Genomic DNA, 72,089 nt, shown 5'->3' on the forward strand with positions numbered 1-72,089 from the left:
AGCAGTTTGAAGACCCTGGTGCAGAAAGAGCAGGTATGTGTGCAGAAAATCATTTTGTCAATAATTTGCCTGTCTCACGCTGCCCAGGAAACACCTCGCCAGATGGTGGTGAGCGCTGCCACCACACAATCTCTGGGACTTGGGTTTGAGTAGTGCAGTGTGTGTAGTTTGCTTGTTCTTGTCATTTCATTGTGGCTTGTTCTTTTAGGCAGTTCAGAGTCAATATATTCTCCCCGACAGCGAATGGTTGCAAAGCTTCTGATGATGACGATATCAGATGACACCATAATGATTTGATGCCAATAGGGAGAGACCAGGAAGAAATGCATGATGAATTTTTTGTGACTTTAGCATTGTATGAACTTGAAAATAAGGAGTGTAGCAGCTATTCTCCCAAATCACCAAAGTTCTGCAGCTTTTAGATTGCTTCATAGATCAGTTCTGGCATCAGTGGGACACATTTTCAAATAATTCTACAGACCAAATATCTTTGTTTCAAAAGTTTTAATATAATTTCAAAGTGAAGCAATTCACACAAAAATAAACAAAACAATTGATATTAAAGAAAAGTTCTTGTTTAAAGAAAGTTCTGTTTGAGGATTACTTATCTTGTTTCGTGTTACTCTGAGTTTGGTCATACTTTCAAATGTTCATATCGAAAGAATTAGAAAACTGTATGCCAATCTTTTACTTGAAAACTTATCTACCAGTCCATGCTAGCAATAAGACTATTTCCTAACTGGCATAATTAACACTCCGTTTTACAGATAAAGCTAAGAAAGTTCTATTTCATGTTAACTTACAGGGCGTAAAAGACTACCATATTGTACGTAACTGTAAGAAACTGATATTCTGTTATTGAAATTAAGCAATTCTGACATTAAGATTGGCTCTTACAAGGACTGTATTATCAAAAGAGAAACATATTATTAATAGGGAAACTAATGTTGATCTATACGGTAAGTTTTAAGGCTTTTATTTCACATTTGTTTTGAAGCCCTATTGGCTGCAATTGTAAACCAGTGGGGAGACATGTTTTTTTGTAAAATGATAACTACAAGTTCACTTAACAAGGCAAGTTTCCAGGGCAAAAAAAAAAGTATGCCACGACTGCAAAAAATAACTTTAACTAAAAAAAATGAAGTTTTTCTTTTAACTGCAATATGAAACAGGCTTTGTAAAATTCAAGAAATGTGTTTTGAACCTGAACTCTTAAGAGGAAAAAACTGTCAACAAGGTCTGAAGGAGCTACCCATTTGAAGGCTCATCTGGTGAAAGGTGATGGCCAATTATCTCTTCAAAGACTGTACAGAAACAACTGGGATTCAGTATTCTCACTGATATCAGAGAGCACTTATTTAAATATGACACAAGTTGTGAACATGATGGGCCAAAGAAATGGCTGAACCTGAGTATTCAAATGCAATTCATTTACATTATTCACTAGACGCAACCTCCTCAGGGAGTGAGAAATGTTTGGTTAAAAACTTTTTACAGCTACAAGGTCCTCGGATCTATGGAAAGTGTTATGATTTCTTTAAAACTATAACTGTTGGAGTTACAGTTACGGTGTATGAAGATGCACCTGATGAATGGTCCCACTGCTAACAGAAGAACCAGAGAATACAATTTGCCTTGAAAAGGATGTAACAAGACACTTAAGAAATATGCTTAATTCCATCTATCTGTCTGTCTATCTTACATTTATTTATTTGGCTGACGTCTTTATCCAAAGCGGCTTACAACATCCAAGATATCATTGGTTACCTTTCTCTTTCCAATTGGAGCACCGGTGGGTGGAGTGACTTGCTCAGAGTCACACAGCGTCAGTGGCAGGATTTGAACCCACAGCCTCATGGTTTGAAGCCCAAAGGCATAACCACACTATCTATCTATCTATCTATCTATCTATCTATCTATCTATCTATCTATCTATCTATCTATCTGTCTGTCTGTCTGTCTGTCTGTCTGTCTGTCTGTCTGTCTGTCTGTCTGTCTATCTACCAACCATATAGTGAACTTCACATATCTATCTATCTATCTATCTATCTATCTATCTATCTATCTATCTATCTATCTATCTATCTATCTATCTATCTATCTGTCTGTCTGTCTGTCTGTCTGTCTGTCTGTCTGTCTGTCTGTCTATCTACCAACCATATAGTGAACTTCACATATCTATCTATCTATCTATCTATCTATCTATCTATCTATCTATCTATCTATCTATCTATCTATCTATCTATCTATCTATCTATCTACCATATAGTGAATTTCACATATCTATCTATCTATCTATCTATCTATCTATCTATCTATCTATCTATCTATCTATCTATCTATCTATCTATCTATCTATCTATCTATAGTGCCGTTCACATCTGTCTGTTTGTCTGTCTGTCTGTCTAACTAATCATCTTGCCCATTTCCGGGTCAAGGGAGCCACTGCCTTTCCTTAGAGCCTTGGGTGCTGGGTGAAGACCACCTTGGCTGAGAATGCTTGTCCTTCACTTGTCACCCTCCAGCACTCACAAACACCACGCTGAGCCAATTTGATGTTGCTGTTTAACCTAACAGACATGGATGTAAGAGAACTGCATGCAAATAGGAGAGAGATTGTGCAGAATGTTCATTTTGTACTGGCTTTGTCCCAGGATTTGAACCCAGGACTTGGGAGCTGGTATATCAAACACCAACAACTACTTAGTAATTTTTGCAATGCACTTTTTTTTAGTTAAAGTACAAATTGCACAAATGTTATTTTGGTTATTGCAGTGAGTAAACTCCTCTTCAGGAATCAATCACATTCTTTAACTGATTATAGAAGATACTTGTTTTATTTTCTGTCTACTTTAACTTCTTTGGTTATAAACAAAGCCACTTCCTACAAAAAGCAGATGCAATCTTTACTGATTAATAAAGAATGTTACTGTAATAAATGTGACTTACGTTTTGTGATCCACCTTGCTTGATTCACTTTTTAATGTGAAAGCTGTTTTCTGTTTTCTACTGAGCATGCACAGGAACTTAAAGTGCTGCCCTTAGACCGGTTTTCATTTCAGCAAGTTTCTTAATTAGTAGCCCATTGCTGACTGCTTTTTTATGCCAAAAGTAGAAGGGATTTGCTTTCCCAGCTTTCCCAAAACCTACATTTCTAATTAATTTTTTTCCTTAATGAGGCATCAGTTAGCAATAGGGGCCGTGCTTCTCCAAGTCAAACACATTTGAGTAATGTTCTCAAGAAAGGAAAATAAACGAGAAGTGCTGATGTTCAGAGTAATTGTGGCTGCCAAGCTCAAATCAGCTCAGTTGAATTTTTCCTTTAATTTAGTCCAACGGTTCTCATTAAAAAACAATTAAACTGGTTTTGCTGCAACCAAATGTATAATTAGAACCCATTCTTATTTGCGGATTAATTCTAGTTAATTATTCCTGTTTCTTTATTTTTTAGGGCTTGGTGTGGTGCAATGCATGTTTCCATTAGCAGCAGTAAGTGGCTTCCCGTCAAGCAGCCATAGCAGATGTACATCCACCTGAAGCTAAGCAAGTTCAGGCCCTGACAGGACACCATCTAGGAAAAACTTGGATTACTGTTGGAAGAGGAGTTGGTGGGACCAGCAGGGGATATTTAGCCTGTGGTGCCCCAGTGCAGTTAATGGAATACCGTGCTGTAAAAATGGTGCCGTCCTTTGGATGAGAGGTAAAACAGGTCCTGAATCTCTGTGGTCATAAATGATCCCTGAGAATCCTTTATAAAGAACAGGGTATCCTGATGTCCAGGCTAAATTTCCCTCCATGGCCTAGTCGTTCTGGTCCCCCAAATGATCCCCCGTTTTTAGTGAGATATCTCGCCTCTTACCACTTCACTACCTAATAGCTAATGTGTGGTTGGGTGTAGTGACGCAAAAATGGACGCCGTTGCATCATCCAGGTGGAGGCTGCACATTAGTGCTTGGTGAAGTGGCTCCCCACTCACTGAAAAGTGCTTTCAGCAGTGAGAAAAGCACTATATAAATGTAAAGAATTATTATTACTGAAGTTGTTGGAATGGTTCTTTTACTAAAAACCATTGGGTTCAATTAAATTAAGACCATGGATCTTCAAAATCAAAAGTAAATCTAATGCTTCATCGCACATCTTATGATTGACTAAAATAAAAACACTGACATGTTTCCCCATGGAACAAGTACATCTGATTAAAAAAAAAAGTAAATTTAAATATGCAGAAACCTTAGTATAAGCAGCAATAACCCAGTATAGAAGCATTAATATTTTTAAACAACATAAGTAGAAAAAAATACAATGTATTGTACAGTAATGATGACTGCAGCCTTTCTGCATGTGTGAATTGAAAATGTGCTCGTTGAAAGAATTGGCATCTTTTGACTGAACTGACTGCATTACAGTTTATTGTGGTGGTTTGCCGCCCCCTTTGGGTGAGCTCTCACCGTGAGGACGTTCTTGTCTGAAGACCAGCAAATCTGATTAATAAAAGGGATGGATGGATGGTTGTACAGAAGCGTATTAGGGCCATGGTGACGAAACAAAAATACGGACACTGAAGGAAAAAAAACGATACGTCAAGAATAAACTCGACATGTTGACTTTATTCTCGTTGTTTATTTTGTCAGTAGAATGTCGTAAACTAAACTTCATCTTAAAATGAATGTTTAATTTACTAGATTTTCTCCAACCCCGTCATAAGTTAATGCAGAGCCGTATTTCCCATAAGACCAACCTAGGCCATCGTCTAGGGCACAGCAATCAGGGGTGTATATACAGAAGAAATAACAACCAAATATTTACAAATTTTTCAGTATTATTTTGAAAAGGCCATATACAGTGGTGTGAAAAACTATTTGCCCCCTTCCTGATTTCTTATTCTTTTGCATGTTTGTCACACAAAATGTTTCTGATCATCAAACACATTTAACCATTAGTCAAATATAACACAAGTAAACACAAAATGCAGTTTGTAAATGGTGGTTTTTATTATTTAGGGAGAAAAAAAAATCCAAACCTACATGGCCCTGTGTGAAAAAGTAATTGCCCCCTGAACCTAATAACTGGTTGGGCCACCCTTAGCAGCAATAACTGCAATCAAGCGTTTGCGATAACTTGCAATGAGTCTTTTACAGCGCTCTGGAGGAATTTTGGCCCACTCATCTTTGCAAAATTGTTGTAATTCAGCTTTATTTGAGGGTTTTCTAGCATGAACCGCCTTTTTAAGGTCATGCCATAGCATCTCAATTGGATTCAGGTCAGGACTTTGACTAGGCCACTCCAAAGTCTTCATTTTGTTTTTCTTCAGCCATTCAGAGGTGGATTTGCTGGTGTGTTTTGGGTCATTGTCCTGTTGCAGCACCCAAGATCGCTTCAGCTTGAGTTGACGAACAGATGGCCGGACATTCTCCTTCAGGATTTTTTGGTAGACAGTAGAATTCATGGTTCCATCTATCACAGCAAGCCTTCCAGGTCCTGAAGCAGCAAAACAACCCCAGACCATCACACTACCACCACATTTTACTGTTGGTATGATGTTCTTTTTCTGAAATGCTGTGTTCCTTTTACGCCAGATGTAACGGGACATTTGCCTTCCAAAAAGTTCAACTTTTGACTCATCAGTCCACAAGGTATTTTCCCAAAAGTCTTGGCAATCATTGAGATGTTTCTTAGCAAAATTGAGACGAGCCCTAATGTTCTTTTTGCTTAACAGTGGTTTGCGTCTTGGAAATCTGCCATGCAGGCCATTTTTGCCCAGTCTCTTTCTTATGGTGGAGTCGTGAACACTGACCTTAATTGAGGCAAGTGAGGCCTGCAGTTCTTTAGACGTTGTCCTGGGGTCTTTTGTGACCTCTCGGATGAGTCGTCTCTGCGCTCTTGGGGTAATTTTGGTCGGCCGGCCACTCCTGGGAAGGTTCACCACTGTTCCATGTTTTTGCCATTTGTGGATAATGGCTCTCACTGTGGTTCGCTGGAGTCCCAAAGCTTTAGAAATGGCTTTATAACCTTTACCAGACTGATAGATCTCAATTACTTCTGTTCTCATTTGTTCCTGAATTTCTTTGGATCTTGGCATGATGTCTAGCTTTTGAGGTGCTTTTGGTCTACTTCTCTGTGTCAGGCAGCTCCTATTTAAGTGATTTCTTGATTGAAACAGGTGTGGCAGTAATCAGGCCTGGGGGTGGCTACGGAAATTGAACTCGGGTGTGATACACCACAGTTAGGTTATTTTTTAACAAGGGGGCAATTACTTTTTCACACAGGGCCATGTAGGTTTGGATTTTTTTTCTCCCTAAATAATAAAAACCATCATTTAAAAACTGCATTTTGTGTTTACTTGTGTTATATTTGACTAATGGTTAAATGTGTTTGATGATCAGAAACATTTTGTGTGACAAACATGCAAAAGAGTAAGAAATCAGGAAGGGGGCAAATAGTTTTTCACACCACTGTAAAATGCTATTTTTTTTTTAATTTACATCCATATACATTAAATAAATTGAGCGGTACAATTGTGTTGCCCATCTCTACAGCTTGTGCTGTCTGGCTCAGTCACAGGCAAAAAGCATTTGCTATTTCTCTCTCACACACTGTGTAAACCACGTGTTAAAAGAAAATTCCAGATTTGGCGTTACAATAGTGATTCCAAGTGATCCAATACGCTCATATTGCTTGACTTCTACATATTTACTGATAGTAGGTACGTAAAATACAGTATATCGTTACTGCTTTTATATACTGTTTAGTTTACTCAGGGCCGTAAGCCTGAAAGCCATAATCAGAAAAAGTTGACAGGGGTGTTCGCCAAATTGTAAGGGGGCTGAGATTTTTATTACAAAACATGAAACATACACTGCGGTGGGTTGGCACCCTGCCCAGGATTGCTTCCTTGCCTTGTGCCCTGTGTTGGCTGGGATTGGCTCCAGCAGACCCCCATGACCCTGTGTTTGGATTCAGCGGGTTGGAAAATGGATGGATGGATGGATGAAACATACACAACTTATGGCTTGTTTATGCAGCATCATTTAATGTGGTGTAATGTAGGTTTGACACAAAATGCAAAGTTTTCAGGTCTCAGAATTATGTGCTTTGGCCTAGGGCGTAGAAATGTGTAAATCCGGTCCTGAGTTAATGTAGCACATTAAATGCTTTGTGTTAAGTGTTCCCCGACTCCAGAATCAGAATATCTTTATTGTCATTGTAACAAATACAACAAAATTAGGTGCAGTCCCTGTGATGTCAAAATATAAATAAAAATATAATTACAAAAGGATAAGAAGAAATAAGGTAGAACACAAACATTCAACATAAGACCTTAATTGCACATGAACATTATTGCACAAGATGTCATCTATTGCACTGGTGCACTGGAGGTGATTAGGTGGCATTCATTGCCTTAATAGCAACAGGGTAGAAACTGTTATTCAGTCTATTTGTCTTTGTTTTGATGCTCCTTTATCTTTTGTCTGATGGCAACAGTTGGAACATGTCCTGAGCGGGGTGTGAGGAGTCTTTTAAGATGTTTTCCGCTTTCCTGAGGCAGCGAGAGCTGTGCGGTTCATCCAGAGAGGGTAAAGTGCAGTCGATGATCTGCTGGGCAGTCTTTACAATCTGCTGAAGTGTTTTCTTCTGTGCTGTTGTGCAACTGGAAAACCCCACGCAGAGGTAGAAGCACAGGATACTCTCAATAGAGCAGCGATAGAAGGACACCAGCAGTTTTGGGGGGATGTTATTTTTCCTGAGGACTCTCAGGAAATAAAGTCTCTGCTGACCCTTCTTCGCCAGCTCAGCTGTGTTCACACCCCAGGACAGGTCTTCCATGGTGTGGACTCCCAGGAAATGGAAGTCTGAACACCCTCTCCACACGGTCCCCTCTGATGTAAAGTGGTTTGATGTCCGTTTTCTTTTTCCTGAAGTTCACAACGAGCTCCTTCGTCTTACTTGTGTTCAGGTGTAGGTTGTTGTCAGTGCACCATGCTGTCAGCCGCTCCACTTCATCCCCGTAGGCGAACTCATCCTCCCCAGAGATGAGCCCCACCACAGTGGTGTCATCTGCAAATTTGACGATGGTGTTGCTGTGGTAGGTGGGTGCGCAGTCATGTGTGTACAGAGTGAAGAGCAGGGGGCTCAGCACACAGCCCTGAGGAGAGCTGGTACTGATGCTGATGGCCGAGGAGATTTGAGGGTCCACCCTAACCCTTTGTGTATGGTCTGTCAGGAAGTCTTTAATCCATATACAGGTGGAATACGGGAGTCCCAGGGCTAGCAGCTTGCCCACAAATCTGTGAGGGAGGATGGTGTTAAAAGTAGAGCTAAAATCAATAAAGAGGAGACGTGCGTAGCTGCCCTACATTCCGTTTTTACAATAATCTGTGTAATCACATTGTTAAAACAGAAACTTTTTCATATTTTAGTAATAAATGACAAAATGCAGGCAAAAGTCAGGTAAAATTTAAATTAGAATTAATTTGTTGTAATTTGTATATTTCTAGAAGCGTTTTGCCAAGGCCTGTTCCATACAGTGCAGGATTTACGTATAAGCTACACAAGCTATAGCTTAGGGCCCCCGCCTCCTTGGGGGCCCCCAAAACAAATTGTCCGAGTGAGCAATTGTCATATATACTGAAATATACTACAGCATTATTTGTCCCAATCAGGCCCGGCCTTAGGCATAGGTGAAGTAGGCGACCGCCTAGGGCCCTGGATCGACTCCTTGGTCTAATTTTCACGCATTTCACAGAGCTTCCAGGGGGGCTCCGCCCCCTTCAGGGGGCCCCTGGACCCCCCTTTCGCCTAGGGCCCCATAATACCTAAGACCAGGCCTGGTTCCATAAGCGTAGTAATTCTAATAGAATAACAGCCAAAATTTAAAGAGACTTGTTTACAACATGTTTAACAGAAATACCTTCTTAATTAAGGCATAATTAAATACCCTAGAGGGCGGCACGGTGGCGCAGTGGGTAGCGCTGCTGCCTCGCAGTTGGGAGATCTGGGGACCTGGGTTCGCTTCCCGGGTCCACCCTGCGTGGAGTTTGCATGTTCTCCCCGTGTCTGCGTGGGTTTCCTCCCACAGTCCAAAGACATGCAGGTTAGGTGGATTGGCGATTCTAAATTGGCCCTAGTGTGTGCTTGGTGTGTGGGTGTGTTTGTGTGTGTCCTGCGGTGGGTTGGCACCCTGCCCGGGATTGGTTCCTGCCTTGTGCCCTGTGTTGGCTGGGATTGGCTCCAGCAGACCCCCGTGACCCTGTGTTTGGATTCAGCGGGTTGGAAAATGGATGGATGGATAAATACCCTAGAATGCACCCTAAAATTCCATATCGCCACATTTCACGGTATTTGTACTCGTATATTTTTAAGCACGTAGATTTCACATCACCGTGTGCGACTACGCTTTTGCTATTTTTAAGACATAAACCCATCCATCCATTTTCCAACCCACTGAATCCGAACACAGTGTCACGGGGTCTGCTGGAGCCAATCCCAGCCAACACAGGGCAAGACATAAACCTATAAATCAAAAACAAAATTTACTTATTTAAGGAAATTTCGGCAAAATGTTTAATATAACCAACAGAAAATCTGTATAAAAAGATGAAAAAATACAGTATATAGTGTACTTTCGTTCAGAAGTTCGGCTCTGCCTCTTTATTTGCCGACTTGTTAACTAGCAGAGGCCACCTTTGCACTGATCTGTTATGACGAGCATTATAGTGATACTATGTTTTATATGCATTTATATAGTGATAATTTGTGTGTATTAAAAAAAAGAAAAGCTTGAATGAACCTTTTGTGAAAGGGACACGCGAACAGTGGACAGAGTTACACCTCACGTTTATACAATCGGCTCCTTCCACAAGCAAGTCCTGATCTCCGTGAAGTGCAAACACAAACCTCGATGAAGATGTCAGAATATTATAGATGGCTGCCCCCAGTTCTTCACCGTTTTGTGGAACAGGACTGGTCACGTTTATTGTGCGTTCTTAATTGCCATTTTTATACGTGGGATGACCTGCCTTTTTATGTATTTTTTAAAGTTGCAAGTTACAGGTACCTGTAGACCAGGAACTTTTACGCAGAGCGTGGTTGTGTTCACCTCCTACACTGGGGTTGGTTTTGGTTTGCCGACGAGCACTTGTTCCGTTTCATTAAAAAAAAAAGTTATAATTTTAAGAATGGGTAAATAATTATACTGAATATTAAATTCAGGTTGGCCTAAATTGAACTTATTCTGTCAAATCCAGGTAGCAATACAGCCTTGGATTGGACCGGTGTTTCAATTCTTGGTAGCGGATTATGGTCTGACTGGATTTTGCTAAGAATAATCACCTCTCAAGGGCACTAACTAGGTGTTTGATTCACAGTTTTAAATCGATTTTATAATAATAGGCCTACCCATCAGCCTTCATGTAGTTGTAAGTAAACCTAACACTGTAATATCTATATGTAAAAGTGCTGCACTAACTTCAAATAATTTGTTGTCGTGCAGTTCTTTAATTATAATTATCAACAGGGTTCTATAACCTCTTTTTATATATGTAATCCTAGTAGAAAGTGTCAGCCCGGTCTTGAACAATCAGTCGACACCTTAACTTAAAGTACCATAGTGCCATGTTTCTCGTTATTTCACGCATGTGCCTTTAAGGGCGCCGAGGTGACGTCACGGCGTGAATCGGGAACAGTGGCAGCAGTAAGCGACATAGCAGGGGGTAGCTTCGCGGAAACATGCCGTCTGACAGACCCTTTAAACAAAGGAGGAGTTTTGGTAAGCCTCTAACCACTTTGCTTCTTTATTTTGCCTTTTCTCGCCTTACGTGTTATCGCAGCACCGTGAAATTATAGAATTGTGGCGAGGATGCGGCCTCCCGGCTTGGAAGATAATGACGATCGTTAAGAAGCAAGACAAGCCTGACCCCATGTTTTGTCCATTTGCGGTAATGGGATGAGGAATAAGATCTGCACTACACTGCGGGGCGATGCTTATGAGTGAACTTGATGTTCTTGTATATTCGAAACATCGTAAAAAAAAGTCGATCAGCGCGTCGTGGACAGTGGTGTATTGAACCTTTGTGTGACAGTTCTCGAAATTGTGCTTTGTTAGTGTTAAAAACATGGATCGAAGAAGTCGTTTAGACGAAAATGAGTGGCTGATCCTTGCTTTAAATTACCTGATGGGCACCCCGTGTTCACTTTATACTGACACATGTTCTCTTCTATTCGGTACCTTTTTTAAGAGGAGGGATGGTTGTGTGCTGTTGTCATTTTGCCTTTTCCTATCGTGATGTCATCGCGCTTTACCAGATCTGTATTTGAAGCATCACTGTTTTTTCGGCCCTTGTACACGGAGGGCAAGACTGGCGCGAGCATGCGTGCTGCATATCACGAAAACAAAGCCGCGTGCGTCACGATCGATCGGAGCAGACACCTCGGGGATCCAATAGGAAAGGCCGCGGCATGGCAGGTCCTGTTTACTGCACATACCTTTTGAATGACCGTTTATAGGGTAAAGAAATGAGTCAGCCAATGCTAAAAACAATCCATGTACTGTGACGTGTGCCTTTCTTTTAAAATCCAACACCCCTAAGAATAGTTTAAGATCATTATTGGATTTTATATCCTTGACATGCAGGAACTGCATACTGTACATTTTACCTCTCCCTTTGTATTGGACTGTAGCTACAGTTACCAGATCATAACAAGCACTGTATTGTGTCCCTTCACCTTTTTACCTGTATCCAGATAATATTTGTACACCTTTGGTGACAAGACGTCTGCACTCTGGCAGTCTAGAGGCACCAAGTGCAAGGCAGGACCCAACTCTGGACAGCATGTCAGTGTAGTTACAGTGTCAACTCATGCTTGTGCATTTTTGGCCTGTACAAGGGAAACAGCGTGTCCAATGAAAAAATAAAAACACACACACTGACATGGAGAAAATGCGGAGACTGCTGACCGTTAATTATTGAAACTGGATTATATCTAATGTATAACAATTGTGAGAATATCTAAAAGCTGGCTCAAAAAAAAATCTTTTTGGATCTGTAAATATACGTAATGCTTGGTATAAATCCTAAAGGTGGTCATTGTTTGTGACAGGCGTGCAAGTTCTCCCCATTTGTCTGTGGGTTTTGTGTTGCTGATTTTAACTGGGAATACCAAACTGACCTCAGTATACAAATAAGTAAAGAAGTGTAGAATGTCCAGATGTGTAGTGTGAGCAGTGATGATTGTTGAAAGTATACACGATTACCCACAAGTGTTAAAAGTGTTGGTGTCCATGCCCACTAGGAGATGTGGTGATTGTTTGACTTCATAGCCTCTAACTTACTGATAAGACAGCTAGAAAGACTAAGAACAGTAAGTCAAGGTAATACAATGAGCACAGTGTCCTGGAGGTTAGTGTCAGAGGGTCTATTTTAGTACGATGTCGTCACTCACTCGCATCTGTGATGGGGTTGACATCTGGATATACGTGTCTGAGAATTTTGGGCATGTGGATCCGAAGTCAACAGAAAGTTGAGCAACTGAGCCAGTCACAAGACTGGGGGGGTGGTGAACACAGCTGCACCTGCCTAGTGTTTACTGTGTCAACAGTGTTTTATTTTTTTTCTGGGTAAATGTCAATGAAACAGAATGCTCCACTTGGATAGCCACTAACTGTGAAAAGCTTGGCATGGCAGTAATGGGCATGAAGACACTAGTCGATAAGATCAGCCATTAGATGAGCTTCTTTAGACGCACTCAGCCAGCACTGTGTTGTTCCATTCATTCATCTTATTTTGCTGATTGCTGAATACCTTCCTAACAAAGCAAAATGAGCGAGTTTTCTAGTCACCATTGATTACAGGAGTGTATACTGTATGTGTTCATACGTGTGTGTAGTGTTTTGTAGCTGAAACTGCAACATGGAGTTAATAGAAAACATGCTGAGGTTTTTACAGCAGGCTTCTTCTTCATTGCTCTCTCGTGGCCACACTTGGCCTTGCCGGTCAAAGCAAAGATGCCAACCTGCAGACAAATGCTTGAACGGAGCGGCGTGTGGTAACTAAGGCTGGCACATGCTGTTGGGCTACTCCAGGTAAAACACAAGTGTGTGGCTCCCTCATAACACACACACTCCACAGCAAATCCTGTATATGGCAATATGTACACTGAGTAAATATTAAACTGTCACGGCACTGCCACTTTCCACACTCGTCAAATAGGCTACACAAGACACAAAATGTCCAGCACCTGAATGCACACAATCCTGCAGCAGTGCTAATCTCTCGGTAAAGCAGTCTCCTCTCGCAACAACAGACACAACCTGGAAATCTGTAAGGGGGATGTGGTGTGGGGTTTACATTATGATGTCTCTCCATTATCTAAAAAAATCCTGTGACGAGATGAGGCTTTTTTCAAGGAGATCATGTCAAGTCCCGCGAGATGAGACTTTGGTCATGAGATTTTTTTCAAGTCACGTCCTCCTCTCAATCATATTGAACCACACACACGGTCCTCTCACCTCTTATTTTTGTAAATACTTTTGTCAGACACAGTTTCTGCTGTCTCAGCTCTTATAAATTTTAATGTTTTCCTCACTTTAAGTTCCCAATTAAAGAAGATGTATGATGTCCAACTCTTACTGAAGAATTTCATCACGAAGGGTTATCAACAGAAAAAATGAGTACACAAGCAATCCGAGCACCGAGAAACGATGAAGTCAAACGAATTAACGTGAACATTGTCGATCGGTTACACGGCAAATTGGTTAAATGAGTATCAATAGACTACGCTGAAACAGTTGGTGGTGATGGTGTGGAAACTTACAATATTACGAAGAATATCTACAACCGTTAACACCGTCCAGTCTTCCACTTCATGAGTTACTGTAGAAAGAAGGATGTATCCAAGATGGGTAATGTAGTACATCTCCCACGGATAACATTACACAACAAAGCAGATCTTGATATGCCATTCGTATTAAAACATTTACAGTTTGCCATTAGAATAGTGACTGCAAAGACAATTAACAAATCTCAGAGCCAAACATTCGAGATAAAAGTCATTTTATTTAATAGAGAGAAAGAAACGAAATTCAATCACGGGCAGTTATACGTTGCGGTGTCACGATGTAACTCCAAACACGGAATCAAAATTCAATGTGATATTCACAAAAATTTAATTCAAAACATTTTTACTGAAGATTAACAGTAAAAGTGAAAGTTTAAAAAGTATTTGTGTGTTAATTTCAAAGCCAAACAGAATGAAAACGTATTACATAACAAATAACTCTAACGCAACATGAAACTTAATTTACTTTCAAATTACAGTAATCCCTCCTCCATCGCGGGGGTTGCGTTCCAGAGCCACCCGCGAAATAAGAAAATCCGCGAAGTAGAAACCATATGTTTATATGGATATTTTTATATTGTCATGCTTGGGTCACAGATTTGCGTAGAAACACAGGAGGTTGTAGAGAGACAGGAACGTTATTCAAACACTGCAAACAAACATTTGTCTCTTTTTCAAAAGTTTAAACTGTGCTCCATGACAAGACAGAGATGACAGTTCTGTCTCACAATTAAAAGAATGCAAACATATCTTCCTCTTCAAAGGAGCAAACAAATCAATATGTCTGTTTGGCTTTTAAGTATGCGAAGCACCGCGGCACAAAGCTGTTGAAGGCGGCAGCTCACACCCCCTCCGTCAGGAGCAGAGAGAGAGAGAGAGACAGATAAAAAAATCAATACGTGCCCTTCGTGCTTTTAAGTATGTGAAGCACCGTGCAGCATGTCGTTTCAGGAAGCAGCTGCACAAAAGATAGCAACGTGAAGATAATCTTTCAGCATTTTTAGACGAGCGTCCGTATCGTCTAGGTGTGCGAACAGCCCCCCTGCTCACACCCCCTATAAAGTCAGCGCAAGAGAGAGAGAAAAGTAAGCCGGGTAGCTTCTCAGCCATCTGCCAATAGCGTCCCTTGTATGAAATCAACTGGGCAAACCAACTGAGGAAGCATGTACCAGAAATTAAAAGACCCATTGTCCACAGAAATCCGCGAACCAGCAAAAAATCCGCGATATACAGTAATCCCTCCTCCATCGCGGGGGTTGCGTTCCAGAGCCACCCGCGAAGTAGGAAAATCCGCGAAGTAGAAACCATATGTTTATATGGTTATTTTTAGAATGTCATGCTTGGGTCACAGATTTGCGCAGAAACACAGGAGGTTGTAGAGAGACAGGAACGTTATTCAAACACTGCAAACAAACATTTGTCTCTTTTTCAAAAGTTTAAACTGTGCTCCATGACAAGACAGAGATGACAGTTCTGTCTCACAATTAAAAGAATGCAAACATATCTTCCTTTTCAAAGGAGTGCAAAGCAAGCAGTCAAAAAAAAAATCAATACGGCTTTTAAGTATGCGAAGCACCGCCGGTACAAAGCTGTTGAAGGCGGCAGCTCACACCCCCTCTGTCAGGAGCAGGAAGAGAGAGAGAGAGAGATAGAGAGAGACAGATAAAAAAAATCAATACGTGCCCTTTGAGCTTTTAAGTATGCGAAGCTCCGTGCAGCCTGTCCTTCAGGAAGCAGCTGCACACAGCCCCCCTGCTCACACCCCCCTACGTCAGCGCAAGAGAGAGAGAGAGAGAGAGAGAGAGAGAGAAAGTTAGCTGGATAGCTTTTCAGCCATCTGCCAATAGCGTCCCTTGTATGAAATCAACTGGGCAAACCAACTGAGGAAGCATGTACCAGAAATTAAAAGACCCATTGTCCACAGAAATCCGCGAACCAGCAAAAAATCCGCGATATACAGTAATCCCTCCTCCATCGCGGGGGTTGCGTTCCAGAGCCACCCGCGAAGTAGGAAAATCCGCGAAGTAGAAACCATATGTTTATATGGTTATTTTTAGAATGTCATGCTTGGGTCACAGATTTGCGCAGAAACACAGGAGGTTGTAGAGAGACAGGAACGTTATTCAAACACTGCAAACAAACATTTGTCTCTTTTTCAAAAGTTTAAACTGTGCTCCATGACAAGACAGAGATGACAGTTCTGTCTCACAATTAAAAGAATGCAAACATATCTTCCTTTTCAAAGGAGTGCAAAGCAAGCAGTCAAAAAAAAAATCAATACGGCTTTTAAGTATGCGAAGCACCGCCGGTACAAAGCTGTTGAAGGCGGCAGCTCACACCCCCTCTGTCAGGAGCAGGAAGAGAGAGAGAGAGAGATAGCGAGAGACAGATAAAAAAAATCAATACGTGCCCTTTGAGCTTTTAAGTATGCGAAGCTCCGTGCAGCCTGTCCTTCAGGAAGCAGCTGCACACAGCCCCCCTGCTCACACCCCCCTACGTCAGCGCAAGAGAGAGAGAGAGAGAGAGAGCGAGAGAGAGAGAGAGAGAAGTTAGCTGGATAGCTTTTCAGCCATCTGCCAATAGCGTCCCTTGTATGAAATCAACTGGGCAAACCAACTGAGGAAGCATGTACCAGAAATTAAAAGACCTATTGTCCGCAGAAACCCGCGAAGCAGCGAAAAATCCGCGATATATATTTAAATATGCTTACATATAAAATCCGCGATGGAGTGAAGCCGCGAAAGGCGAAGCGCGATATAGCGAGGGATCACTGTATATTTAAATATGCTTACATATAAAATCCGCGAAGGAGTGAAGCTGCGAAAGGCGAAGCGCGATATAGCGAGGGATTACTGTATTACATTTTACTCTTTTTTAATATGGTTAATCGTAATGTAAAATAGTTCTGTTATGCATATGTAACAGTTCTCATGAAAATAACAATCTGTTTAAATTGTACATCTGCATCCCTATACGTGAGTGACAGAACCGCAAAGAGGCTAGCGCGTAGCACCCGTCCGGGAGTTGGTGAGCGAAATCCCCTAGTTACCTAATATGATTACATTATTTAGGCTTTCCTTCCAGAGGTGCTGACACTGAAACTTCATGACTGCATCTTCTAATTCCATTTTCTGTAGCCTACCTTGTGTCATTGGCCAGGGTTATTCCAAATTTCCAGAGCTTGTACACCTGGCTGCTGGTCAGTCCCTGTTTTGCTTTTCTTGGTAGCAGAACCCTCCATGTCCACTGCTGCTTGCATGCAGTGAAGTGAAGTTTCTAGTGGAATCCGTTAATTAATGATGGCAAATTATCTTCTTGTATGCATTTTATGAACGAGTCTTTGAATTGTTGGAGAGCTGATTCTTTTAACCGTCTTGTCTGTTTCTGTTTGCAGCCAGTTTCCTGGTCATTTTAACATGGTGCACTTCAATAGAAATTGACAATGTGTTACTCAGCTGATCAGAACTGGTCCCAGTGTCATAGAGTTTGGGACTGGCACACTCGTCAACCATTTGACGTGATTAGAGAGCCTGGTAGGACGACATACTGTGCTATCTCATTTGCAGAAGGTCACATAATGGTTTACAGTGGTACATTTGGGTGCCTTTAGTCAAGTGCTACTCTAGGCAGTTGTCTAGCTTGTCTGTATGGATACACCGGCTCTGGCCTTAACTTTGATTGCTCTCAGGCTGTTCTGCTCTCTCAGTCTCTCCGATATGGAGCACAATCAATGGCAGTGAACTATTGTTTCCTCACAAGACACAGAGAACTCACATAATAGCAATGGCTGCTTCTTTCGGCTCAGGTGTGCTCAAGAGCCCCATCCAGAATGCCAATTTGGCTTGTGATGGTTTGGACTGTTCTGGTACCTGTTACCCTGAAATTGATTGTAATAGGATAACGCTGGGTGGACTTACACAGCTGGCGTGACCATAACTCTTTAGACAGTATCAAGCCTTAATGACCTTTCATGGTTTGATTGGAATTTTGCGGGCATTTGAGTAAATGTGGGCTTCTTTGATGAATAAGGAGACCTCTGGAGTGCAGCTTATGTGTTTGTGACTGACACATCACTTATTTTGGAGCTTTGATTGTTACAGGTATCACAGGGTTGGCATGCAACGTGTTGAGGTGATTTCTTCATAATTTAGAGTAAGATGTTGGCGCCTGACAAACACAACTCCTTTACTCTCTTGCTTGGCTTAAACCCATGCTTTAAGGGTTTAGATTACTTTCCATCTATCCATCCATTACCTAACTGGCTTAATGCAGCTTTCAGGTGGCGGAACCCTAGATTGGTGTCAATCCCATCCTTTGGACCTTGATGATGGCACAGTGGTTGGTGTGTGCTATCTTCCAGTATCAGCATACATTTATTTTTATTCCCAGGTACACCAGTTTTCTCCCACTTCTCAAAGATGTGTATGCTAGGTTAACTGGGGATTGGAGTGAGCTAGGTCAACCGGAGCAATCTGGGTTTATGCCTAAGAAGTCTACCATCGACTGCATCCTGCCACTAAGGGTTCTCATGGAGCGCAAATGCGAATATCAGCAGAGTTTCTTTGCAGCCTTTGTTGATTTTTGTAAAGCATTCTAATCAGTTGATCAAGCTGCCCTGTGGGACATCCTGAAGGTTCGCGAGATCCCCTTGAGGTTGCTGTATATGCTGTATATCATGGCCGGCCTGTACACGGGTACTGTGAGTGCTGTGCAGAGTGGAGGCAGGACCTCTGCGTTTTTCCCAGTTGATTCTGGGGTTCGTCACGGGTGTGTTCTGCTCCTAAAGTCGTTGGGTCCAGCAGCTGTGGGGCATCTGTTCGTGAAGAATGGTTCATGGATCTTGACTTTGCTGACAATGCTGTGATCTTCGCGGAGTCAATGGAGGCTCTGATCGGGGATCTCATGAGACTGAGCGAGGAGTCTGAGTGTCTGGGCTTGCGAGTGTCCAGGATAAAAACCAAGATCCAGGCCTTTAATGACCTCTTGGGCACAGCCATCAGCAGTATTTCTGTTTGCGGAGAGAGTGTCAACCTTGTCAAGAGGTTTACTTACATCGGCAGTGACATTCATGTCTCTGGTGACTCTTCCTATGAAGTCAGTAAACGGATTGGGAGAGCATGGGGGGTCATGAGGTCGCTGGAAAGGGGTGTGTGGTGCTCCCGATATCTATGCAAAAGGATGCTATATGGTTGCGAGACATGGACGCTATCCAGTGACCTGAGATGAAGACTGGACTCCTTTGGTACTGTGTCTCTTCGGAGAATCCTTGGGTACCGTTGGTTTGACTTTGTGTCGAATGAGCGGTTGCTCACAGAGTCCCGAATGAGGCACATTATCTGCATTGTGAGGGAGCGTCAGTTACGGCACTATGGCCATGTGGCGCGATTACCCGAGGGTGATCCAGCTTGTAAGATCCTCATTGTTGGGGATCCAAGTGGCTTGACCAGACCAAGGGGTCGCCTACATAACACCTGGCTGGGGCAGATAGAGTGTCATTTCCAGAGAGTGGATCCTGAGCTGTTTTGTCGTGTGGTGGGTGTGGCAACACACTGTACCAGTGCATGCTCCCCAACTTGACTTGACTTGACTGGTCCGGCACCCTGTCCAGAGTTGGTTCCTGCCTTGTACACAGTGTGACCAAAATGGACTTTAGCTCCTGTCCATGAGCTGCATTAATAAGGTGGAGTTGATTACACAGACTTGTAATTGTTGGTTAGACAGTTAAGTTTTGTCTACTTGCTAGTTTGTATTTGGTTAAATAAGGGGGTCCTCAGAAGCTCATTAACTAACATTGGACTTTTATAGAATTTGAACATTAAAATACTCCGTAAATGTGTGGACAGCAGCACCTTCTTAATGTCAAATACTTTCCAAATTCTTAAAGGCATGGCATTTAGGCCAAAACGGTATACTAATCCAATTCTGACTGAGGGGTGAGATGTTTATGTTTGAACAAAGGAAAGATGTGGGGACCTGCTATGGTTTTAACATGTGTTGATTTTTTTATTCATTTATTGATTAATTAATTAATTTTTGTTTTTTGGATAGCTGACCGCTGCAAAGAAGTTCAGCAAATCCGAGACCAACATCCCAACAAAATACCAGTGAGTGTCCTTAACCTGTAACCACATTCTTTTTTGTTTTCGGTAACCTGCCTGGAAGGAGGGATGTTATGTGTGCTCTGTGTGTCAAGTGTGGAGCTGCTCAGTAGAACATTGAAGCCACCTGGTACTGTTACTGTCACTAAAGCAAAATTTCAGCACTCTTTTATTGAAAATTGATCTTTTTATTTTTAACATACCAGGGACAGTAATCCTCTTCAAAGATGAATGAGCATTACCGTCACTCACTGTCCCAGTGCCAAGGTTCCCATTATAGGGTTGAGGAGACATTTTTATTTTCTCCTTCTTCTTGTGTGTCTGCCTCTCGTCATCTTGTTATTTAAACTAACTGGCATTTCAGAAGGAGGTATGGAAGTACCTTACTAAATGCCATAGTCGTAACTATCCAAAGGAGCTTTGCCATGGTTTAGTTTTATTTTTCACATTGTCCCAGCATCCTTTTGGGTTTACTCCAGGATAAAAAAGTGTCATCTCTTACAATCCACGGTTTAGTATGTTCAGTTAATTGGGGCCTGCATGAGTGCACTGTGTCACAGACGGACACCGGCCCACCACGGTTACATGTAAAAGGTGACCACCCTAAACGATCCTTTTAAGGTAATGCACATATAAATAGGAGGTTTACAGCAAGCTTGGGGTTGGCGTCCAGCTGTAAGTAGGGCTGGGCAGTTTTTGTTAATTTAATTTGAATGAATGTTTTGAAATGTCAAAACCCATTGAGGTATTCTTAGTGTGAATTTTGAGCTACACAAGAAATAAATAATTATTGTGATCCTAGGTCTCTTCTTGCCCTACACCTAATGCTGGTAAGGTTGAATGGGACAGGCTGCAAAATTGGGATTGTAAAAGAAATTGAATTGGATGGCATTGCAGCGTAGCATTTCTCCCCTAAATGGGAGGTTCCAGTTTATGCTGCAAGTCCAGGCTTCATTTCTGTGCTGATAAAATGACTCTGAATATATGACTGCGGTCCTTGGGCATTATGGTAGGATAAATGGCTTACAAACTCACAAGGCAAGATCAGTGTTTGTTGCCTCAAATCTTGAGGCTCTTCTTGTAGAGATGACTCCAAGCTGGCCATTTTTGTTAAACATAAAACACCCCAAAAATAAACTGAAAACCCCTTAACCAGAAGAAAGCATGAATTAGTAAGTCAGCACTCTGGTGGGCTTATCAACCTCTTGGTGCTCTTTGTTCCCTTACTCGGTTATCTTTGTGTTTGTTTACAAGGTCATCATTGAGCGGTACAAAGGAGAGAAGCAACTGCCTGTGCTGGACAAGTCCAAGTTCCTGGTCCCGGATCATGTGAACATGAGCGAGTTGGTCAAGATCATACGGTGAGTCTCTCACACCAGCCTGGGCAATGTCATATAAAGACTGTTTGGCAGGTCACCCCGCCATTTACATTTTGTTTTTTGTATGTGAAAAATTAGTGGTACATGTGAGAACAGCGTTCGTATTAACTACATGTACTGTAAGGTTGAAGCTTGTGTTTCACTAAATGTATCACTTCACTTCTCTGCCACTCCTTTACTCCCCCCCCCACCCCCCTTTCTGGGCCTTAAAGAATAGCAGGTTAACAAAAGGCTATTTTGGATTAAAATAACACCTCATACCGAATTTGTCCCAGAAAGAGCAAAAAGTTGGGGGAACAGATTATATTTTTTTATATATCAGAATAATGAATAACCCCCACACAATATTTCGGGTCAAAATTAGCAATAATTTCCCATGTATTTAACCCTCGTCTATCATCTCAACGTCTATCACAACATTACATTATTAATGCGTATCTAAAAGTCGCAGCTAATTGTCTCTTCTTTATTAAATCGAATCAAGCTAAACTTAGAATGGAACATATGCAAGGTGTCATTGATCACATTCAAAATTCAAATATCAATAGTTCAGACAAATTCAAAAAAGGGAAAGCAGTAATATTACCATCATCATATCAAAGTAGTCCAAGAGCATTGCAACAGTTATATCGTGATGCAATGGCAATATCCTGAACTATCGGTCGGCCAGATTTCTTTATTACAATGACGTGCAATCCACAATGGCCAGAAATCTGTAGCTTCTTGACGACAATGCCACATCAGCTCTGGATATTCCCACTTTCGTAAGTGAATTCTTTTATCAGAAAGTCTTATTTTTATTCAATGAACTCGAAACGTTGTTCGGGCAAAAAGGAGATCTTGATATGCCATTCGTATTAAACCGTTTACAGTTTTTGGTGAGAATAGCTTTTGCAATGACAGTTAAAAAAATTACAAGGACATTTGAAAAAGTCGGTTTATTTATAAGGGACGTTGCATTATCACGCTGTAAGACCAAACAAGGAATCAAAATTCAATGCGATCGTGAAGAAAAGTTCATTCCAAATACTGTTTTTACTGAAGTTTTAAAATGAAAAGTCAACATAATGCATATGTAACAATTCCCATGAAAAAAAACACTTTAAATTGTATTTCCACAGGACCAAACCTGGGGGTTGGTGAGCAAAGCGAGCAGGGGGCGGAAATATATATACAGTGGTACCTCAGTATACGTCTGCTTTGAAATAAGTCCAACTTGGTATACGTCCTGTTTGGACGTGAAAAATTTTGCTTGGTATACGACATCTGTTTCGAATACGACTCACGTGCTAGAACACCGCGTGTGGTATAGCGGGTCCGCGGCTTCAAAAAAAGGGCCAGGTTTTAACCTGTATAGCCATGTCGTTCTCCGTGCACAGGTGGGCTGTGATCAGGAAGAGTGAGACTGCATTTTTAACCTTGGATTTTATCGTATTTATTTATTATTGTTTTTATCCCCACTGAACACTTGGTTTTTATGAATATTTACTAATTAATTATTTATTGGCACCAGACGCACTGCACTTTGTTTGGACACCAATTTTTCTTTTAAATAAAAGCACTTGGCATTCTTGCACTATCCCCTGGCTTCATTGAGAATTGTCCTCATTTGTCAGCTCATCTCGGTGACATTACCGACGCCGTTGGGTTCAGGGCTCCCCTTAAGGACGTATGGGAGCGTGGAGCGGACCTGCATCGTCACACCGCACGCTACCCTACACTGCCCACGAGCGTCAGTATGCCAGTTGCTAGCATTCAGTGAACAACTCGCGCTATAACTCTATATGAGCTTTCACGTGATTTTGTGTTTTTTTGCGGAAATTTGAATTGATTGTTGAAAAATATGAAGGTGGCATGCATATCCGGGACATAGCTGCTGCATACCGTATGCTGAGAATGACGGTATCTACGATTGTGAAAAACAAAGACGTTATTAAAAAGTAAAGTGAGGTTCAATTTTCATTTATTTCATGTAATTGCTTTTGTATTTATGTATTTTAGTATTAAGCAGTGTTTAAATTATTTTATACAACCCCATCAATGTATAATATGCCAATAACAATAGGAGTTTTTTTCATAGGAATGGATTAATCATTTTGCCTTTATTTCTTACGGGAAAAATTTGTTTATATGTCCTGTTTGGTATAGATCAAAGGATCTGGAACGGATTAAGGACGTATACCAAGGTACCACTGTGTGTGTGTGTATATATATATATATATATATATATATATATATATATATATATAATATATACAGCGCATCACTTTTTCCACATGTTATGCTACAGCCTTATTCCAAAATGGATTAAATTCATTTTTTCCTCAGAATTCTACACACAACACTCCATAATGACAACGTGAAAAAAGTTTACTTGAGCTTTTTGCAAATTTATTAAAAATCAAAAAATTGAGAGAGCACATGTACATAAGTATTCACAGCCTTTGCCGTGAAGCTCGAAATTGAGCTCAGGTGCTTCCTGTTTCCCCTGATCATCCTTGAGATGTTTCTACAACTTAATTGGAGTCCACCTGTGGTAAATTCAGTCGATTGGACATGATTTGGAAAGGCACACACCTGTCTATATAAGGTCCCACAGTTGACAGTTCATGTCAGAGCACAAACCAAGCATGAAGTCAAAGGAATTGTCTGTAGACCTCTGAGACAGGATTGTCTCAAGGCACATGTCTGGGGAAGGTTACAGAAAAATTTCTGCTGCTTTGAAGGTCCCAATGAGCACAGTGGCCTCCATCATCCGTAAGTGGAAAAAGTTCGAAACCACCAGGACTCTTCCTAGAGCTGGCCGGCCATCTAAACTGAGCGATCGGGGGAGAAGGGCCTTAGTCAGGGAGGTGACCAAGAACCCGATGGTCACTCTGTCAGAGCTCCAGAGGTCCTCTGTGGAGAGAGGAGAACCTTCCAGAAGGACAACCATCTCCGCAGCAATCCACCAATCAGGCCTGTATGGTAGAGTGGCCAGACAGAAGCCACTCCTTAGTAAAAGGCACATGGCAGCCCGCCTGGAGTTTGCCAAAAGGCACCTGAAGGACTCTCAGACCATGAGAAAGAAAATTCTCTGGTCTGATGAGAAAAAGATTGAACTCTTTGGTGTGAATGCCAGGCGTCACGTTTGGAGGAAACCTGGCACCATACCTACAGTGAAGCATGGTGGTGGCAGCATCATGCTGTGGGGTTGTTTTTCAGCGACTAGTCTAGTCAGGATAAAGGGAAAGATGACTGCAGCAATGTACAGAGACATCCTGGATGAAAACCTGCCCCAGAGCGCTCTTGACCTCAGACTGGGGCAACGGTTCATCTTTCAGCAGGACAACGACCTTAAGCACACAGCCAAGATATCAATGGAGTGACTTCAGGACAACTCTGTGAATGTCCTTGAGTGGCCCAGCCAGAGCCCAGACTTGAATCCGATTGAACATCTCTGGAGAAATCTTAAAATGGCTGTGCACCGACGCTTCCCAACCAACCTGATGGAGCTTGAGAGGTGCTGCAAAGAGGAATGGGCGAAACTGGCCAAGGATAGGTGTGCCAAGCTTGTGGCATCATATTCAACAAGACTTGAGACTGTAATTACTGCCAAAGGTGCATCGACAAAGTATTGAGCAAAGGCTGTGAATACTTATGTACATGGGATTTCTCAGTTTTTTTTATTTTTAATAGATTTGAAAAAACCTCAAGTAAACTTTTTTCACATTGTCATTATGGGGTGTTGTGTGTAGAATTCTGAGGAAAAAATTAATTTAATCCATTTTGGAATAAGGTTGTAACATAACAAAAGGTGGGAAAAATGATGCGCTGTATATAGAATTGTTCAACCAATTTTGAATACAACTAACATTATGCAATGACATTTCAATACATCCTTCTTTCAACAGTAATTTGGTCGGTGGAAGACCAGACGGCGTTAACGGTTGTAGATATTCTATGGGGTATTGTAAGTTGATGTTTTCATCTTCCGCACCATCACCACTGTTTCAGCACAGTCTATTGATAAGCATTTAACTAATTTGCCATGTAACCGATTGACAATTTTCATGTTAATTTGTTTCACTTTATTGTTTCTCAGTGCTAGGATTGCCCGTGTACTCATTTCTTCTGTTAATAACCCTTTGGGATGAAATTCTTCAATAAGATTTGGACATAATACATCTTTTATTGGGAACTTAAAGTGAGGAAAACATTAACATTTTTAAGAGCTGAGAAAACAGGAACGGTTTCTGACAAAAGCATTCACACGAATGGCTAAGGTTTCTGCATCGACTCTGTACAGAGCTGCATGCAATTGTCCATTTTCATTTTAATATAGGTTACAGCTGTTTTGTTATTAATGACCCTGCTCTTCATCTTTGTCCTCCTCAGCCGCCGCCTGCAGCTCAACCCGACGCAGGCCTTCTTTCTCCTGGTGAACCAGCACAGCATGGTGAGCGTCTCCAGTGCCATCTCAGAGATCTACGAGCAGGAGAAGGATGAGGACGGCTTTCTCTACATGGTCTATGCCTCTCAGGAGACATTTGGCCGTTAAGGACCGAAGCCCCATCACCAGTTGTGGCCTGGCGATTTGGCAAAGAGAGCAGCAGCCACAAGTGGTAACTGAGGATTCTAGTTAAACGCAGAGCACATCTATCAGGTGTCACCATGCACCCTTCTCCCAAGCTCGTGTGTGTGAGATGGTGAGCTCTTTTAAAGCAACAAAAAACAATGCACAAGCTGCCTTCTCACCATAACCATGCACTTTTTGAATCTGATTTGTTGTTGTAAACCTTTAAAACTCGTTGCCAAAATATTTCAAGGCCTTAAATCATGACACTGCCTTGCTACAGCCTAGTATTTAATAGAAATAAAGTTGTAGCAGCGGGGCATTTTCAACAGTTTCAGTACTGCTGCTGCCCCAGATAGAGCAAAAACAAAACGTGGTCCACGCGCCATGGGCCTTCCCCTGGTTCCGAGTGTTTAGGAATGGCTCTGGGGGGTTGAGATTCAGGACTGGAAGGTCTGCTCAGACTCAAGTGAAATGCCCCAGTTGCAAGCCACAACTTTGAGTTAGTGCTTTAGCCTGCTTGAAGCTAACCTGATACCAGAAAGTAACTTTTTTTTTTGACTCAAATGATTGTGCTCCCAAGATGCTCTGCTTTCAACCTGGATCCTAAAAAGGACAAATATCTCATGCCTTTTCTTACACTACAAATTTAGAAGAGAAAAAAAAAACAAAACTGTGCCAGGGTTGAGCAGTGTATGGGTGCAGTTTGTAAGAAGCCCAGCATAGAAGATGATGTTAATTAAAACATTTAGCCGATTAATCCGCATAAGTGGCCATTCTGAACTAGTACCCTGACCGAAGCACCAAATCCCTCTGACACAATGATATCCAAATGTAGTGCCAATTTGGTGCTTTGTAACAAGCATGAGAAAATTTCTTAGGGGCAGCATCATCAATTTGGTCATCAGCTCTGTGTGTAGTAATAAATAAGCTTGTTTGCACTTTATTAGACAAATGATATTTACTTCCTAGGAGATCAAATTCACTTTAATTATGTAAATATTAATTTCAAAAGAGCTGGTTCCTCCTGTAGGGGGAATGCATTCTTTCTCTTACAGTGTATGTTGTTTTAGGTCTGTCTGAATGAGTGGTTTGCCTGTTTCACTGTGTCCTTTATTATTCTTGATGGCATGATTTTCTTCATTTTAAAAATGATAAGACCTGTCAGCTGTTATAATGTATGTCCGATAACTTCAATGGTAGATAAATCTGTATATACATACACACAACATGGTGTTTAGTCTTTTGTGTGGGCCTGATCTTTTACTTTTTCACATTGCCTGACAAAGTGGCTCAGTCTGAAATGCCAGTGTTCTAAAGTGGCAAGTGTGTCACTGTTTGTAATCTTCTCACCTGACAGCCCACTCATCGGCCCCTCAGTTACCCAGCGTGAAGTAATCCAAACAATTCACTTACCCGACTCGTGCTGCAGAGCAGTAAATATAATCTTCTGGAAAGTCAGCCTGCCTGCCAATCTGCTGCTGCTGCCACTGTTACATTGCCTTCCATTTAAGTTTCGGTGGCTCGGCAAGCTGAAATAATGCAAGAAGAAACACACAGAGTACTGGCCATGAAATCCAGGTAGTGTACAGGTAGCAATGGCTGACCACAGAATAGACCCCAGTGACGGCAAACATGAAGCCTGCGTCATGGGACTGTTCCTTCAAACATGGTTTCACTGCAGGTTGAGTATACAATTAACACATTCAAGGGTTCTCAAAATTTATTTGTAAAAGTTCCATAGTGTTAATTTACAAACTCTGAAAGAAAAGGCATGTTTGAATTTATATATAAATAACATTCTTGTAGAATGTCCTGGGACAGACAAAGCTAAGACGACTGCCAGTTAGTGCACATTAATAATTGGTAACCAGTTTCTTATAAGACTAGAATGAACACAGAGGCCTGTCGAATTCTCTACAGATCAGATCGCAGCCATGTGTCTCTTGTCTACAGTGGGCCAGGTAATGACCACCAGTGTGAATGCTGGGCTGATGTGTGTTAGGAAGGACACGTGAGGTTTTCTCTTGCGGCCACATCTGTGCAATTCCTGGTGTTCTGCAGGTTGTGACCCTTGCTTTTGTGCAAATATTAGGAGTGCCTACCCAATTAAATACTCATTTAATTCTTACCATATACTGTATGTATAACTGACCCATTAAGGGAAGATGGACACTTCTTTAATCATTCAGATCAGACATTTCATAGCATGAATGAAGTTGCACAGAGAAAGATCCCTACTGGAATCCTATTGATTATTACTCCATACTCTCTATTTTTTTGCTCTCAATATTGATTACAGAACTGACCATACATAATTTGATGATTCATCTCTTACATAATGGCTCTGTAAAATGAAAGCAGTGTTAATTCTACAAGCTATGCAAGGTTTACATGAGACTTTGGTATTTTAATTGCCAGTTGTTGTAAGTTGTTTTGTAGTGCCACCTGCTGGTACAAATGATGCATCACCTCCAGCCTTGTTTATTGAGTAATCTTTCTCCAATGCCTTATCCCTGGAAGGGTCCTGGCCAATCAAAATGCAACTTTTTTTCCCCCTCAGAAGGTTATGGAAGCAGAATCGGAGATAGATGCACAGTTGAAGGTGGTCTCCTCAAGAAATCACCACAGGATCTTTGCTTCAGTGGCAAAAAAAAAAAAAATTGCTGAAGTAATACTTCAAGAGTCATGCAAAATAATCACCGATAAAAATGTTTAATTTTCAAGTTAGTGAGTACACTTGACAGTTAAAAAAAAAAAAAAAAAAGTCCTTATTTTAAAATCAGTGTCTCTTCTGTGCCATCCTTTTTCTTGAGGTATAGTCCATGAATGAGATGATGTTCACGTCGCAGGTAAGCATAAAAATAATCAGAGACTAGCAAAATCTGTAAGCAGAAGAGAAAGTTAACATGAGAGAGAATCAGGTGCGAGTATGGAGCAGCTGAAACGAGAAGAAGGCCACTCACTGGCTTAAAGAGTTTCAGCATGGGAAAGGCGCTATTTAAATAAAATACTTGTACTTTTAAGGTGGATAATATATCTGTCTGTCTGGTTGCTATGTCTCCATTAAATGCTGCGTGGAATGGGAGTTGTGAAAGCAGTGCTAGTGTTTGTGATGTACCATCTGTTGAAAAATGCAATGCACTTTAGTACAACACACATAACAAAATACATTCCAATAGATGGTGCAATGCAAATGTTAACTTAAATACACCCAACAGAGAGTAACCACTAGCCGGGCAGAAACTGGCTTAGATGGGTGGAACAGCTAGTTGATAATTATACTGTAATGGTTAAACACTGTGTGGCTACTGGAGTAGAAGTTCTAATGCAAGCCTTTGTGATTAGACATCAACAGATGGGTTATGCAATAGTGAAGGTCCCTCAAAGCCACCTTTACCATCCATCATGCTTCTGTGATAATACACCATCTCTGGTGGCATGGCACCTGTTCTTAAACCAGGAATTTCTACATACCTGCCCAACATTGAAGGCCAGTGTTATAGCGTAATAAAAATTGGAGTTGGCGCTTCCAGCGTAGATCCACAGATGCCAGAGGACTGGAAATAACACTGAACAGGCAATCAGCACGATGGAAACTAGGAAGATGTTACGCAAGACTGCAAAAGAGTTAAGTAACAATGAGTCTCTTTGTCAGTATGGATGTTCATCCAGCAATTATGGTTCTAAGTCAAAAATGTACGAGTTAGCAACTGGTTCCTGAACCACAAATTTCAGGGGCCAAATGCAGTGCTCTTCATTTTTACTTCTACTACCCTCTTCAATCTTATGCAGGTCTTATGAAGGGAGGATTGAAAAATACCTTGAGCAACTAATTCATATGTAATCTATAGACCCTGTAATAAAAAGCAGACTCTGAAAAAGTTTATTTATTTGTTTGCTACTTTGAATTCTGCATTACTTTACTGAACACATTACATACACATCATTACGTTAACTTCACATTTGCAGTCTGGGGTGATAAATAGTAACATTATACAATGTTGTTGACTGTTATACCTGCACTTTTAACTTGCACTGTGTTTTTATCACTTTTTAATTTAATATTGTTTTTATCAGTATGCTGCTGCTGGAGTATGTGAATTCCCCCTTGGGGATTAAGTATCTATCTATATCTATCTAATTGAGTGTAATTCCAGCAGATTTCCCTGTGAAATGGATGCTTCAAGGATTGCATTTTCATCTAAGTGTAAATGCTTTGCTGTACTATTCACGAAGGAATTTTGTCTGTATGAAAATCTGACGGGGAAAAATGCCTTTTGCTCACAATGGATCATTGTCACAGTTCAGCTCAACACATAGTACCCCCACTAAGAGCAGTTACAATAAATTAAGCTTCACTTACATCTGTAGAGGTGGTGCCACAAAGGGAGGAAAGCCATGTAGAGGGATATGTCACCTACTGTCGGATAAGACTTAAAGATGGAAATGACTGCTATCTGCATGAACATCAGAAAGATGGGATGCTCTCTAAAAAGAAAAGAAAAAAAAATGCAATCCTGAACATACAAAATATCCTTAAAAACGTGTGTTACTCCCAATTTGCCTAGAACGGCTTGTACTCATCTCAAGACACCTTTGACTCTTTTCTGATTTTAAATTTAAATAGGTTAAAAAAAAAAAAAATCACATTGTTCAACATTGTGAATAAAAAAAAGATGACAAAGGCAAAAACTCACTTCAGCTTGACAGACAGAGGGATGGTGTAGAAGACAACGTTAATCTGAAATACGCAGATGAAAAAGGGTCTGAAATGTTCAAACATCTCAGCAAAGAAATACCAAAAAAGACCAATATTGGGTGTCAGGTCTGGGACTGAGAGGCTGTAGGGATGGAGAAGAGAAAGACAAAAACATGAGTCGTTAGCATTGATCCTGCCACGAGGTATTCTTTATAAGTTAGATAAAAAGTACACAATAATTATTCTCTTTTCTTTCTTTTTTTAAAAGCAAAACAGGAAGCCGATTTGGTTTTCCTTCCTGTACATTTGAATCAGGTACACAATTACTATTTTTTTCTCTACTAGAGTTCTGCTCATATTTCTCTGGGGAAGTTGCAGTGTATTAGTTGTTTTTTGCTGCAATAGCTACCAGTCACAGAACAATACAGTCATTTAATAATAGTTTCTATTGACCATCTGCTGGCTGCAGTAAAAATCTGCCAAGTGATGGGTGAAACAGTGGACCTTGACAGAAAATGGTGCACAAGTCTTGTACTTGCATAACACTGACTTATGAATGATGCTAAAGATCCTTGGATGTCAGCTGATGGTTCAATTCTACTTTTAAGCAAAAAAAAAGTGTTAACTCAGGAAGCAGTACCATCTATTAAACAGCTGTTCTATTCTCATATTCATGTCATTAGGTGCACTGAACAGAGCTGGGGTGACAGCACAAACAGTGCAGAACTCCCATGTGCAGTTGGCACCAGTCAGCTTGTTGTAATTTAGTTTATACAGTTGATTATCCCACTTGAGATAATGTTGCACTATTCTGAAATTCAGTGTCATGCACCCAATTTAATGGGGTTGGGGGGGGAGGAGGAGGGGGGGGGGGGGGGCACGCCAGATACTGAAACCAAAGGTTCACATACTTTTGCCACTCACAAAAATGTAATATTCGATTAATTTTCCTCAATAAATAAATGACTGTGTGTAATATTTTTGTCTCATTTGTTTAACTGGTTTCTCTTTATCTACTTTTAGGACTTGAGTGAAAATCTGGTGATGTTTTAGGTCATATTTATGCAGAAATATAGAATATTCTAAAGGGTTCACAAACTTTCATGCACAACTGTAACCTCCAACGACTGATACAAACTCAAAAATGAAAGTCCAGCAACAAACTGTTTTAATTGGTTTTAGATCTTTTAAGTATCCCAGCAGTAATATGGTCTGATTTGTAAATGATGATAAGGAAAGGATTGTAGAGAGCATTCTCAAAAATAGATAACCAAGCCTGAACAACCTACTGGTAGATCTCTTCTGTTCAAGCCCACCCACAGCCTTGTATCCCTTGTCAAAGATCACAGGTTTGGGTTCAGCTGGATATCCAGAATAATCAGGTGGTTTTTATAGACTAAGTGCTCACGTCTCCATCTCCCCTTTGTTTCAATCACTAATCTCCTTTTTGATTTCCTACATAAGCTCCACCACTCTCTACCCGTGACCATTTCTCCTGGCCCCTTTCCAAACTTTCCACATTTCTATTGCCAGAACTCCCACTTTAAGGTGATGTCACATTACGTGACTTCTAGTCATTAAGTATGACAGACTGCTGTTACTGATCTATTGGCTGCACCATGTCAGTTTATAAGACTGAAAATCACTTGCCATATCACATTTAGGGATTGCAATCAGACCTTTCAGCACAAATGTGCTCACTCCTTTTTGTGACAGCCAATAACGGGTTGCCTGATGAAGTTGGGGCTGACTGAGGAATATGTGCAATATCAGATGCAATCTTTGCCCCTTTTTCTTTTTTTCCCCATTCTGTCATGGTACATAAATCTAATGACAGACAGACAGACAAGTACAACTTCTAAGTTTGTGAGGTCCAAAATACCAGTGTTCCTTTTTCTTAATTGCTGCATTATATGAATTGTACTTCCAAATGAGCAGTCTTTGGTTGTCAGTTCTAGTACACACAAGGCCTGTCCCTATTACTAACAACAAAATCAAACCAGTTTGATTATATCTGAGCAAGCTGCAGGTTAGTTGGTCTCAGTCACTGGAGTATGACACATTAGGTGCCTCCGACTTGCTAGGATTACATAAATGCAGACTATATATATATATATATATATATATATATAATTATATATATATATATATATTACACACACACACACACACTCAAAAATGCAACTAGATAGATGAAATTTGACATGTGGTTGTTAATACAGATGTACAATTTTGGTGTAACTTTTGAGCCAAATCCATCAACCAGAAGTGATACTTTACCTGAACACACTCGATTTTTTTTTTTTTTTTTAAATTCATGCAGCTGCGGAGTCCAATTTATTCAACTTTACTTTTATAATAATTGTTCAATATATTATTAATTTGATTTGATTTGTTGGTAGTTCTTTAATGTACATAATATAATCATTGTCTTGCGGTTTACTCCTCAAATATCCATCCCCATATCCGAGTACACGAGAAAGTCTAGGGGAAACCACTACCGACTTTTGAAAATAAAACGGCACTAATCGAGGGACTGACTAGGTTATCATACAAGATCAGCATATTGTTGCTGACCAATCACTTTTGCTTTAAAAACGTTTAACAACGAAGCAATACAAACCTTGTAAAATTCCTGAGTTGGCAATGTCTATACTGAACTACAGGTAGGTAGGCGAAGACAGACTACCAAGTGATGAAAAGCTAAACATACTAGTGCGTTTTTGTATTTATGCTGCATTTATTCATTTATATTTTTAGTTAATATTCATCACTCTTAATATTAGATATTGTGAAAATAATCCAATAGCAGAATTATTTTTAAAATAACTCTGCATTTTTTCAATGATTCTCTCTCTCTCAAAACAGATAGTTGAAATATCATATTTTTTTGTTCTTAACATCAGCCATATCATACATATTGCATACCAGGATTTTTTCCTGCCTTGCATCCAAACCAGGCTCCAGGTTTCCTGTGATCCTGCTCTAGATAAACAGGTTTAGATAATGTTGTATATATTATTCTTAATATCAGATGCTGTCTTTGTCATTTTGTGCCTGTCCATACCTACTCTTATTCTGCTCATTATGGGTTTACTGTTCTTATGGTGAGCTATTCAAGTCTCACTGCCCCTAACCTTCACATTACTGGCTTGTTTTTCTTTGTTTCCCTCCATACAGCTAGGTGAGGTCTGCACACTAATTTAAGTCCAAGAGCCCTGCTTTTCTTAAGCCCTCTAATTTTCATGATCACACCTGTCAGAATACAGTAGATTATGTTTTCTGATTTTTGATCTTTCCAGGCCTGCAGGTGGCAAAATCCGGTCTATACATTGTTTGTGCCTGAGATGGAATCAGATCAATATGGTTGGTAGAAAATAAAGCCCAGTATCTGAGATTTTTGAATGCAACATTGAAGGCATTCATTATAAGCACATTGTCATTGGAGCAGAATATGTTGTGTACTGTAGACATTTAGAGTAAAAAAACCATCAAACCTTAAAATTCTCCTAAATTTTATTACAAATTGGCCCATTTGGGGCAATAAAAGGAAATGAAAAAAAAGTGCCAACAGTCAGCGCAGATTTGTTCAGCACAACTGACATAGAAAATATTTTAAAAAATTATAAAACTATATAAAATTGTTCATATACAGTACCTGGTTTTAATTCTGATTTGTTTTTATCAGACAAAAACAAAACCAATAGTAAACTGTTGGGTAGGTGTAGTAAGCTTCCACTAACAAACTCGTTAAGTGAACAGTTCTGTCTCATTGTGACACAAAAACTAAACCCCATAGTAGCTCTTTAACCATACTAAAATTAATATTGAAACTAATATACAGTGAGGAACATAAGTATTTGAACACCCTGCGATTTTGCAAGTTCTCCCACTTAGAAATCATGGAGGTGTCTGAAATTCACATTGTAGGTGCATTCCCATGGTGACAGAATGTAAAAAAAAAAAAAAATTCAGGAAATCACATTGTCATGTTGGAAGCCCAACCAAGACCCTTCTTCAGTGCTCTGACTGAGGGAAGGAGGTTGTTGCTCAAAATCTCACAATACATGGCCCCATTCATCCTCTCCTTAATACAGTGCAGTCATCCTGTCCCCTTCGCAGAAAAGCACTCCCAAAGCATGATGTTTCCACCCCCATGATTCACAGTAGGGATGGTGTTCTTGGGATGCAACTCCTCCTTCTTTTTCCTCCAAACACAGCAAGTGAAGTTTAGACCAAAAAGTTCTATTTTGGTCTCATCTGACCACATGACTTTCTCCCATGCCTCCTCTGGATCATCCAGATGGACATTGGCAAACTTCAGACGGGCCTGGACATGTGATGACTTGAGCAGGGGAACCTTCCGTGCAATGCGTGATTTGAAACCATGACGGCATAGTGTTCTACCGACAGTGACCTTTGAAACCGTGGTCCCAGCTCTCTTCATGTCATTGACCAGCTCCTCCCGTGTAGTTCTGGGCTGATTCCTCACCTTTCTTATCATCTGTGACACCCCACGAGGTGAGATCTTACATGAAGCCCCAGTCCGAGGGAGACTGACAGTCGTTTTTAGCCTCTTCCATTTTCTGACAATTGCTCCAACAGTTGATCTATTTTCACCAAGCTGCTTGGCAATTGCCCCGTAGCCCTTTCCAGCCTTGTGCAGGTCCACAATTTTGTCTCTGGTGTCTTGACAGCTCTGTGGTCTTGCCCATGGTAGTAGTTGGAGTCTGACTGACTGTGGGGTGGACAGGTGTCTTTAAAGAGCTCAGGCAGGTGCTACTAGTTAAGATTACTAAGTGGAGTAGAGGTGGACTTCTTAAAGGCAGAGTAACAGGTCTTTGAGAGCCAGAATTCTTGCTGATTGCCAGGTGTTCAAATACTTATGTGCAGCAGTGCAATACAAATGAATTCTGTACAAATCATACAATGTGATTTCTTGAATTTTTTTTTTTTTTTACATTCTGTCTCTCACAGTGGGAATGCACCTACAATGTGAATTTCAGACCTCTCCATGATTTCTAAGTGGGAGAACTTGCAAAATCACAGGGTGTTCAAATACTTATGTTCCTCACTGTGTGTGTATATTATATATGCTCCGCCCCCTGCTCGCTTCGCTTTTAACAAGTGCATAACTGATGCAACCATCTCAAAAACTACAAGAACATGTGCAAATCAGAAACCGTGGGTGCCAGTTATGCTGCCTTTAGATCAGGGCTTCATGTATAAATGGTGCATATGCATAAAAATGTTACGTATGCCTGTATTCACACTCGCATCGCAATGTATAAAAACTAAAGCCACGCACATTTGCATGCCAGCTCAGTCTCTTGTGTACACAAGTTCTCTGCTCGGTTTTGCAAACTGACGGCACCGAGATTCTTTTTTAGATTCACATCCCTGATGTGGCTTTATCAAAAAACACTGGAATTAACCGCATATTGTTTATTAGTTTAAGGCATTTGATTGTAATCAACCCGTAACCATATAATGATGCACAGAATGGCCAAACTATTCCAAATACCATCATTGCTTTTGCGTTGTTACTTTCAATGCACCACTGAATATTTAACCCACTGTATCCAAGTGTGGAATCACAGCTCTACAGCAGCTGTTCAGAAAGAGGATTATCAGGATACAGCATCTGTGCACATAGCTGTGCTACTCTATTTGAAATTCACCCATACAGTATGGCAAACGCTTCAGAGCCTTTCCTGTAGGGACCTCGCGGTTCAGAAACAGTTTCATCCCAAGAGCTATAAATGCACTCAATCATTCCATCAAGTGCTCCTGGTAGAACGGTTTATACTTATAAGTACAATCATCTCACTGTAAACATGCACTTCAGTTATAATATTGCACAACCTGAGCCACTTTATAAAGCGTGTATTTACATATGTAATATCATGAATGTAATGTATTCTGTGTCCTGTCGGCATAAGAGAAAGCTCGTTTAAAAAGCATGTAGTGATTCACACACAGTACATAGAAGAGCACATAGAATACGAAGCATTTAACGTGCTACTTTAGCTACGATGGGATTTGAGAAACTAGTAAATAAAACAATTTTAAGATGAAGTTTAGGACATTCTACTTTAGTGATTAATCATGTAGTTTATTTTAAGTGGAAATTTTGAGATTAAAGTTGATATTTGTTTCCACTGTGTCCCTAATTTTGTTTCTCTTTTCTCTGTACCCTAATACACTTCTGTATGACACTCAGATGGTGGGCCACGACTTGCCTTTAATGGCGACTTTGATATCTGACCACTTTTTATTTATTTTGGGCACTATACAACTTTCTGAACTTGAACTGTCACTCAATCAACTTCCTTTTGTTGTTTATATCATTGCTTAAACCAACAAATAGTACATTTTTTCTTGCCTCTACTTTGTATTTGCTGAAATTCTTCATCCCCTCCCCCCATGCTTTTGCCATTGTCTTTTCACAGAACACAAAACATAAGGGGCTATTTACAGTATATTGATTTGCATATTCAAAGAGGCATAATTCTGGGAGGAGTCGGGTTGGGGCGGCAGGTGTGTGCACGAGCATTATATGATATGCCTCACTTCCATATATTCTACAGAACTTCCACGACCAATTTTGACACCCTGAACGATCTACATCTTCAATGAAGTCCATTCCTCCTCAGAAAGCACAGGTACTGTGCTTGCCCACTGCTAATACGAGGGACTTTGATGGAAGTAAACCCAAGCAAAGCAGCCAGGCCAGACAACATACTTAGCCAATTGCTCAGGGAAGTGCAAACCAGCTTCAACATTTTCATAAGGCAGGCAGTTGTCCCCCTGTGCTCCAAAACTACCATCATCGCCATACCCATGTCAAAGACATCCTCTGTCTTTTGCCTCAATGACCATCACCCTATAGCACTCATACCTGTCATCATAAAAGTTGGATTTTCCACATCATATGACCTTCTCCAGTTTAACTATTGCTAGAACCATTCCACTGAGTATGTCATTATCTGGTCTTCATCTGACTCTGTCCCATTTGGACAAATGAGACACTTATGCTAGAATGCTTTTCATTGACTTCAGTCAGCTTTTAACACAATCATCCCTCAGAAGCACACCATGAAGTGGTCTCTAATAGGCTACAACACCTCCTTATGCAACTGCATCCTGGACTTTATGACAGACAGACCCCAGACAGTCCACATCAGAAACACTATCTCCACCATCACGCCGAGCACTGGTACATACCTTCCCCCACTCTTTACAGGGGCACCATCAAGTGTGTTCTGACCAGCTGCATCACAATCTGGATTGAGAACTGCAGTGTCTCTTATTGTCTTACAAAGGATAGTGCACACAGCAGAAAAAAAAATACTGGTACCTCTCTGCTCTCCATTAAAGACATCGTTACAAAGTGCCACATCCAGAAAGCCTAAAGCATTGTGAAGGACCATTCCCATGGTCTCTTTATCCCACTTCCAACAGGTAGGTTCTACAACATCCAAGAATTCTGCCAGGTTCGTCAACAGCTTCTACATCTTGGCTGTTTGAACTCTGTGCTACCTTCAGATCTGCTTCTACTAGCTTTCACAGTACATTTTTACACTTGTTATTACTGTTTTTTTTAATATTAGTTAGTATTTTATATTACTACATTTCAAATTGTTATTAACTATTCACTTACCCATTACTATTATTAATCTATCAATCGTTTTATAGTATAGTATGGTACTTATCTTGTACTTGTCATGAGTCTATGTATATGTTACACTGCTGTTTCATGCCACTGTATGCTGCAGTACTGTGTCTAGATGGTATGTGAATAAGGCCACTTGATTTGAAATGAGATTCATCTTTTCAATGTGTTTCTCAGCATGTTGGTTGCAAATGAAAGACAATATTTTAAGATGCGTGTCAAAGATGGCCATGGTTTCTCAGGTGAGTTTTTTGTACAATATTTGAGCTTAAGGGCTTGATTTTAACAAGATCTATCAGACACTGTTTGCAACAATTAATTGGGTTTCTTGTTTGTGTTGTCCAACACTGTAAATAGTGGTATTCTCTGTCCTGCTTTACATTTAGCATTGTTCATCTGCCCATATAAATGAACTTTGTAATTAGTCATACACACTTGTATTTCAAAAAAGACATATGCATCACAAAAGCAGAGATTTACTTACATAAATCCATAGACAGAGGTAACGAAGTCCCAAGAGCTGAGGAGGAAGAATGAAAGGCAGGTGATCACTACTAGGCTGCCCAGGTACATTGAACCATATTGAGAAGTGAAGATCCAAAACCTTGGGCTGTGAATGCTGATAGGTATGAACTGCCTCTGGAACAGAAGTTTACAAAACATAAGTTTTGTCTAATAAAGCAACAAATCAAATCTTAACATCCCCAAAAGTTGTCTTTGGTAGAAGTACTGCCTGATACTATGCATCTTTGGTATTTTGTCTGCTTTCCTTGAAAGAACACAGAAGGGAACAAAACAGGTGGGTGGGGTTTCTTTAGTTATTAGAATTTGTGTTTATCATAAGAGAATCTGCAGAAAGACTTTATGAGGGACAGGACATCCAGCATGGTATTTCTTGTCAACATTTATTCACTATGTCCAAAAAAACAAAGTGACAGACCTTAAAGGGCTATGTTCAAATACATTTCTTTGTGTGTATAACATCCATTCATCTTCAACACCCACTGTATCCTGAACAGGGTTTTGCAAAACTACAGCCTATCCCAGCAAGTACAGGGCACAAAGCATGAACAATCCCTGGACAAGGCACTAGCCCCATGCAGGGTGAAAACACACCCAACACTACATTCTTAAACCTGCCTAATCAAATTTAGTACAGTTGGCACAAAATCCTGGATAAAATGCCAGGCTACCACAGACCCACATTTCCACTCGCAAAGGGATAATTCAGATGTCAATTATCCTGCCATATAACTTTGTGAAATTTATCCTTACAAGCTTTGACCTGTGTTCTTGTAACTTTACAGAAGCTTATAATATAACCGCTTTCATCACTCTTAATTATTATTACCTTGAAAATTCAACTGTTGATGTGTCAAATTCAGGGTCTTTTATGTTGCATGGTTTATTTCTCTCTCTATACTATAAAAATATATAAAATTATATATTTTATATACATACAGTCATGAAAAAGTCTGGGAACCCCTCTTAATTCTTTGGATTTTTGTTTATCATTGGCTGAGCTTTCAAAGTAGCAACTTCCTTTTAATATATGACATGCCTTACGAAAACAATAGTATTTCAGCAGTGACATTACGTTTATTGGATTAACAGAAAATATGAAATATGCATAATAACAAAATTAGACCGGTGCATAAATTTGGGCACCCTAACAGAGATATTACATCAGTACTTAGTTGAGCCTCCTTTTGCAAATATAACAGCCTTTAGACGCGTCCTATAGCCTTTGATGAGTGTCTGGATTCTGGATGGAGGTATTTTTGACCATTCCTCCATATAAAATCTCTCTAGTTCAGTTAAATTTGATGGCTGCCGAGCATGGACAGCCTGCTTCAAATCATCCCACAGATTTTCTATGATATTCAAGTCAGAGGACTGTGACGGCCATTCCGGAACATTGTACTTCTCCCTCTGCATGAATGCCTTTGTAGATTTCGAACTGTGTTTTGGGTCATTGTCTTGTTGGAATATCCAACCCCTGCGTAACTTCAACTTTATGACTGATTCTTGAACATTATCCTGAAGAACTTGTTAATATTGGGTTGAATTCATCAGACCCTCGACTTTAACAAGGGCCCCAGTCACTGAACTAGCCACACAGCAGGATGGAACCTCCACCAAATTTGACAGTAGGTAGCAGGTGTTTTTCTTGGAATGCGGTGTTCTTCTGCCATGCAAAGCGCTTTTTGTTAATAATCAGTCCAAAGCACTTTGTTCCAAAATGAATCTGGCTTGTCTAAATGAGCATTTGCATACAACAAGTGACTCTGTTTGTGGCTTAAGTGCAGAAAGGGCTTCTTTCTCGTCACCCTGCCATACAGATGTTCTTTGTGCAAATTGCGCTGAATTGTAGAATGATGTACAGATACACCATCTGCAGCAAGATGTTCTTGCAAGTCTTTGGAGGTGATCTGTGGGTTGTCTGTAAGCATTCTCACAATCCAGCGCATATGCCGCTCCTGTATTTTTCTTGGCCTGCCAGACCTGGGTTTAACAGCAACTGTGCCTGTGGCCTTCCATTTCCGGATTACATTCCTTACAGTTGAAACTGACAGCTTTTTGTAGCCTTCCCCTAAACCATGAGACTGAACAATCTTTGTTTTCAGATCTTTTGAGAGTTGCTTTGAGGATCCCATGCTGTCACTCTTCAGAGGCGAGTCAAAGGGAAGCACAACTTGCAATTGACCACCTTAAATACCTTTTCTTGTGATTAGACACACCTGTCTATGAAGTTCAAGGCTTAACAAGCTAATCCAAACAACTTGGTGTTGCAAGTAATCAGCATTGCGCAGTGGCAGGCATTCAAATCAGCAAAATTACAAGGGGACCCACATTTTTGCACAGCCAGTTTATTTACATTTGATTTAATTTCATACAACTAAATACTGCTTCACTAAAAATCTTTGTTCGGAAAACACCCCAGTACTCAGATGTTCCTAGGAAATGAGACATACCACTGTTATCTTTTTTTGTTGAAAGTACAGTAAAATTATTATGCAGGCTGAGAGGGGTTCCCAAACTTTTTCATAGGACTGTATATATATATATATATATTATATATATATATATATATAATATAATATAATATAATATAATATAATAGAGAGAGAGAGAGAGAGAGAGAGAGAGAGAGAGAGAGAGAGAGAGAGAGAGAGAGAGAGAGAGAGAGGTTTGTTTTTCAGTCAAAAATCAATACGTGCCCTTCGAGCTTTTAAGTATGCGAAGCGCCGTGCAGCTTGTTTCAGGAAGCAGCTGCACAAAAGATAGCAACGTGAAGATAATCTTTCAGCATTTTTAGACGAGCGTCCATATCGTCTAGGTGTGCGAACAGCCCCCCTGCTCAATCCCCATACGTCAGGATCAGAGAGTCAGCGCAAGAGAGAGAGAAAAGTAAGCAATCTAGCTTCTCAGCCATCTGCCAATAGCGTCCCTTGTATGAAATCAACTGGGCAAACCAACTGAGGAAGCATGTACCAGAAATTAAAAGACCCATTGTCCGCAGAAATCCGCGAACCAGCAAAAAATCCGCGATATATATTTAAATATGCTTACATATAAAATCCGCGATGGAGTGAAGCGCAATATAGCGAGGGATCACTGTATATATATATATATATATATATATATATATATATATATATATATATATATATATATATATATATAAAAAAACAGCCTCAGTCCCACTCACTTCTGTCCTCCACTCGAACTTGCAGGTAGAGTGCTACTCAAGCAACAACCCCGAGCGTGACCTGGGCTTAGAATTCTGCCGAGTATTTTTAACCAGATAAACTATCTAGACAATATTCTGCTTCCATCTGGTATGCTTTCTGCTTTCTTTATGCTAATTAAGATAACTCAATAAATATTCATGGTTGGGTGGAGTCTCTGATGAAAAGCACAATGGCAAACAAAAAGGTGCAAAGGCAGTTTTAAAATTAACTGAAACCAAACCACTGCTAAAATCGAGCCATAGTGATTAAAAACGGATGAAGTTTTTGACTGTATGACGACCTGCTGTGATATGCCTGAGGTGCAACAGTAGCTATGTCATAAAATGGTAAAATAATTGCATTCAAATGCAAAGACAAGCAAGACATTATCTCTCCAAGCACTGTTCACAATGCTGCAGCTGTCAATGTAGAAGTCACTTACAGAGGCCTGCAATAACACAAAGGGTGTGTTACTCTTGCAAGTCAGGCACTGACATTCTACCCTCTCGTGTGGAAGCAACAGAGAAAAAATGCATGCATGTAAAGAAATATGCTTCTGTTGTCCAGATTGCAACACTGGGTTGTTTGCTGAGGATTGTTTCAAACCACATCACACAACAGGATGTGTACCAAGTCTGCATCACTACAGCAAACATACCTTTAATACTGTATTTAGGTTGACATTTTGGTATTTACACGTTTCTGTTACACATAACATGTTTTTTCTTGTTGAAAAAAATTCAACATTTTTGGCTTGTTAATCCTGGAATAAACACAATGCTAAAGGAGACTATTTCTACACTGTTAGCATTTTCATTCTGCCACAATGAACACTTACAAAACTTCATCCTAGTAATGTTTTCTGGACCAAAGTAGACCATTATTTCTCAGGCCTTCACTATTTTCTTTTCAAATATTTTACTGAAACAGTGTACGGTGAACAAACAGGTGAAAATGGGATCAAGGTAGCTAGCTGGTCATCTGTTGACTCACTTTTCATCTCATTATTGTTTGACTGCTAAAACTGTCTGAATGTTAAAAAGAAGTCACTTAAATATGACTGGAAAAGTTTGTTTGATTAGTACAACTAATCTCTAGCTGCTTCTCATCCTTGGCAGGGGTACTACCATACTGCAGAGTGATACAGACACTATGATGCTGACCTCATGTCGTTTTTAGTACAATGATGCAGTGAAAAACGATGAGATTACAAATCTGAGCCGGATATATATAAGAAGGAAGTTATTGTAATTAAGTTCATATTGTCACACAAAAAAGATTTATTTTTAAATCATCAAGTCAGTAGAGACTGTTTACAGAGCTACTATTTAAACACTGACAAATGTATGGTAATAAAATTGCAGCTAGGAAATTGCAGTTTTACACTGGGTTACACCAAAGGTACTGAACATGCCAGAAATACCAAGAAATGTCTGACAATATTGCATGTAGTATAAAATATTACTTCACCTACCTCAAGAACCTAGCCATAGATTATGAAAATGCATGACAAAGACATGTTGTTTCTACATCATGCAGCGATTGGGTTCCTTGTGAAGGTCAAAATCCCTGCATAAAATATGTTAAAACAGCTTCCCGATGTATACAGAGACAATGCTAGCATTGTCAGACAATAGGTAAAGTGCTATAAAGTTAGAAACATCAGACTCAAACTGGCTCTCCCGAGAGCAACAAAGGGGCGAGAGAGGAAAAAAAAACCGAGACAACACACACACACACAAAATGGGGCATCATGCAGTCCATGAGACACTGACTGAATGAAACAGTGACTGAACAGCACAAAATTTGTCAAAAAGGAAAAACAAAATTCTGGTATGTTAAAAGGGCATTTAAACACTACATTGACACAAGTGAAAAAAGTTAAACAGAGCAGAGTAGAACAGAGTTTTACTAATATGGGATATTTAACCTTTTGGTAACTAAATGCACCGACAGAAAGGAAAATATTTGTACATTGATTTGCTTAATATATACTAATTAACTATTCATATATGAACTGAATTGTAATGAACGTTAATTCTACTATGTCATATTAATAGATACTTTGAAAACTTGTAATAAGAAGATGAATCAAAGTGAAATATTGAAAACATCATGTGACAAACCCCACTATTTAAGGCATAATGATTTAATGTTGGTTCTATGTGTAAAATGAAGAATAAACTGAAAATGTAATATACTGGGGCGGCATGGTGACGCAGTGGGTAGCGGTGCTGCCTCGCAGTTAGGAGACCTGGGTTTGCTTTCCGGGTCCTCCCTCCATGGAGTTTGCATGCTCTCCCTGTGTCTGCGTAAGTTTCCTCCGGGTACTCTTGTTTACTCCCACAGTCCAAAGACATGAAGGTTAGGTGGATTGGCTATTCTAAATTGTCCCTAGTGTGTGTATGTCTGTGTGTGCATGCCCTGCGGTGCGCTGGCATCCTGCCCAGGGTTTGTTTCCTGCCTTGTGCCCTGTGTTGGCTGGGATTGGCTCCAGCCGACCCCCGTGACCCTGTAGTTAGGATATAGCGGGTTGGACAATGGTGGAATGGATGGATGTAATATACTGGGTAGTTAGGCACACTAGACACCATGAACCAAAGGCACATCTTTAACATAGTGAGCAAGTTGCTTATCATACTTTTGCCCATACTGTAAACACACATATTTAAAACAGCAGTATAATGCACAAAGCACACCAAAATGATGTGCAAAAGAGAAGGTATAACAGTATATACAATACAGTTTAGAAGTATTTTGCTAAGTTTTGAGATTGTTTACTATTCAGGACCAACATATTTCAGCGTGAAACTCACAGTAAAATTAAAAAATAACTCATCATGGCAGGCTTGGACAACAATATATACAGTGGGGCAAAAAAGTATTTAGTCAGCCACCAATTGTGCAAGTTCTCCCACTTAAAAAGATGAGAGAGGCCTGTAATTTTCATCATAGGTATACCTCAACTATGAGAGACAAAATGAAAAAAAAAAAATCCAGAAAATCACATTGTCTGATTTTTAAAGAATTTATTTGCAAATTATGGTGGAAAATAAGTATTTGGTCACCTACAAACAAGCAAGATTTCTGGCTCACAGACCTGTAACTTCTTCTGTAAGAGGCTCCTCTGTCCTCCACTCGTCACCTGTATTAATGGCACCTGATTGAACTCGATATCAATATAAAAGACACCTGTCCACAACCTCAAACAGTCACACTCCAAACTCCACTATGGCCAAGACCAAAGAGCTGTCAAAGGACACCAGAAACAAAATTGTAGACCTGCACCAGGCTGGGATGACTGAAACTGCAATAGATAAGCAGCTTGGTGTGGAGAAATCAACTGTGGGAGCAATTATTAGAAAATGGAAGACATACAAGACCACTGATAATCTCCCTCGATCTGGGGCTCCACGCAAGATCTCAATCTGTGGGGTCAAAATGATCACAGGAATGGTGAGCAAAAATCCCAGAACCACACAGGGGGACCTAGTGAATGACCTGCAGAGAGCTGGGACCAAAGTAACAAAGGCTACCATCAGTAACACACTACGCCGCCAGGGACTCGAATCCTGCAGTGCCAGACGTGTCCCCCTGCTTAAGCCAGTACATGTGCAGGCCTGTCTGAAGTTTGCTAGAGAGCATTTGGATGATCCAGAAGAGGATTGGGAGAATGTCATATGGTCAGATGAAACCAAAATAGAAGTCGTGTTTGGAGGAGAAAGAATGCTGAGTTGCATTCAAAGAACACCATACCTACTGTAAAGCATGGGGGTGGAAACATCATGCTTTGGTGCTGTTTTTCTGCAAAGGGACCAGGACGACTGATCTGTGTAAAGGAAAGAATGAATGGGGCCATGTATTGTCAGATTTTGAGTGAAAACCTCCTTCCATCAGCAAGGGCATTGAAGATGAAACGTGGCTGGGTCTTTCAGCATGACAATGATCCCAACCACACCGCCCGCGTAACGAAGGAGTGGCTTCGTAAGAAGCATTTCAAGGTCCTGGAGTAGCCTAGCCAGTCTCTAGATCTCAATCCCATAGAAAATCTTTGGAGGGAATTGAAAGTCCGTGTTGCCCAGCGACAGCCCCAAAACATCACTGCTCTAGAGGAGATCTGCATGGAGGAATGGGCCAAAATACCAGCAACAGTGTGTGAAAACCTTGTGAAGACTTACAGAAAACATTTGACCTCTGTCATTGTTATATACCCTTTGTTGGCAAAGTATTGAGATGAACTTTTGTTATTGACCAAATACTTTTTTTCCACCATAATTTACAAATAAATTCTTCAAAAATCAGACAATGTGATTTTTTGGATTTTTTTTTCTCATTTTGTCTCTCATAGTTGAGGTATATCTATGATGAAAATTAAAGGCCTCTCTCATCTTTTTAAGTGGGAGAATTTGAACAATTGGTGGCTGACTAAATACTTTTTTGCCCCACTGTGACTGTATTTTAAGAATACAAATACTCAATAACGATCAGAAAAACTAAATAATAAACAGATGTTGTACAGTACAGTAAATGACAATAAAAATCCATCCATCCATACATCCATCTTCCAAATCAGCTTTATCCTGATTAGGGTCGCAAGAAAGCTGGAGCCCATCCAAGCAAGTCTAAGGTGCAAGGCAGGAACAGTCTCTGCACCAATACATGATAATACAAATTTGGTAAACTAACATACATACATGTTAGGTCAACAGGTAATTGTAACTTGACTTGGGTATTTGCATAGGCTTCATCATCCACAACTCTGAATTGGATTAAATGTGTTCAGAAAATGAATGAAGTCTACTCACAAGGATGTGACAAAAATTTGCAAAAACTTACCTGTAACTGATAAAGCAGTGCTGGGGCAAAGAGGGTGAAAGGGTACAAGGACTGGTACGTAGCCAAGGCAAGGAAGATGGCACTCAGTAAGGCACTACCTGGAACAGAGACATGGAAAGGAGATCGCAGGGCTGACTGCAGGTCCTATTTGCCATGACCCATCCACTAGCTCCACTCCACAGTAGATGAGACAATGAAGAGGTAAGGATACTGGAATTCCAGTTTCACCACTTGCCTCTGTGGAAAGGCACCACAGCAGCACTCATAAGAACATATGATAGCTTGTACATGCGAGGAAATAATTCATTTTATCTGCCTTTCTTGATTAAATACTAGAAAAGTAACCCAAGAATGCAGTATCTTATACATGCTCATGTATGAGGATGTAGACTTCAGAGTCCAAAAGAAGGACATCAAACAAACAGCCATCTTTTCCTGGTCATTAATGTTCTGGCTTGTTGGACACTTAATCGTGGAAGCCAAATACTGCTGAGATGTTCCGAATCACTGTAGGGTGAATGGCTTGGGCACCCACTGAAAAATCATGCTCGGCTTTTGTACAATTCAAAATTGCCAAACAACTGGAAATTAGGTGTCCTACCTTTTATTGTGCATAATATGAAAAGTGCAGTGATGGCATTGTTGAGGCCACAGGTGGATTTGGCCACGCAGGAGAGAACTGTAAAAGGGTTCAGTAAATAACTGGAGGAAAAGAAAGACAGAGAGGTGGGCAATTAGGTGTGACTCCAGCAGAACATGTCAGACATAGTAATTTTAAACCCAATTAAGATATATAAGCATTTCATAAGCTAAGACAACGTGATTTTCAAATTTTAAACTCTATAGGAAAAAAGATGTCCATTTCAATCGGCTACACAATTTGTAGTGCCATACTCACAACACTGCCACCTTTATTGGGATGTACATCATCTCTTTGGGAGTCCTGAGGAGCTCAACAACATCAAGGGGGTAGCGGCCAGCTTCAAGGGTGTACTTCTGTTTTCTGAACTGTAAAGGAACATCATATTACATTCTGAAACCAACTTAATTTAGCTTATGAAAATTGTTTCATCTTTGGAAAGGAAAGCTTACATAAACTAGAAGAAAATGTCCAAACTCCAGGCAAACTGACCAGGTGTAGGATTTGTACCCTGGACACTGAATCTGTGAAGCAGCTGTACTAATCACTGGATCTGCTTAACATAATAAATGCAATACTAACAAGGCAAATACAGAAGTGTTGGTGTGCTTACAGAAACGGCACGTGGCTCTGCACTATCTAGATATGGAAATGCAACGTTTAGTCAACCAGAACCACTGATATAAATGAAAGCAAACTAGGTCAACTACGGGATAGGCACACAGCCTTCTTTGGGATTTGAACATGTCATCTGAGAACAAATGGCAAACAATCATTAATTAGCTTGTTCATATTCCAGAGATTTTATAATTGAACCACTTACCACAATTTTGTTATAATCTTGCACAGCCAAGTACAGAGCAACCGCAGTTATGGCATCTGCTATCTGTATAAAAATGAAGGAAAAAAAAAAAGTTAGTTTGTGAACAAAGAGCTGTATTAATATAATGGAGAAAATAACCTTAATAATTCCAGAGTCTAGTAGGTGTGGATGTGTGTCACTCTTGCCTGTCACCTGACTGGCACTGCACTCAACACAAAAAACTCCACAAATGGGTGATAAGCCCACAGGATAGCTCTACTCTACTTTTTCAGACTGAGCCTGACTGCTCCACATGGGTGCCATTCAGATCTGCCTTCAGGAATGGGTCCCAATATGCATGGCACAGGTGTTGTTTGCTTTGGTTTATTTGGGACCATTGTAAGTGTCATTTATTTGCACTGTTCTTTGTTCTCTACTTTGAAACCCACATATAACTGGTAACTCTATCAGAAGCTTTTATATCTCAGAGGGAAAGAAAGCATCTGGAAACTGTTACTAGGGATTGGATGGTCGGATGCGACCAAATTTCATTCTACCAGCTGGGATATCTTTCCTGCCATTCCAGTACTTCAAAACAATCTCTTGATCCTGGCATTTAGTTTCCACTAATTAGTGCTAACCCAAACTTTTCATCTGACTCTAGGCTGCATCATGCTTTTAAAATGAGGGGACTTTAAAACCCTCTGGAATTACTTCTAGTAAAACTCCAGAACCTTTTCCAAATTTGGAAGTAGCAGGTTTTTTTTTTTGGCTAGAGGGATACAGTTAAAAACAGTGCTTTTTAATTGTGAAATTACAAAGGCTGAACCTACTATAGATATGAATTAAAAGCCAAATCAGCTCTCTTAATGGATTTAAAAAATGGTAAATAAATCTAATTCCAAATTACAAACAAACATCTTTTGAATGAAGTTCTCCAAAGCTTTGCCAAGAAAACACACTGCTTCTGAGGTTTAACACCAGGACAAAGACACACTTATGTCGCCCTTTAGTAGCCTGTCTCCATACACTGGGCATGCCATTGCAAAGTCACGGTCCAATTTAGATCATTTTGGTGGAGCCTCCTGTATTTAAGATTGTTTCAAATTAAGCACCAGAAATATATTATATTATGTTATATTAAGAATAGAATTATCTAACAATGTCTAAAAAAGTTAAACACAAAAGATACAAAGAGAATTTTTAAATAGAAATTTAAATTCACAAAAAAATGAAATGGTACAGAAACATTTAATCAAAAACAAACAAAAGCAAAAACAATTAAAAACTAAAACCAAAATATAAACTGAATCAGGAGTGTCCCGGTAAAGGCATTTTCAGACTCACAGATCATTTGCTTTGTGCCAAATCAGGGGATGACCAGTTACTTTGTTTTACTCTCCAGGTAGTTTGGTTGCATTTCATACAACAAACTTTCAGGAGAAACAAAAGTAGCTTGGTCATTTTTGTCCACATCAGAGTAAGATTGGCATATTCAGATCTATCTAGTCAAACTAGATTATAGGGGACAATTGCTCCACACCTGGGAAAAATGTTCCAAATAAGCTAGGCGTGAAAACGCATTAAGTGTTGATAGACATGCCTCGTGATGGGAGGAAGACTATAATAATCTGGAGACATGAAAGGAGGCAAAGATTTTAGATAGAGAATGATGACTTTTGAAACTATTAATTTGGTTGTGGATCAACAGCACATTATACAAGTAAAACGTTGATGCCTGCCATGTATGGCTGATGAGATAGTAGGTTGCTCTACACTGGCAAAAAGATTTTGTAATAAATATCCAAAAAGCAGACATGGACAAATTTGTTAATGCCCCTCCATGAAAAAAGGAGAAACCGCAACTATCTCTGAAATAACATGAAACTGACTAAAGTAATTAGCTCCCATTATTGTTTTTTTTTTTTGTGTATTTGACAAAAATCAGACTTAGAGTTACGATTCAACAGAATATTTCAAATAATAACACAAATGAAAATGGCATGGACACAAATGATGCACAACTTTTAGACACAATCACTGCAAACAAGCAACTTCTGCAACTCTAAGTGAGACTTCTTCACCTGTCAACAGATAGCTAGAGCAGCTTGCTGTGGGCCAAACTGTGTTAAGTTTTTGTTGGATGCAAGCTCCAGACTGCATATAATTTTTGAAAGTAGTCCTTGGCATTTTGCCTACCATTTTCACTATCCTTCTGCCCATTCTGGGATTGATTTTCCTCTTACAGGGAGAGTTATCCCATCTCCGTTATTCAGCACAGACAACAAGGAGTATTAGCATTTTTTATTTCCCCCTATCTCAAGCACTGGGTAAAGCAATTATCATTGCGGAAACTCTGCAGTTTTAGTCCTGCCTGAAATGCTCACAAGGATGAATTACCTTTTCAATAATTTTACAAATGTACATGCACTTTTTCTTATTGCTGAAAAAAAAAAATCATCAGCACTGCATAAAACCAGTTATTAACCAGAAACATAAATGAATTGGTATAAAAGACCAGACATCGTTATGTGAATCGGTTTGCTGGAGACCAATAATTTTTTTTTTCATTTTCAAACAGCAAAATTAAAAAGTCTGTCTGTGTGTGTGTGTCTTATTAAGATACTCACCATGAAGACAATTTCAGAATAGTCAATGACAAAGTGAAACAGGTAAATCACCAGGGGTGTCTGTGAAGGAGAAAGATGACAAAATGGCCATTATCTTTCCATTCAGATAATGCTTCTCTCTGGCATCTTCACCTTACTTATAATTATAAATAAGATAACATTTAAGACATTATGCAGCTGAAAATTACAAACTATAGGGCAACTTCAAGAAAATAAGACTAGTGAGGATTCTATAATTTGGGAAAATCAGATGCTAAAGTTAACTGTTAATTTTTCTGTTAGGCAGCAAAATCTACAATACAATTGTCAGATATTTTAATGATAAGTTTGAATGTGGGAGCACACTACACAAAAATGTCTATTCGTACACCCACAAAAAAGGTCTGTTCATACACTACAGTCCCCCCCCCCCCACCTTATATTTCCTTAGGATACATACTTAACATTAAAAAGTAAGCTTCAACATCGAATACAACTTTTCTCTTTTTATAATAACAATAATAATAAAAATTACAATATGGTTAACCCCTGCCTCTGCTTACCTCATGAAAGACATCTCCAGAATATGGTGATACACCCAGGTCAAGCAGAGCCAGTCCCTCAACAACTGGAGGAAAGAAAAGGGTACCAGAACATTTCCTTTAATTAATTTATTCAACACTTAAAAGCGCATTTTACTTTAAGTTAGAATAGCAAAACGATGCGAAAATTTCACAAGTACAATGAGCGAGGTTTGCGGACGCTTCTGGACAGACAGATGATCTGAGACAACAATAATCATTTTAGTCATAGTGTCAAAAAATCACACTAAAATAAATAAAATAATAGAATTAGAGCCTAGATAACTGTATCATAGGCAGACAGCAGGCAAACTACTGCAGATACAGGAGACGACCCGACTACATTGAAGAAGGAACTTACGGACGGTGTAAGGACAGAAGGAACAATGAAACCAGGTTATTTGGCAAACAAGTGTTAAAAAGATGGGTAAAGTTATTGCCGATGGATTGACTTTAGACAGCCGGGTGCAGATATACATATATTTACCATGCAAAGGAAGACACTAAATTAACTCTGACACCAAATCCATATAATTAAAAATGCAGGCATGCACAAACAAGCATTTGTCATAAGTAACAGGAGGCTCGTCCAGTCTCTTCCGCGGAGTATGCGCGTCAAGCACCGTGTCGAAGAACACTGAGCTAAGAGCCGCACCTGTTATCATCTTTGTCCTCAATCATGATAGCTCCTGCACCCGAAAAAAACAACACATTCCTACCTCTCTTCCAGCCATTTAAGGGAGACACGACTTCCACTCTCTCAGCGATGATTTCAGCCAGGCTTGACCTGAATAACACTGCCCGAACCGTGACAGCGATCAGTAAAACCAAGACCAAGGAGGCCGCCATCTCAGCCGGAGGAAGACGCTCTCCTCGAGTATTCTGGGAAATGTAGTGAAATATAGCCGGCATGCACGCTAGTTGTTATAGTAACATTTTTCTTGACGACAGAGATAAACATATCCACACCATACATATCTGTAATCTACCATTCGCCAGTTTGTGAGACTTTGAACACGATGCTATCTTCAAACATTAACCTGAGCTCCTGTTCCACCACCTTTATATTTTTCAAATTAGTTAACTGCACGGAAGCTAGCTGGGTAATGTAGTTCAACACCGTTCCTGAAGGAGCGGCCCGGCTTGTGTGCATTGCTTCATGGGAAATGTCGTTTGGTGCTGTAAGTAATTCGCGTTTAGAAGGTAAAACCTTATTTCTCAAATTGCTAATTTTCTGACATCTTTAAAATAACTTGGCGAAAGTGTCACAGCAGCTGAAGTAACCATAAAAAATAGACAGCACATGAACTATGCTTTTGTTTTATTCAAGGATATTTAATCACTTTAAATGGAAACATTTGAAATGTCGTACTCTTCACCGGCAAATGAAAAAATATCCAAAAATTAGGCGATTTTTATTAGTTTCCCATACTATACTGGCTAATATAATATTGATATATACTGTAAATAATCAGCCACCAAAAGTCAACATAGGATCGTATTTCATTTATGAGAATTCTAACCAAAAACAAGTAAACTTCAATAAATATTACCGTAAAAACGAAATATGACACTTTTGAAAATGTCTTTTCGATTGGTACACGTACAAGTATTCGCTTTTAGAAATATATCCTTAAAGCAAAACTATTTTTAAACTTGAAGAAGGCGGCCAACAGATCTAGAAGTTTTCCTAGAGTGTCGCGGTGTCTTGGGCGTTTATCGGTCCAAATGAGATGGCTCAAAATATGAAGCCTTCGGACTAACCTGAATGCAACAATAACATGAATGCGAATCATTTACATCAGGAGACAGTGTGGTTAACCTGTCACCTCACTTTTCCACTAACCCGCATTCCTAGAAAAGTCGGACCAGTTTAAGTTAATGTCAAGGTCACTTTATTGTCACTTGCATGTCTCCCCAGATATTTCACAAATATATACAGTACTTACAAAAATGTGTATTTAACATGGAGTGTACTGTATACTAGTTATAGGCCTATGCAATACTACCAAAATACCCGCGCTTCGCAGCCCATCCATCCATTTACCAACCCGCTGAATCCGAACACAGGGTAACGGGGGTCTGCTGGAGCCAATCCCAGGGCACGAACCAATCCCGGGCAGGGTGCCAACCCACCGCAGGACACGCACAAGCACCAATCTAACCTGCATGTCTTTGGACTGTGGGAGGAAACTCACGCAGACATGGGGAGAACATGCAAACTTCACGCAGGTAGGACCCGGGAAGCTAACTCGGGTCTCCTAACTGCGAGGCAGCAGCGCTACCACTGCGCCACCATGCCGCCCGCAGCGACAAAGTGCTGTACTACTTTAAAATTTTTATTAAGAAGAAAAGTAAACCTTTTTAAACTGAGGGAAAATATACCAATAATTATTTGTTAAGGATCTCTTTGTATACCACGTTGTCAGTTCGGCCCTCCGGTTGTAATATGACCAAGCTGTGCGCTGAGCTTACTCTTGAGCATGCAACGTATAGTTGGCCATGTGAAAAGCAATCTTGCCTCAAATCAATGCCAACCTTTTGTAGGGTCTGTCCCTGAGACTTATTAATTGTCATTGCGAAGCAGAGCCTTATTGGAAATTGGAGGCGTTTGAATTGAAATGGGAGATCAGAGGGTATAACGGGGATGCGAGGAATAAAAACTCTCTCCCCTGAGCCACTGCCAGTAAAAATTGTTGCCTCAATTAGGTTCTTTTGCAGACACGTGACCTGAAGTCTCGTGCCGTTACAAAGTTTCGGTGGCTGTAAGTTTCTCAGTAACATTATTGGTGCCCCAACCTTCAAAATTAGATTATGCTCAGGAGTGCCTGGAGGATTCAGAGTGTGGAGAAACTCTACCGGATAGTGCACCGTGTCTTCCACTTCCACAACTGAATCCACAGACTGATATGTTTTCAGTTGTGAAGGTAGTTCTTGAAGTTAAATGTGGTTTATAGTCGTAGTCATGTCATTTCTTGGTGTCAGGATAGTTCTTTCCCTCAACCATGACACGTTTTTTTTTGTGGAGATTTCGTAGATTGGGGTAAACATTTTGAAGAAGGCTTTGTAAGAGGCATTGGCGGTTGTCCAAAGGTGTAAAATATTTGGCCATTTCGATACACTTGAAAGCGACAACAGAACAATTCAGCGGCAGCCATCAACTCACATGCACAACCATAGGTGAAGGGCTTAAGCATTTCACTCTTATAGTACTCCTGTGTAGTATAATTATCTCCTGTACCGTCATCAGTCCACACCTTGAACCTGTCCCAGTCATTCAATACATAAGACACAATGTTCCTCCAGATATCAAGAGTGAGCCTGATATGGTCATGCAATATGTAACACAGAGAATTGAAAAGGCAGGCACCATCTCCGGGCATGGAAACCACTCGGTAAGTGACAGTTCTTTGATCAATGGTGATCACCTCGATAGACATGTTAATGGGGGCACGGTTGGAACGATAAAGGAAATGGGTACCTGAACAATGTAAACTAAGTCTAAAATACCTACACAATAACTATAATCGTAATAAACGAACAATGAAACAGCGGAGAAGCCGTGGATTAAATAAAAAGGCTGCAGTTATCAGCAGGGAGACGTGAATACCGTGGCGAAGCAAGGAAGGGAATGAAGAGACCGGAGCGACAGACGGCCTTATATAGACAGGCAGCCAACTACGTGAGAGGCGTGGTGATGGGGGACCCAACGCAGCCTCAAATGGCGACGAGCTGCAGGCTATGGACGTATATATGAATGTAAGTAGGATTCAGTTAGCGTTGGGAACCCGCGTACCAAATTTCTTGAAGATGGGCCCATAAGTAACAAAGACTGTTGGAAAGTTCAATATGGTGGCCGACAGTGGCATCATACTACCCAAATAAGTACGTACATTGGTTTCGGTTAGCGCAGGGAAGCCGCCTACCAAATTTCGTGAAGATGGGGCCACAAATAAGAAAGTTTAACATGGCGGACATTGTTGACCATTATGACCGTTACGCATAGAATACTTACGTTACACTACAATACTTTCGAGTTTTTCTGCTTTCATATTCTTTATCTTTCTCTGCATGTGTATCGCACCATCGTTTTTTTTGACCCTTTCGAATTCCACTGCTTTCATAATCTCTAACCTGCTCTGCATGTGTATAGCGCCAACGTTTTTGAACGTCTTTATGAAGTTATACTTTGTCTTTTAATTCTGGGCCCGATTGGACATGCTTTTTTTTAAATTCCACTTGTTCCAGACTGATAATTACTTTCCTTATTTTCTGAATTTGCACCTCGATAATTCTTTTTCTTTTTTGCATTTTTTTCTCTCCAATGCTTTTGAGTCTCTTTTCTCCGTGCTGCTCTTTCTTCTTCGCTTAGTCGTCGACTTTTTATCTATAACGTATTGTCCTTATACACTTTATATGCGCTGAGAGCCCTGGATCTGTGTGTGCTCAAAGCCTTGACACGACTGAGTGTTTTGGTGCCCGTGGTCTTATTTGATATTGGTTGGAAGTAGGGCGTGTCATTATGGCAAGCCAAATTATCATTCAGAGATATCTTTAAAACATTTAAAGATATCTCTGAATCTTTTAAAGATATCTCTAAATATTTCAAGATATCTTTAAATATTTCAAGATATCTCTGAATGATAATTTGGCTTGCCATAATATCCGCAAGAGGGTTCTGGGTCATGCAAGATGATCCATGGCCATTCTCTTTTGTCTCGCTGGTCTTTTAAGTGTCTTCTGTGATCTTCATGTCAAGATCACGTCTTGTCTCCCTAGTCATTCTCTCCCAAGATTTTTTTTTATAATAGAGAGATTGGGTTGGAACAAAAACCTGCAGCCACTGCGGCCCTCCAGGAATGACTTTGCCCACCCCTGCTCTAAACACAAACTGAAAAGAGTTAACTACTTTGTCAAAACTCCACAACTCTCTTGAAAAATGAAACACAGTGTTCAAAACCATGTTCTCTATTCTCAAAACTGATTCCTTACACCAAAACAATACACACAGCTATTATATGTTTATGTCTTACAGAGCATCAAATGAACACTGATGTGATAAATTCAAAACACTACCATCAAAAGTGTTCATGTATGTTTTGGCTTCGTTAGGTCATCTCTCTATTGTAATAAAAAATCCTGGGACGAGATGAGACTTTTTAACCTGGGACGAGACAAGACTTTTTCAGAGAGATACTTTCATGTCCCACGAAGCGAGACTCTGTGCCAAGAGATTTAACCACGCCTGGGGCCAGAAATAAAAGACAAAGAGTAGAAGACAAAGTAGAATGTTGTAAAGAATTCAAAAACGTTTGTGCGATACACATGCAGAGCAGGTTAGAGATAATTAAAGTACTACATTTCGAAAGTCTCAAAGAAATGATAGTAAAGATCGCAGTAGCGCAAACAAACTGAAATTATTACTCGGTGAAATAACGGAACAGTGAAAAGGGATTAAATATATTGTTCGGATTTAAACTTTAAGTTAGAGACTTGTAGATCGTCTAATTCGTGTTGCCATCAGGGAAAAGTAGTGTTTCTTCCTAATGAAGAGGTGTATCCGCGAGAAATAAAAGATTTGTTGTTTGGTGAAAGTGAAATCCACATACACGAGCGTCAGAGATGTGAAGTGGCTGGCGCATAGCGAAGGCCTGGGGGGGTTGGCGAGCGAATGGAGAGCAGGGGCAAAATATTACATATTTAAATGCACTCACATGTGTGGAAATAAGCTTCCTTTTTCTTATTTTTGCTGAAGTGTAGGTTTTTTTGTCCCGAAATAGCATTTACAATTCTACATGTATATGCAACACAAATGTTACCAGTTTTATGTAGTATGTAGCAAAACTCAGTAGTTTCACCTATGTGATGTAAGTACAATGAGAAACACTACAAAGAAAATCAGAGCACAGACAAAAAAAGGTAACAAAAGAAATATTTTTTCATTACTGCAAGACAAAGTGTCCAGCCGAACTGACAAAGAATATTGCAAAATGCTACTGTTAGTGGTTTTATAAAGTGGAAGTGATTGGGAACAACAGCAACTCAGCCACGAAGTGGCTATGTTAAGCTATGTGTAAAATCACATAGCGGAGACAGTGCATGCTGAGGCGTACAGTGTGCACAAGTCGGCAACTTTCTGCAGAGTCAGTATCTACAGACCTCCAAACTTTGTTTGGCCTCCAGATTAGCTGAAGAACAGGGCGTAATGAGCTTCATGGAAAGGGTTTCCATGGCCGAGCAGCTGCATCCAAGCCTCACATCACCAAGTGCATTGCAAAGCGTCAGATGCAGTGGTGTAAAGCACACCACCGTTGAACTCTAGAGCAGTGGAGACATGTCCTCTGGAGTGATGAATCTGGCAGTCCGATGGGCGAGTCTGGGTTTGGTGGTTGCCAGGAGAACGGTACTTGCCCAACTGCATTGTGCCAAGTGTAAAGTTTGGAGGAGGGGCGATTATGGTGTGGGTTTGTTTTTCAGGGGTTGGACTTGGCTCCTTAGTTCCAGTGAAAGGAATTCTTAGTACTTCAGTATACAAAGCCATTTTGGACAATTTCATGCTCCCGACTTTGTGGGAACAGTTTGGAGATGGCCCTTTCCTGTTCCCACATGACTGCACACGCACCAGTGCACAAAGCAAGGTCTATAAAGAAATGGATGAGCGTGTTTGGTGTGGAGGAACTTGACTGGCCTGCATAGAGCTCTGACCTCCACCCAATTGAACACCTTTGGGATGAATTAGAGTGGAGACTGCCAGCGAGCCAGGCCTCACAAATACTCTCCTGGAAGAATGGTCAAAAAATCCCATAAACACACTCCTAGACCTTGTGGAACGCCTTCCCAGGAGAGTTGAAGCTTTTATAGCTGCATAGGATAGGCCAAATCCATATTAAAGCCTATGCATTAAGAATGGGATGTCATGTTCATGTGTGTGTGAAGGCAGGCATCCCAATAAGGCGCTATGCACCAACCACTTTGCGTCTCTGGCACTCGCGTTGTGAAGTGGGTTGGGTGGTGCTGAATACACGCTAAGGAGATTCAGTCGGATCAGCTGCTGTCTTTCTGCTGCCATTGCTGAGCTGCATGTTCTGCTTGTCACACTGCGCGTCGATCATTTAAAAGCCTGTACAGCAGCTGTCCTTTTGTCTCACTGTCTCATCTCGCGGGACGTTAAAGTGTCTCTGAGAAAATCACGTACCGTCTCCTTCCAAGCCTTTTTTTTATAATAGAGAGATGTTTTACATTGGATTAGTTGTTTGGATGTCATACACTTTCTAGATATTTGGCACACTACACTGCTGACTTAACAATACTCTTGATACCTTTAAGGAAATCACGTTAGTAAGATGCAGGTGAAACAAAGGTTTATAAACGTAACATAACATAGAGTAGTGTCTAGGAGACAGAGCATTTGCAGATTTGGTGTAGTGGTGACTGTTCCTGAATGAAATGGAAAGCCTTTCTACAACATTCTGGAAATTTCTTTTTAGGCCTTTGGGTAACTTCATGGATGAACACACAGGGGATTCAGAAAGTATTTAAACCCCTTCACATTTTACATTTTTTGTTATGCTCCAGACTTGTGCTGAAATCATTTAAATTCTTTTTTTCTCTGCACATCAAGCAACACTCAGTACCCAATAGAATGAAGAAGCAAAAACAAGAGTTCAGATTTTTTTTTTGCAAATTTATTAAAAATAAATGAAATCAAACTGGCCCTTTGCTATGACATTTAAAATTTTGCTTATATGCATCCCATTACATTTATCATTGTTAAGATGTTTCCACACCTTTTTTGGAGTCTACCAGTTGTTAATTCAATTGATTGAAAATGATTAGGAAAGACACACGCATGTCTATTGAAGGTCCCACTGTTGATAATGAGTATCAGAGCAAAAAACAAGCCATGAAGTCAAAGGCATTGTATGCTGTTATAACTGATGATCTTTCTACATTTTCTCAGGCTTTTTAGAATCTAGAAAAATGATTTCGGTGTCGTTTTGGGTATTTTCCAATTCTGTAATCACAGTATTTATCAGAGCTTTCGTTGTGAAGTTCATTTTTGTTTACCTTTTTTTCTAACACCATTTTGTTTTGGTGATAGGTGCTGCAATTTTTCAAAGCTGGTGTTGCCCATCACCTTGGAAGTCTTGCCATGATGTAATGGGGCAGTGCCACATATGACATCCTCAGGTGGGCCGGTAAAAAGATTCCCAAGCAATCACTAAATATCTGACCCAATTTTTTAGTGAATTTCCTGTTGACTGTTTTGATTATTGGTTTTGGCACAAGCTCTGTTTTTTGGTTTGTATTTTGGCTCTGATGATTCTCTCTTTTTGACTAATGTTTTTTTTTTTATTATTATTGAATTTATTAAAATCAAACAACATTCCATACAAGCAAGTCAAGTTTTACAAAAATAAGTTAGAAACAAATCAACCCCCACCCATGAGAAAGAGCTAGGCCAACAGAATAAAGTATGTCTACTAGGACTAGGTGTTTTAATCCCTTTGTAATCAGGACAGCATTGATTTCTTAGGTAGGAGTGGAGGTGTCCTCATGGATTTTCATCTGGCAGTGTTACTGCCTCCAGTACGACACATCATTGTAGTATTTTCTAGATTGAAGTAGTGACACACTCAGAATAACGTTTCAAATGCTGTTTATTGTTAACCTTGTTTAACCAACTCTCCATACAGCGTGTCTCTAAACCACACCCCTCCCTCTGGCCGTCATACGTCTCAAAAGACACAGACCATAGGAATCAACACCCAAACATAAAGCAATGGACAAAAGCATCATTAAACAATCATATACAACATTTTCCTGCCTCTCCCACTAATTGAATTAGATGTGAAAAGAGGTTAGAAAGTCTTGGAAGCGGGCAGGCCTTGAACGCAGTCTTGCTGCTCGAGATATTGGGGTTCCACTGCTAGCAGTGGGTTGAGGATCCGTATTCAGGGGAAGAAGAAGGGGGCCCTGGGACATCCAAGTTGTGTCATCTGAGGTAGAGTTGCCCTTGATGAAGTTATCAGATCCTGAAGGGGCTGGCACCTTGCGCAGCCTGCTGGCATGCCACCGAGACCCATCCACTAACTGAAAGGTTGCAGGCCCAAGCTGGCTCTTAATCTGAAGGGGTGATGACCAGAAGGAGTGAAGCTTGCTAGAGCGACATGGGCGGCAGACCCTAACCCAGTCCATCACCTTGAAATTGGGAATCCGTATTCTCCTCTTCCTGTTGAAATCATGCTGGGACTTTGCTTGTCGTTTTTGCACGTTTGACTCAGCTGACTTGTTGGGTGAAAAAGTTGTAGGGGGACGAAGTCTATGCAAGGGTAGTTCCAGCTCATGGCCTAGCATAAGTTTAGCTGGGGAAACCCCAGTCATAACATGCTGAGCAGCTCTATAATGCAGCAGGGTCTGTGACAGAGCTTCATTAAAAGAGAAAACCTGCGACAGGTGGGCCCTGAGGCCATTTTTTAGGTTTTGATTAAAGCATTCAACCCCTCCATTAGCCTGGGGGTGATAAAAGGATGTTTTAATATGGCATATACCCCGGTTTTGGACAAAATCAGTGAACACAGCAGATGTGAACTGCGGACCATTATCCGTTGTAATGCATTTTGGTAAGCCCCAGCAAGCAAACAGTGTGTCCTGGAAACCAATGAGGGACTCCGCAGTGACTGAGCCCATGGGAGTGACCTCTGGCCACTTTGCGTGAAGGTTGTATGCTACTGCCAAGAATTCACAATTCTGAGGTGGCCCTGATGAGCCATGGACAGGACCTGACCCCTGAGGCTGCTGGGCACAACCGTGCGATGTCCACGAGCAAGATAAGTCTCATTCCAACATGAAAGCTCATCTTTAAATCGGATGTAAGACTGGAGGTTAGGAGGCACTTCCAATGTCCAGCCATTAGCAATATACTGTCGTAGGACTGTGAAAACTGGATCCAATGCAGATTTTTTTGTAAGTTCCTGGAGTGATACCATATCTTGGAGTGGAGAGTGTAGCAAGTGAATCAGATCCTCCTCATGATCAATTTGCATAGTGGTAGGGGGATGAAAAACAGAATGTGACAGCAAATCAGACACTACATAGTCTCGTCCTGGAGTAAACTGTAACTTAAAATTGTACTTTTGGAGACACTCACCCCAGCGGTGCATGCGCAGCAGCCTGTGACCTGAACCAGCAGAGGACATCAAAGATGTTAGGGCCTGGTGGTCAGTTCTTAAAGTAAATGGATGCCCGTACAGGTAGGTATGCCGCTTTTCACAGCCCCATACACATGCGAGTGCCTCCCTCTCCCCTACTGAGTATTTCTGTTCAGCAGGGCTCAATGCATGGGAAGCAAAAGCCACAGGCTTTTCCACTCCATCTTGTATCTGTGAAAGAACTGCACCTACTGCTGAAGCAGATGCATCACAAGTTACAATAGTTGGACTGTCCACATTACAATGTGCCAAGACTGGTGAAGTAGTAAGCAACTCTTTAAGTTTGCAAAAGGCTTCTGCACAGTCCGCCGACCAACTCCAGGATGCCTCTTTTTTAAGCAGCTGTCGAAGGGGCGTAGTGAGTGCAGAGTAGTGTGGCATGAATCTCATGTAGTACCCTGTCATCCCCAGAAATGAGGCCAACTGTGAAGCTGAAGTAAGTGCTGGAACACGCTGAATGGCCTCCACATTCGACTGAAGGGGTGATAAACCTTGAGTTGACAAGCAGAACCCAATAAAGTCCACTTCATGTGCAGCAAACAGGCACTTATCTGCATTTAAGGTAAGGTTGTGGTGGCTAAGAGCTGCAAAGGTTGCTTGCAGACGTTCATCATGAACAGCATTATATGGCCCATGGACTACAATGTCATCCAAGTAAACAACCACCCCTGAAATTCCTGCCAGGATAGTGGACATTATTTTTTGGAAACAACTGGGAGCAGAGCTCAGGCCAAATGGCATTCTGGTATAACGAACAATTCCGACGTGGGTGGTGAATGCAGTCAAATCCCTGCTGTCGTCGTGCAGAGGAACTTGAAGATAACCTTGATGAAGGTCGAGCTTTGAAAAAACCTTTGAGCTATGGAAGTGAGTGGTGAGCTCTTCGATGGTTGGTAAGGGGTAATGATCAGGGATGATAGCCTGATTTATTGTCCTTAAATCCACACATAACTGCAGCCCTCCTGACTTTTTTTTTGCTATGACCAAATTCGATATCCAGAGGGAGGCGTGGATTGGCTCTATAATGCCATCTGTCAGGAGGTGTTGTATTTATGTTGTGACAGCATCCCGCAGGGCTAGGGGCGCACGCCGCAGTGGTTGAATAACAGGAGTGACACTTGTATTAAGCAGGGGCTTGTGCGTAAATGTGTTAAGATGTCCTAAGCCAGTGAACAGGGTAGGCCATTTCTGATGCCACAGTGATGTCACATTCAGAATAGTTAATTCATTATTGTCCAGTAGTGTGAACCCTAGACTGGTGAACAAGTCCAGGCCCAAAATATTGCTACCTTGTCTTGTGATATGGAAAGGAAAATCAGACACAGTGTTTTTGCCATACGTTACAGTGCAGCGCACAATACCCACCACATCAATTCTGGAACTGCCATATCCGTAGAGGGAAAGGTTAGGTGGCAGAAGTGGTAAGCGCGATAAGAATGTTGTATAGGTGGCCATGTTTAGAAGTGACATTTTAGCTCCTGTGTCAAGCAGAAGAGGAATGCAAACATCATTCAGGTACACGGCACAGGAACGAGAGGAACAGGCTGTGTGAATAACTGCAGGGGAAGACTCAGCAGAGCGTTGTTTTTGCTGTGTACAGTTACTATTTCCAGGGTCTGATGCTGACCTACACCATTTTGCGAAATGATTGGGTTTTCGACAACGCCTACATATTTGTCCTTGTGCTGGGCAATCCATGGCACGAGACACATGTCTAGTAGAACCACAATTTCCACAGTGCTGGTGAGACTGAGCTGTATGAGGTCTCATATGCTGTACTGATGCTTGAGACTGAGTCAGATGCACAGTTACACTCCGTGCCCTGTGGCTCATTCACTGTCTGAACGGCAGTTAAGGGATTCGCAGGAGGCATCTGTGTTTCTGCAATTTTATGTGCACATTGAGAAGCCGATTCTATTTGGCACGCAATAGTCAACGCTTTACTGAGCATCAAGTCATCATCCTCCAAAAGAAGCCTCTCACGCACCAGAGGAAGAGTAGTTTTTTCAATCATTTGGTCTCTAATCATTTCATCATGAAGAAGGTCAAATTTACAAGACTCGGCTAAACTCTTTAAGTCAGCCACGTACTGCGAAATAGACTCACCAGCACGTTGTGTCTGCTGATGTAACTGTAGCCGTTTCAAAAGCCATTTCAGCTTCGTATGTGTCAGCGTCGCCGAGAGTCTGGAAGACACGGAGTCCTTCTGAGCCAAGGCAATGCAGGAGAATGGCTCTTTTTCTAGCACTAGCAACTGCGTCCAAACCCACCGCAAGTAGGTACGTTTGAAATGAAGACTTCCATCTGTCCCACGGAACAGGCACTTCGCCCGGCTGAGGCAAGAAAGGCTCAGGGGGTGGCAGTGAAACAAACGGGACATTTTCAGCCATCCTCGTTCGCCAAATGTAGTGTTTTCTAGATTGAAGTAGCGACACACTCAGAATAACATTTCAAATGCTGTTTATTGTTAACCTTGTTTAACCAAACATACAACGTGCCTCTAAACCACACCCCTTCCTCCGGCCGTCATATTTCTCAAAAGATGCAGACCATAGTAATCAACACCCAAACATAAAGCAATGGACAAAAGCATCATTAAACAATCATATACAACAATCATCAGTTGTATACCCCGGGGTCATTGGGTGTTTCGCCCTTTATCACAATACACCTTCGCCCGAGGACGGCCCACCACAGGCTGATCAGAACTGGGTGTGTGCTGCGCTGGAGGCTTCATGAGCAGCCCATACGGTCTCATTCCGCTTCAGCCACAACCAATGGCTGCTTCTTATGGCGGTATCTGCCAGCTCCTTTATGATCTTCCGCTGTGCCTGCCCACTGATTCCTACCTCCTTCAGTAGCCTCGTGGTGGAACTAGCTACGAAACCCCTGCAGCCCACCTCCACTGGATACACAGACACTTTCCAGCCCCGGTCCTCTGCTTCATCTGCCAAGTTTGTATATCGCAGCTTTTTCCTTTCGAATGTCTCATCGATGGCTTCCTCCCATGGGACTGTCAGCTCCACAATGAATACACGTTGACAGGATTTAGACCAAAGGACCAGGTCTGGCCGCAGGTTTGTTATTGCAATTTCAGGTTGCAATTTCAACCCTAATTTCAGAAAAAAAACAACAGTAAGTTCTATTACACAAGACAATAAAAAGTACATTAAAAAGATAAACGAACCTAACAAAATCTAAACATATCAGGAACGAATTTCCTTTTTTTTTAAAAGGCAAACACACAGTCCACACTCTAAAAGTCCGTTAAAAGCAAGAAGTGAAGGATACAACCTTTAGTGATGCAGAGTCCAGTTGGTGCACTGTGTTACCCTAACACTTAATTGTTCAACTGTCCATGGATGCACCCTGTTCCCCGGACACTCGTTTCCCAACAGAAGTTGTGTCAAATTGTTGAATCCCTGTCAGCGTCCTTCTTCTTCCACTCTGGGCTCCTTGTGTTGCTGTGACCTAGGCACGCCTCATTTCTCGTCTGCCAGCTTTGCTTGGTCCTTTCATGTGGCTTCCCTCTCTCACTGGACCCACAACCAGCGTCTCCTTGTGGAGCTGTCTCTTCCTCCCTGGAAGTGTTGCCGCTCTTGTGCCTCAAGTCGTGCCAACCACATACCCTTGTCTGCCTGCGAGCCCCTGTGCTCTGTCCAAATGTCTTGGCAGCGTTTTCTGTGGACTGTCCCCCCTACCTTCTGCTGCCCAGGAGTTTAAATCTCCTTCAGTCCCTGCTGTTGTCAGTCCTGGACAATCAGTTTAATCAATGGCACATCTAAATTTCCTGGGTTTAACAATTAATGAAAACACAAGTTAACAAAATGTATTGTTACCAACCATTAATGAGTACAGATCTGCTGATTAGAAACCAATATTGTCAAACATGTTAATTTCAGGTAAATACAGACATCCTCCAAGGCCAGACTTCAAAGCGGTGACTCCTTTGCAAGACAGCAAATACCTACACAAACAACTCTGACACAACCAGTAACTGGATTATCCAGGAAATCGAAAAACAAGGTCCCCTTCTGACACTCAGCATATTGGACTCCATGTTCCACAGCTTGCTTCAGGTTATCTTTCTCCTCTCCACACCATCCCACTTCATCCAGCGGCCTTGCTTGGATTGGGACACAGCCCTAGCACATCTGCCTGCTTCCTCCTGGTGGCGCACCTCCTCTGTCATCACGCGTTGCCATTCTAACGGGTTAGTTTTCTGCCATTTGGGTGTTGTATGCAGGCCTAGGCCCCCTCTGCTGGTTTGGACTTGTCCCACTATGTCCTGATGTCTCAGGGCAGCCTTTGCCTGTGCCACTGCTGCTCCTGGCCTCCACCTCCTCCCTGTTACCAAGGTGGGAGCAGCGCCTCTGACCAAGGGATCCCTGGATTCCGTGAGGGTTATTTCAAGCCTTGCTTTGTAGCATTTGTACTCTTCTACCAGGCTTGATATTGGAAGAGAGAGCGCTCCGTTGCCATATAGGCCTATGCTACTGAGGCATCTGGGTAATCCAAGCCACTTCCACACCTGCACATTCACCAGCCTCTCCAGCCGCTTGGCATGGGATAGGGTGACCTCATAGATGGAAATTGGCCACATGAGGCGGGGAAACAACTTTAATAGTAGGAAAAATAAATAAATAAAAAAGGGAAGAGAATCTGCATCCTCAATTTAAATGTTTATTCTAAAATGTTATTAATTTGATCCTGCCAGGTTTTGAAGAAGTTTTGAACAGATCCTCTAAGTGAATTTGATTTTTTCCAATTTCAGATAATATATAACATCAGTTATTCACTGAATTAAAAGAGGTAGGTTAGGATTCTTCCAGTTGAGCAAGATAAGTCTACATGCCGATAGTGAAGTAAAGGCAACTACAGTTTGTCCTTCTCCACTTTAAGCCCCTCTGTAAGCCCACTAAACACAGCTGTTAGTGGATTAGGAGGGACTGTGACACCAAGGCTGTTTGAAAGGCATTTAAATATTTTGGTCCAGAATGATGCTAATTTGGTGTATTTCCAAAACATGTGGCCCAGTGAGGCTGGGATTTGATTGCAACTTATGTTTTTGACCACTACTTTGCCTTACTACTCCTTTCTTTTTCCTGATCTTCACTCTCTCTTTTTGGACTATCTGTCCAGCACACATGCAGAGCTCAGAGGCAAGAATGTAATGAAGCACAGATCTGGGGGACACTACAAAAAATTCCTGCAGCTCTGAATGTTCTCAAGAGTATTGTGGCCCCCATAATTCATAAATGGAAGATGTTTGGAACAACCATAACTCTTCCTAGAGTTGGCCATATGGCCGCAAGGAAAGATTCTCTGATCTGATGAAACCAACATTAGTGTCACATCTGAGGGGAAAAAGGCACCATTCATCACTTGTGTAATCCATTCCAACAGTGAAGCAAGGTCACGGTGGTGGAATTAAACTGTAGGGTTGTTTTTCTGCGGCAGGGACAGGCACATTAGACATGGTTGAGGGAAAGCTGTACATAGCAAAGTACAGAGATATACTTAATGAGAACCTGCTCCAGTGTGGTCTGGAGTTCAGACTGGGCTAAAGATTTACCTTCCAAAATGACAATAACCTAAGCACAAAGCAAAGACAACACAGGTGTGGTTTAGGGACAACTCTGTTAATATCCTTGAGTTGCCCAGTTACAACCCAAACCTGAACCCAACTGAACATCTCTGGAGAGAGACCTGAAAATAACTGTCCACCAATGGTCACCATCCAACCTTGGAAGGATCTGCAGAAGAGAGCAAAAAAAAATCCCCAAATCTAGGTCAATTAAGTTTGTTGTGTCATACACAAAAAGACTCCAGGCTGTAATTGCTGCCAATGGTGCTTCAACTAAGTCCTGAGTCTGAATATTTGTACCAATGGAATATTTCAGGTTTTTATTTTTAAAATGTTTGCAAGAATTTTTAAAATCCTGTTTTTTTTGCCATTCTTGGATATTGAGTATTACTTGGTGCAGGGAAGAAATTAATTTAAATGAGTTTAACACAAGGCTTCAACATAACAAAATGTGAAAAAAATAGAGGGATCTGAATACTTTACGTGTAAACTTTAAACAGGTGAGCATATTGGAGAGGAGATTGTGAGGAATCAGCCAAAACATGTGCCATTTATTAAGGAACATGTGCATGGTTGTTTTCTGTGAATGTGAAAAGAGACAGGAGTGGGTTGACTTTTGTCAGCCTGTATTTGCCCTCCCTGTAACTCAAATACTGGGCAAATTTGTTTAGGTGCTGTTGCAGAAAATAGTAAGTATAAAATAAAAAAGAGCATTGAGCCATTGATATACAGTTAGGTCCATAAATATTTGGACATTGCTACAATATTACGAGTGGCAAAATCTACAGTTTGGTACATCCTGAGAAAGAAAGCAAGCACTGGTGAACTCAGCAGTGCAAAAAGACCTGGACGTCTACGGAAGACAACAGTGGTGGATGATCGCAGAATCATTTCCATGGTGAAGAGAAACCCCTTCACAACAGCCAACCAAGTGAACAGCACTCTCCAGGGGGTAGGCGTATCGATATCCAAGTCTACCATAAAGAGAAGACTGCATGAAAGTAAATACAGAGAGTGCACTGCAAGGTGCAAGCCACTCATAAGCCTCAAGAATAGAAAGGCTAGATTGGACTTTGCTAAAGAACATCTAAAAATGCCAGCACAGTTCTGGAAAAGCATTCTTTGGACAGATGAAACCAAGATCAACCTCTACCAGAATGATGGCAAGAAAAAAGTATGGAGAAGACATGGAACAGCTCATTATCCAAAGCATACCACATCATCTGTAAAACACGGTGGAGGCAGTGTGATGGCTTGAGCGTACATGGCTGCCAGTGGCACTGGGACACTAGTGTTTATTGATGATGTGACACAGGACAGAAGCAGCCAAATGAATTCTGAGGTGTTCAGAGACATACTGTCTGCTCAAATCCAGCTAAATGCAGTCAAATTGATTGGGCGGCGTTTGATGATACAGATGGACAATGACCCAAAACATAGCCTAAGCAACCCAGGAGTTTATTAAAGCAAAGAAGTGGAAAATTCTTGAATGGCCAAGTCAGTCACCTGATCTTAACTCAACTGAGCAGGCACTTCACTTGTTGAAGACTAAACTTCAGACAGAAAGGCCCACAAACAAACAGCAACTGAAAGCCGCTGCAGTAAAGGCCTGGCAGAGCATTAAAAAGGAGGAAACCCAGCATCTGGTGATGTCCATGAGTTCAAGACTTCAGGCTGTCATTGCCAGAAAAAGGTTTTCAACCAAGTATTAGAAATGAACATTTTATTTCCAGTTATTTAATTTGTCGAATTACTTTTGAGCTCCTGAAATGAAGGGATTCTGTTAAAAAATGCTTTAGTTGCCTCACATTTTTATGCACTCGTTTTGTTCACTCCACTGAATTAAAGCTGAAAGTCTGCACTTCAACTGCATCTGAGTTGTTTTGTTTAAAATTCATTGTGGTAATGTACAGAACCAAAATTAGAAAAAAGTTGTCTCTGTCCAAATATTTATGGACCTAACTATATATGCACTCTAACCATGAACATCTTATTTACACCAACAGGTTGAGCCCCCACATGCCTTATTTAATGCAGTATGGCAGACTGAAGAAATCTAACAGAAAGCATCCTTTAATCAGTCATGTTCATTTACATATAAGGACTATAAAGCATTTCAAACACACCAATCAGATAAATGGTATAGTCAAAAAGCACACCTCAGTATGAAGTATTATGTAAAGTCCCTAAACAGTTAATACCTGGTTGGAAGAAATGCGGCTTCTTATATGTTACCTGTTATCAGAGAACAAAATTTAAAATTGAATGTTATATATGATCTTATTTGCTAATTTGAATGTTCTGGTACTAGTTAAAGAATGTCCTATTTAAATAGGCAGGCAGTTTCAAGTACAGTTTTATCTTACTGTTCTTTACAACGTTCATAAAAGTCACAAGATTTGTACTTAGTCTTAGTTTAAAAAGAGATTGCATTAAATATAGTTCAAACTACTTAATATAAAGGCAACCATAATAAAAATACCAAATGCTGTCATTTGAAAGTTCTGCTACTATATATACTGTATATAGTATATATATATATATATATATATATATATATAAAATAGTATATATATATATAATTATATATATATAATTGTGATCTTTGTTAAAGATCAGTGGTGTAGTATCAAAGGTCATACCCTGGTCTGGAATCAGCTTTTTTATTTGGAGCTTGGATTCATGTTGCTCTTTCCTCCTTTGCTCTTTCCTCCTGCTGTGGTAGTTTGGATTCAACAGTTAACTTAGGCTGAAATAACAAGTGACATACCACCCTTTGGGCAAACCTGGATAAATATTTTACCCTGAGTCACGGTAAGTAACATTAAAAAGCAGCTAGGGTTATGCCTAGTGCAAAAGGAGAGAAGTCTGCTTTGGAGTTTTGCCAGTTTTGGGGGAACTTGTAAAAAGGTAATAGTGGTTTGTTCATGCAGTTTAAATTAACATAGGGTGGCTAGTTTTCAAAAAATTCTCACAAACTATGACTCAAATTTGACCTAATTTTCTATGTTTACCCTGTGTACTTCTAACTGTATTATCATGTGTGTGATAGCAGTATGAATTGCATTTTTCCCTTCTGCAAATCTTGAAAGTGTCCCTTAATTTAAGATTCTCTGAATATGATGATTAAACATTGTCAACAACTACTTGAGCAATGTAATTTTTTTCCTTAGTTAGAGTAACTATTTGATTTCCTTCAGATCCAATAAATATTAGCTAAATTAGTTTACAATAATGTACCTAATCCTGTATTTCATCTGCAATCAGACCATTTAATACTATTGTTGGTAGTGCTACAGACAGCACAAATATTTACTTTAAAAACTTCAGACTTTACTAGCTTATGTAGCTAATGACTTGTATATAGCAATGACCAGAGACAGAGTCCTTATACAAATGACCATCCTCATGTTCACATCCACAAAGTCACCCTGATTTATATCCAGTTGTGGTCTATGCTAGGTTCCCATCTTGTACTCTACTACTGTAAAGATAGGCAGTATACACGCTAACTGTAGGTGTCAATCCTCCCATTTGAAGATGTCATCACTACTCTTATTAATGCATGACACTGGCCCTTTTAATGGATGCATCTGAATTGCAAGGGTTATACTCAAGCATCTTACTGATGGTAAAAATCTTCTACCACCAACTGTGATCTTTGGTTTGTATCTGGGGTTTCCAGTATACTAGCTGCACACTAACAGTCACTACTTGGTAAGACAGTCCATCTCCATTTTACTGAATTGTTACGTTGTTTGGTTATTTTCTATATTACTTAGGATCAAGAAAACACAATGTTAATTATCTTTCCATATCAGTACCAACAGCTATTAGTTTAACCTATATATCTATATTAACAGAATTAGACATTTTGTTCTTATGTGTCTCTATTACCAAAACACGTGTTAAATACCATCCCATAAGTTTACGATCATTCCTCTTAGTAAAAAAATTCCTCTTAATGTTTAAACTTATTGTTTACTATAGGCTGGAATATTAAAAACCAGTAATGGCGCACATACACTTGACTTGAGCATTCCTAGTTTTCATTCTCTTTCTCTGTACGTTTAGCATTTGTCTGCTCAGAGGTTGATGCGCGTGCTACTTCCTGAGCAGTTCTTCTTTTCTCCACCCTAGCGGTCTGCTTCTTCTCTTCTTTCGGCATCCTTTCGCGTTAAAACTGATTAACTTAACTGATTAACTGATTGACTTAAAAATTATTAAGTCAGTGTTTGTGTTGCAATTACTTAGTACATTTTCCTTAATTTTTCACTTAAGCTGGCACTTAAGTCTTCAAACTGCCTCAAGAATGATTTAAGATATGAAGATATAGGGGAAGTGATAGCGAAGGAGGTTCAGATGAGAATAGTGCCCGTACGCATGCACCGCATGGCTACCCTGCTGGCCGCTGCCAAGAGTTGATTCTACAATAAAATAAAAATAAAAAGAGGAATAACCTTGGAAGTCAATCATCACCCCGAAATAAGATAGTAGACGTCACGTAGTATATGTGTACCACATTTCAGGTCAATTGGTCAAATGGTTTGTGAGCTACAGGTGATTTAAAATCCTGGGCAGACAAATGAACAGCCATGGTAGCGTATTATATAAGAAGATCAACAATGATTGACTGACCTTAACTGGAAAGGTATGTACTAATGTGGTGATAGTCACTAATGTAATACTAAATGTAGTAGTTGTCATGTAATACGTTCTGATTAACTCTTGGAGTTCAGTAGTGGGCACAGTCTATGATTACATACAGCCATTAATTCTTAAAGATAATGTTGTACTTTCACACCAAATCTAATTGGTCCTATAGAATGAGGTAATTCTGAAAATAT

At 40.5% G+C, this 72,089-nt stretch overlaps 2 protein-coding genes across 2 annotated transcripts; one reads left to right on the forward strand and one right to left on the reverse strand.

Annotated features, from left to right (window-relative positions):
- The first annotated feature begins 10,618 nt into the window (after positions 1 to 10,618).
- map1lc3a (microtubule-associated protein 1 light chain 3 alpha) lies at positions 10,619 to 27,094 on the forward strand. Its single transcript, XM_028812013.2, has 4 exons — positions 10,619 to 10,765; positions 19,882 to 19,937; positions 21,186 to 21,292; positions 25,688 to 27,094. Exons 1-4 carry the CDS (start codon positions 10,726 to 10,728, stop codon positions 25,848 to 25,850), a joined length of 366 nt encoding a protein of 121 aa, XP_028667846.1. The 5' UTR covers positions 10,619 to 10,725; the 3' UTR covers positions 25,851 to 27,094.
- A 1,470-nt stretch (positions 27,095 to 28,564) lies between these two features.
- On the reverse strand, positions 28,565 to 52,323 carry pigu (phosphatidylinositol glycan anchor biosynthesis, class U). The gene is made up of 12 exons (XM_028812012.2): positions 52,164 to 52,323; positions 51,427 to 51,491; positions 50,885 to 50,944; positions 48,276 to 48,338; positions 47,711 to 47,820; positions 47,414 to 47,514; positions 46,813 to 46,910; positions 38,727 to 38,881; positions 30,566 to 30,709; positions 30,232 to 30,356; positions 29,343 to 29,485; positions 28,565 to 28,750 (listed from the first exon to the last, which is right to left on the reverse strand). Exons 1-12 carry the CDS (start codon positions 52,291 to 52,293, stop codon positions 28,637 to 28,639), a joined length of 1,308 nt encoding a protein of 435 aa, XP_028667845.2. The 5' UTR covers positions 52,294 to 52,323; the 3' UTR covers positions 28,565 to 28,636.
- Between the last annotated feature and the right edge of the window lie 19,766 nt (positions 52,324 to 72,089).

This window comes from Erpetoichthys calabaricus, chromosome 10, assembly GCF_900747795.2.
Source record: "Erpetoichthys calabaricus chromosome 10, fErpCal1.3, whole genome shotgun sequence".
NCBI lineage: Eukaryota > Metazoa > Chordata > Cladistia > Polypteriformes > Polypteridae > Erpetoichthys > Erpetoichthys calabaricus.

Coding starts and splice junctions, on each gene's coding strand:
- map1lc3a (XM_028812013.2), top strand. CDS start 10,726: ATGCCGTCTGACAGACCCTTTAAACAAAGGAGGAGTTTTG. Junction 10,766..19,881: donor TAAACAAAGGAGGAGTTTTG/GTAAGCCTCTAA, acceptor TTTTTTGGATAG/CTGACCGCTGCAAAGAAGTT. Junction 19,938..21,185: donor AACATCCCAACAAAATACCA/GTGAGTGTCCTT, acceptor TTTGTTTACAAG/GTCATCATTGAGCGGTACAA.
- pigu (XM_028812012.2), bottom strand. CDS start 52,293: ATGGCGGCCTCCTTGGTCTTGGTTTTACTGATCGCTGTCACGGTTCGG. Junction 46,911..47,413: donor CATATTATGCACAATAAAAG/GTAGGACACCTA, acceptor TCTCTGTTCCAG/GTAGTGCCTTACTGAGTGCC. Junction 30,710..38,726: donor ACCTCTGTCTATGGATTTAT/GTAAGTAAATCT, acceptor CCATCCCTACAG/CCTCTCAGTCCCAGACCTGA.